Source organism: Pelobates fuscus, chromosome 12 (assembly GCF_036172605.1).
Source record: "Pelobates fuscus isolate aPelFus1 chromosome 12, aPelFus1.pri, whole genome shotgun sequence".
Classification (NCBI taxonomy): Eukaryota; Metazoa; Chordata; class Amphibia; order Anura; family Pelobatidae; genus Pelobates; species Pelobates fuscus.
Genome location: NC_086328.1, coordinates 129,359,173 through 129,431,261, shown reverse-complemented (window position 1 = coordinate 129,431,261; position 72,089 = coordinate 129,359,173). Strand labels below are relative to the sequence as shown.

General features: G+C 40.4%; 1 protein-coding gene and 1 long non-coding RNA gene across 2 annotated transcripts; both read left to right on the top strand.

Moving 5' to 3' along the window:
* Nucleotides 1-30,053: 30,053 nt before the first annotated feature.
* On the top strand, nt 30,054-51,942 carry EIF3M (eukaryotic translation initiation factor 3 subunit M). Its single transcript, XM_063438309.1, has 11 exons — nt 30,054-30,162; nt 36,231-36,363; nt 36,846-36,984; nt 37,957-38,080; nt 38,960-39,054; nt 39,973-40,056; nt 41,031-41,130; nt 42,311-42,392; nt 49,758-49,901; nt 50,395-50,455; nt 51,580-51,942. Exons 1-11 carry the CDS (start codon nt 30,121-30,123, stop codon nt 51,698-51,700), a joined length of 1,125 nt encoding a protein of 374 aa, XP_063294379.1. The 5' UTR covers nt 30,054-30,120; the 3' UTR covers nt 51,701-51,942.
* A 516-nt stretch (nt 51,943-52,458) lies between these two features.
* LOC134578934 (uncharacterized) lies at nt 52,459-53,277 on the top strand. Its single transcript, XR_010086147.1, has 2 exons — nt 52,459-52,557; nt 53,087-53,277. It is a non-coding gene; the product is annotated as an uncharacterized LOC134578934 (long non-coding RNA).
* Nucleotides 53,278-72,089: the final 18,812 nt, after the last annotated feature.

The window sequence follows — 72,089 nt, the reverse complement described above, 5'->3', positions numbered from 1 at the left end:
CTTTCGTTCGAAGCCAAGAATTTTGTTTTAGTATCCACTTTGTATTTGGCAAAAGGCGAGGTTCCTGTTGCAGGCTGCAAACTATTCGTTTCATCTTTTTTATTCATTATTTATGATGGGTGGAGAATCACGAGAGCTGTGGCTAACAATTGGAGAATTGCTATCAAAATATGTAGTCAGTTAATAGCTAACACTGTTAATCACTAAATAATTTTAATGTGAATTAAAAGTGAATGTCATATATTAAGCCAAAATACTTTCCTTTGAAAAAAATGTTCCTTTGTTTCCATTTAGCTTTATTTGGCTTAAAATGTTAAATTCATAAAATTTTCAACAATTCCTTCTTTAATGAGTAACTAAAGGGTGTAAAAGTGTGTGGCCAGTGGCGTATCTACTGCAGTCGCAGCTGTGACCGGGCCCATCACGGGTAAACATCAGGAGGGGAACACACAGCACAGCACTCCCCTCCTGCAGGTCACTATATGAAGCGTGACCGGGCGCACCATGATCTGACAGGAAGTGCTCACTGAGAGAGCCCTTCCTGTCAGACCAGGTACTGACCGGCCAGGCTACATTGAGTCAGAAGCAGTGGCGTACATACCGGGGTCGCAGCGGTGGCGGCTGCGACCGGGCCCGGCTTACCAGGGGGCCCGGCCGCCCTGTGACCCGGTATGTATGCCACTGTGGCCAGCCTCTTCTCCTGGGGGGCCAAGGAGTCGGGCAGCCGGGCAGGCTGGCAGGTGCGCGAGGGAGCCCTCTCCCCTGAGTGCTTCTTCTTCAGCTCCCTTGTGCACCGCACTGATACCGGAACCGGAAGATGACGTAGGTAGGGAGGCTGGGGGGATTAAATTTTTTTTTTTAAACGTGTGTGTGTGAGTGTGTGTTAGTGTGTGTGAGTGTGTGTGTGTTAGTGTGTGTGTTAGTGTGTGTGTTAGTGTGAGTGTGTTAGTGTGAGTATTTGTGTTAGTGTGAGTGTTAGTGTGTGTTAGTGTGAGTGTGTGTGTGTTAGTGTGTGTGTGTGTGTGTTAGTGTGTGTTAATGTGAGTGTGTGTGTGTTAGTGTGTATGAGTGTGTTAGTGTGTGTGTGTGTTAGTGTGTGTGTGTGTGTGTGTGTTAGTGTGTGTTAGTGTGTGTGTGTTAGTGTATGTGTGTTAGTGTGTGTGTGTGTTAGTGCGTCTGTGTGTGTTAGTGTGTGTGTGTGTTAGTGTGTGTGTTAGTGTTAGAGTGTGTGTGTGTTAGAGTATGTGTTAGTGTTAGAGTGTGTGTGTGTGTGTGTGTGTGTTAGAGTGTGTGTGTGTGTTAGAGTGTGTGTTAGTGTTAGAGTATGTGTGTGTTAGTGTGTGTGTGTTAGTGTGTGTGTGTTAGTGTGTATGTGTCTGTCTGTAAGTGAGTGTGTATGTATGTCTGTCACTGAGTGTGTGTCTGTCAGTAAATGTGTGTGTCTGTTAGCTAGTGTGTATGCGTCTGTTCGTGAGAATGTGTGTGTCTTAAGCACTTACCTTTCTCCAGCACCAGACTCCCTTGGTGCTGGGGATCTCTCCGCCCCGATCCGCCTCTCAGCTCTGAATGCGCATGCATGGCAAGAGCCGCGCGCGCGTTCAAACCGCCCATAGGGAAGCATTACTCAATGCTTTCCTATGGACATTCAGCATCTTCTCACTGATTTTCACAGTGAGAATCGCGGAAGCTCCTCTAGCGGCTGTCAATGAGACAGCCACTAGAGGCTGGATTAACCCTCAGTGAAACATAGCAGTTTTAAACCTAGAGGGACCTGGCACCCAGACCACTTAATTGAGCTGATGTGATCTGGGTGTCTGTAGTGATCCTTTAAGTGTATGTGTATCTGCATGCACTGGCGTACATACCGCGGTCGCAGGGGTCGCAGCCCTGCGACCAGGTGCCTGCCGCCATGTGTTGCGGCCCCAGCCTGCGCAGAGTAAGCGTGCGGGGGCCCATGGATCAGTTTTCGCATTGGGGCCCCATGGGTTGTGTGTACGCCACTGGTCAGAAGGTACAGGAGGGTAGGGGGCTCAGAACAGGGAAATAACACATATGGAGGGAAAGAGGCAGAATGAGGGAACAGCACATGGGTGGCGGCAGAATGGTGGAAGTACACACATGCATGGGCTGAGGGGTAGAATGGAGGAATTAGATACATGGAGGAGGGTGTTGGGGTAGAATGGGGGAAGAACACATATAGAGGGTCTGTGTGGGTAAAATGGGAGAATAAGACTGTGACAAATGCCCTTTGGTCTGGCCATTTGCCACGAGCTCCTGGAGGAGCCTGCTTGCCAGCCTCCTGCCCCAGGATTATGGGCCATGCTAAATACACAGAAAAAGGCTCTGTTCTTGTGATCTGGGACTATGTTGTTCAGGAACCGAACAACCACACGAACCAGAGACCACCCGGGAGCTTGTTAAGCCCAATTGACACTTTGTAGCAATTTCCACCGCAGTGTCCTAATTGTTGATCTTGGTTGCCGCTTTTTCGTATGAACGAGCACGAGGTGCTCTTGTTCCCGCGAATGCAGGCAGTGGTGTTTGGGCTTCAGTCTCCTGGAACTAAAATCGGACGCAGAAACTCCAGCCTTACATGTGTATCATTACCCCTGCCACCCCTCCATGCTTCTAATTCTATCCCCCCAGACATCCATGTGTCTCAATCCATCCCCCTAGACCTCCATGTGCCTCATTAGCTCCCTTAGCCTCTCCATATGTCTTATTAGACCCCCAGCCCTCCATGTGTCTCATTAGCCCCCCCCCATGTGTCCCTATAGCCCCCCTCCCATGTGTCTCATTCCATCCCCCAGCCCTCTTTGTAACTCAATCTATTCCCCCCAGCCATCCATGTGTCTCATTATCCCCCCCAAGACCTCCATGTGCCATATTATCTCCCTTAGTCCCTCAAAGAGGTCCATATACCCCCTACCAGCCCTTCATGTGTCTCTATAGCCCCCCACCCCCATGTGTCCCATTAGTTCCCCACCAGCCCCATGTGTCCCATTAGTTCCCCCCGCCCCATGTGTCCCATTTGTTCCACCCAGTCCCCATGTGTCCCATTAGTTCACCCCAGCCCCATATGTCCCATTAGTTACCCCCAGCCTCCATGTGTCCCATTAGTTCCCCACCAGCCCCCATGTGTCTCATTAGTTCCCCCCCCCCATCCTCCAGGTGTCCCATTAGTTCCTCCCAGCCCCCAGGTGTCTCATTAGTCGTCCCCCCCGGCTCTTCCTGTACCTTGCTGTAGCGTGGCCGAGCAGGCAGCCCGCGGTGGAGGAGCTCCTGCTCACTGTACCCGGTCTGACAGGAAGCAGTTCTGTGCTCTCTGTGAGCACTTCCTGTCAGACTGGGTAGGGGAACAGAAGCTCCTCTACCCGTGGTCTGCCTGCTCGGCCACGCTACTTTCTGTGACCGGCAGAAGGGGAGCGCCTCCCCTCCTCCAGGTTACTCTGTAATTGTGCCGGGGAAAGCATTGGATTGGCTGGGATCATCAATGCGTAGGAGATGCGTGGGTGAAGCCTGCCACAGTGGACGCATGCAGCGCTGGAGTTAAGCTGAGTTTTAACCCTTTCTTATGAGGGTAAGGAGGGGCCAGCCACCACCTAATATGTGTTTTTAACACTATAGGGTCAGAAATACACATTTGTATTCCTGACCCTATAGTGCAGGGCTATCCAACCTGCAGCCCCCCCCCAGATGCTGCTGAACTACAACTCCCATGATTCTTTCAATTAAACAGATAGCCAGGGAATCATGGGAGTTGTAGTTCAGCAACATCTGGGGGGCCGCAGGTTGGACAGCCCTGCTATAGTGTTTCTTTTTGGTGGGGTTTATCACCTAAACAATTAGACGTACTTTTTAGTTTGTTTATTTGTGGAGTAGAGGGGGATTGTCCACAGATTGTTCAAGCTGCTCATATCTCACTTATTTTATTTATTTATTTATCACCCGCTATTGATTATTATTTTCCATTCTTTCATTGTACATCTCAATCCTGTCTATACACATTTTAAGGTTTACTCCAATTTACTTACTTTTATGGCCACATGGTGGCACTTGGCAATACAGAGGGACTTTATCAATGAGAGCAGTTATAGAATAGCAGCCTAGGTGATGATTGAAACCTTCAATGCAGTATCCTGGGTGAGCGCATTTCTGCTCTTTGTTATTTAAATTTACTCTAATTTACTTTCATTTACTGATATAAACAATGTTTCACAAAAACTACAGAGGGTTCAAATGTGCCTATGTAGCAAAAAGCATGTTAAAATAAAAAAATACTTTAAACAAAACTGTTCGTTTATTGTTACAGAAACGAAAGATGATAAAGTCTTTGCTCAAATAAGTTAACAGATTAAAGAAGGGGCAGATATAGAACTCCAACTACTGCTGAACTACAACATCCATGAAGCTTTGCCACTCTTAAAAGGAATATTATACCACAGTAGCACACCAGGTGATAGAGAAAAGAATTACACTTTCTTAGTAGTTAGTTACAAGTAAAACGAATGCACTTTCCTTACAGTGAAAAATATCGTTATTTTTCAGAATTGCACATAAAGTATTGCGAAGTTTATGAGCTTTGCTAAATATGGCCTCGATTTAATATTTTGGACGAGATTTCCTAAATATTGTTTCAAAATATTAAAGGAACACCATAGTCACCTAAATTACTTTAGCTAAATAAAGCAGTTTTAGTGTATAGATCATTCCCCTGCAATTTCACTGCTCAATTCACTGTCATTTAGGAGTTAAATCACTTTGTTTCTGTTTATGCAGCCCTAGCCACACCTCCCCTGGCTATGATTGACAGAGCCTGCATGAAAAAAAAACTGGTTTCACTTTCAAACAGATGTAATTTACCTTAAATAATTGTATCTCAATCTCTAAATTGAACTTTAATCACATACAGGAGGCTCTTGCAGGGTCTAGCAAGCTATTAACATAGCAGGGGATAAGAAAATCTTAATTTAACAGAACTTGCAATAAAGAAACCCTAAATAGGGCTCTCTTTACAGGAAGTGTTTATGGAAGGCTGTGCAAGTCACATGCAGGGAGGTGTGACTAGGGTTCATAAACAAAGGGATTTAACTCCTAAATGGCAGAGGATTGAGCAGTGAGGCTGCAGGGGCATGTTCTATACACCAAAACTGCTTCATTAAGCTAAAGTTGTTCAGGTGACTATAGTGTCCCTTTAAACTATAAAACAAATTATATATATATAAAATTTTTTAACAATATATCAAAAATAATAAAATATAATATTTTTGAAATGATTTAAGAAGCGCATCCCCCAAAATGTAATTAAGGCTTAAGTTGTTTTTTAGCTATTGTTTTGCAGGATGGGAAACTAAGGGAAAGTCTGATTAAGGCCACAAAATATGAATTCTTATAGAACAAGGGTATATTCTTATAGAACCATAGAATGTGACGGCAGATAAGAACCATTCGGCCCATCTAGTCTGCCCAATATAACAATAGAAAGACTAAATCCCCAGAAGTTTTAGAACTACAAATGCCACAATGCTTTGTCCTTCTAAAGGCTGGTAAAGAATAGGAATCATAGTTCTTCAAAACATGGGGATCGTTTGGCCACAACTGCTACAGAAGACGTCTGTCAGATATGGAGGTGGAACACACAGAGAACTCCAAAAGGCACGTTTGTCAGAGGAGGGGAGGACAGAGTTGGGATGAATAAGTCATGATGAATAATGTAGCGGAAGCACCTTGACTCTTCATTACTGAATAAAATTATATATTGGGGTTATATTATTCAGTTAAGTGAGAATACCAGAAATTTTAAGTGAATTTCAAATTTATTGTCAAAATAGCCAAACATGAACCATTCTCCAAGACCGTTATACATCCAGTTTGGCTACTTGGACTTAAATAAAAAAATCCCTTTTTTTTTTTTTAATTTTATTTCAGACAATACCAGCCAAGAGATTTTTCAGATACATCATTGTATAAGGCTTTGGTAAAAAGTCATCATCAATATTATATTCCCTCCTCCTATCTCTTTTGACTTCTTCCCATTAAGCCTTATCTTTCCTCTCTTCCCTCTCCTCCTTATCTTCTCTTCCCCTCCTCTCTCCTCTCCCTCTCCTTCCTCCTCTATCTTTCTCTCCACTTCCTTAAGTTATCACCCGCTTTTTAAGGTTCTACGTTTCAATCTTATAGGAGACTGTGTCTATATTGATAAATCAAATAATAATAAGTAATTAACATCTCCATTTATAGAAGAGGGGAGGAGAGAAAAGAAAGAGAGAAAAAAAAAAAGAAGGAAAAGAAGGGGAGAAAAACAAGGGAGAAAAATCTCTATCTACATTCATTCATCGATCACTCAAACATTTTCTTGGTACAGTGGTGGTGTCCCGTTTTTCTAATCTCTAATTTGTGGAAGTACGTATTGGATATTTTATCTTTTTCTATGTCAAATCTTTTCCTCTTGTTCCAACAATTTTAACCAGTTAGTCCAGATATTATTTTCTTTGCAGTTACTTCGAATTTTATTTACTCCCATTTCCATTCGTATCTGAAATTTTACTTGTTGTGTAAACCTCACTTTAGAAAATTCTTGTGTCTTTTTCCAGTTTCTAGCTATGATTATAAAATAAACGTAGAAGGTAGGATGAAGCTGCGAAATAGAGTAGCTGGACAGTGAATGAAGGGGTTAACCCATAGAACTGAATGAAAAAACAAAGAACTGGACTGTCCAGTGACCTTAAATAAAATGTAACTTTTAATGAATTCTCAATATATTAAGAGCTGGAGAGATATCGAGCTCTAGACGGACATAACATAAAAGAAAGAGAGAAAGAAAACGTTAATAAACGTATGTGTCCCTACTGGGATAATACGTTTCTCAGACTGCATGTGCAGACTTATACTGTATGGTTATGCTGAGAAATAATAACTAGTCTCTATGTATCAGTGACACAGAGTCGTCTGAGCAGAGTGGAACCTTCATATTTACCCTTATTTGCCATACAGGGTTCTGAAACGATATATTGTATAGAATACCCTTACAATTGACTAATTATGGCTTGAGCAACTACTTTCATTCCGGAAAAGAACAATCTTCAAGCCAGCCTGTACCATGCAGGATTATCATCCTTATGGTCAGCATTCACTATGAATCTGGACATCGCAGAAAAGTATGTGCTACTCTACCCTGTACACTAAACTTAGCTACTGCCTTGCACTACTCAGCAGGCTTACCGTGCTATCAATTTTACAGCACTGTACCCAAGCACGTACCATTCTGCAACTGATACAACGTTGCAATTAACATTTAGCCATTACTATTTCTGTATCATCACTTTGTCCAGTTTACAGCTTGGCAATCTTTTATACCCTGTTAATGTTGATTGGTCAGTAATCTATCGGACTTGCACCACATCATCATCACCATATATCTTTATCAATATATGGTCACTTTCCAGGTTCCTCTAATGTATGAATTCTTCATACTAGCTGTTTGGGTTCCCACTACATCTCATCCAGCATGGTAGGAGTTAACCGGACCCAACTTTGGTTGCCCCTCCCACCGACCAATCAGGACGCAAGGCGCCCTATTTAAAATCGGACACACGAGATCTCTACTCACCCCTTGAAAAGCCGCTCACAGGCGAAACGCGCGTCGGGGCTTTCGTTTTGTGTAAACTACTTTGGACAAGCCGTAGTAAATCTATTGAGCCAGATTAATTGAGCTGTACTTTAGTAATCTTTAGAAGTCTAGAGTTACCTTTAGTAATCTCCGCAGTATATACTAGCGGGTCTTCAGACTCCTAACTATAGAAGAGAAGTTATTTAACTCGTGCAAAGCATTTTGACTAGCGCTGACAAATCTGTGTAAACATACCGAACTAGACCAGTTCATCAAGATTCTTAGTTATCTGCTGGGGGACTAGCCAGACAAAGTTTATTTAAATCTGAGTACCTGTTGCAATCCTTAGTAATCTTGACAGTATGTACCAGTGAGTCTCCAGACCCTCATTTACTGCGGAGCTCTGTTCCGTGTAGCTGCATTTGACAAGCTGCACCTATTCCACCGAGCCAGACTAATTGACCTGATCTTTAGAAAGCTCTAGGAATCTGTAGTTACTTTGAGCTATCTCTGCAGTATTGACTAGCGGGGTTTTTTGACTCTAATCTATCAAAGAGAAGGTATTTAGCCCGAGCTAAGCATTTCACTAGCGGCCTCTTACAGTTAGATGATGACAAGCTGTGTATTTTGACTGTGTCAGACCAGCTGATCAGAATCTTAGTAACCTGCCGGGGTGCTAGCCGGACTATCTAACTTGAACTTCAGTAATCTGTTTAAAACCTCAATAATCTTTGCAGAATATACCAGTGAGTCTTTAGACCCTCATTTATTGCGGACCTGCGATCTAGCAGGAGTTAGTACTATGGTATTATACTAACTGATTTCCAGAGACAGACATCTCGTTCAGCTCTCCCTATTTGTATTTTTTGGGGACATCTATGCTCTTATACTACGTGTCCACATCACCAGATGTTGTTAGGCAGAGGCAGGGACCTCTAGCCAACCAAGTTACACCATTAAAAGGCAGTACAGGCCAGTCCAGAGTATTAACATGATCTGTCTGTTCTGGACAATTTATGAGGTCCAGACCTGATATTTATCAGAATATCTTACCCCCTTTCGGGACTCAGACAGTAAACTCACCCTATTATATCTCTGGCGTTACCTGTCTGACTTTCTATTTGTATATATATTTTTCATTTTTCTGTGACCCTACTATTATCTTTGTACTGACTGCTGCACGGTATTCTGATATTCTCCAGGGAGTCTCCCTGCACGAATCACTGCCAGCACTCTGTACGTCTCTCATATCAAACTCAGACACTCTGCTCAGACGACTCTGTGTCACTGATACATAGAGACTAGTTATTATTTCTCAGCATAACCATACAGTATAAGTCTGCACATGCAGTCTGAGAAACTTATTATCCCAGTAGGGACACATACGTTTATTAACGTTTTCTTTCTCTCTTTCTTTTATGTTATGTCCGTCTAGAGCTCGATATCTCTCCAGCTCTTAATATATTGAGAATTCATTAAAAACCTATCTTTTTATATTGATAATTCATTAAAAGTTACATTTTATTTAAGGTCACTGGACAGTCCAGTTCTTTGTTTTTTCATGATTATAAAATAATCATAGCTAAAAAAATAACTTTGAATTCCCAGCAATCTCCTTTTAGTAAATAACCCTGCATGTATCCATCGATAAAATGTCTAGCACAATGTAGAGGTACATATTATATTTCAAGAATCAGAATTTTCTGAAAATCAAACGGAATTTAAAATTTAAAGCGAAAATAGCCGAACTGGAGACATAGCGAACTTGGACAATTTTTCAAGTTTAAATTTGAAATTCACTTAGAATTTACAAAAATTGTCTCTTTGGTTATAACTCTGTTTGTATCTTTATATTGATTGTTGAGTTTTATTACATTTTGTTTGTTGGCTTTTCATTTTATTATCAATGTCTTTGTATTTTTATTTTTTGACAAGGGCACAATCTTTTTTAAAGGTTTCTGGAATAAGACCAGGGTTATTCACTGAAGTGCGAACTGTTCGGAATTCAAAGAGAATTTCAAAGTCAATTTCAAATTTAAGTCCAAATTCGCTTAAGTGGAAACATTCTCAGATGCTTCCAAATTGGCTATCTTGGTCTAAAATGTAAAATTCACTTTGAATTGCCTAAGATTCTTACTTTAGTGAATAACTGTGATGGACCAATATCCTTGTTTTATAACAGTGTATCTTTCATAATAATAAATATATCATGTATGTTAAAAAAACATAATTTCAAAACTCTTTTTAAGCGCTAGCATGGCTCATTCTAGCGTAATGAATAATGGGGATTTATTTCATTTGTGTTTAATTTCAATGCAGTATCACAAGCTCTAATTCCTGAGGTGAAGGACACCAGAGTGGGGGAGAGAACTATTTTGCTTCTGGATTCAGTACTGAGAGCCCAATCAAGGCCAAATAATGAGCAAAAAAATGAAAAGAAAAAGAAAGTCAGCCAGATTAATTCACTAGAGATCCTTCATTCTTTATCAACACCTGCTACACTTCGGCATGCTTATATTTAAAAGATGGATGTTAGGTCTACGAACCCAAAACTAAGTTTTAATTGTGTAACTGCAACATTGACTGTTCGTGGATATACATGAGAATTATACAGGAATTCTGGATAAATAATATACGTCTTGTTTTGTTATCATTCAAAAATGTATTTGTGTCCGTTTTCTTTTTCCTCAAAATATCCTTGTTTTCATGTGGGTTTTTTTTTTCTTTCTGCAATGAATTTCCTGCCAAAAAAGAAATACTTCTTGATGTTTCTCTGCTTTGACTTTCATACAGAATTCTACTTTTAATCTTAAGTTCACGGTCCGTGTATATCTAACAATGCTGATAGGAGAGAGTTGAAATGAAAGAACACATATTCCGTTCTTTTCTATCGGGACATCAAAGAGTAAGTACTAAGTAAGTAATCATGAAAAAACGAACTCATCTCATAAACGAAACAAGATGGAAAGCTGTGAACAGTGTTTTATAGCAACTAGAGGAAGCATTAGGTTCAATAAATGAATTTATTACATCTGTCAGACTATCCTCCTTGTTTGGACCTACCACGGTTCCGCCATGTTTAGTTATGTTGTATTGCTTTGTATAACGTTCCAATGTCCATTTGTGTTTTTAGCAGAGAAATATTTCCGTTTCAGACTGTGATATAATTCTACTTCTGGTCTTAAAGGGATATTATAGGCGCTATAACCATTTAATCTCCTTAAATTGGATATAGTGACTCGAGTACCCAGGAACCACCGCTCCATTCACTGTTAAACCATTTTTGAACAGTTAAAAGTTGAATGGAGAATCTCTAGCCCCACACAGCCCAGCCCCTACTAGAGATATGGCTAAGGCAAAGATTACGCAATTGGTTCTAGCAATAGCGACTCGTAACATATTAATAACAGCTATGACAGGCTTAAAGAGGCTAGCCAACAATCTCAGTCAATCACCTCCTCCCCAGAGAGGTGATGGACTGCTGGGGATTCTCACTTTAAAACATTAAAAAAAAACTGTTTAACACTAAATGGAAGGACGGTGCCTGTGGACTCCAGACACTATAACTACTTCAATGAAATGAAGCAGTTATAGTGCCTACAGTGTCCCTTTAATGTACTGCTATGACCTAATACTGTGTTATTGTTCATTTTTAGTCCCCTGGAACTAAATGTTTATCCATAGTATTTGCAGGTACAAATTTACAAAACATTGATCTTTGATCATTATCTGATCATTATTGGAAACTATTTCAGTTGAGAGCACAATGTTAAAAGGAAACTAAAGACATCAACTCTTAGATATGATTATATGGAATTCATACACTTTAAACCAAATCAAATACAATTATTATTTCTATACGAAGACCATTATATACCATGTTATAAAAGCATAAGAAAACCCTTAAACACAAATTACATATAATCTCATAATAAATGCATCGGGCATATAACACAGAAAATTTTAAAAATATGTCAATAAATAAAATTGGGAAAAATTTTATTTGATAACAAGGTGTGTATTTTACTATCGCAATGGTTGAATTCTCTGACCATTTCTCTTACTATTTTGGTAATATATTAGCTATCTGGAAGAATCTTCTGTCTTAGAATTATTTCAAGAATAGCACTGAAATGTCCTGTATTTAATCACTATTTATTGAGCTGATCTACATGGCTCAATGACATGTGAGTGGAATACTATATACATATTTATCATTCATAGAATAACATACTGCACTATTGGAGATATGTTTGTATTTATTTTTTAACATCCGAATGTCAACACCTGCCAATGAAACCCTATGTACTCCTAGTAAGCTTGGTAGGTAGACTCCTTGGTTGGATGATCCCAGTTCCCCGTAGACCTTGGACACCTTGTAGCCACTTTATTCTGAATAATAACTTCAAGGGGATTCAACAAATATGGCTTTATTATTTACCTTTAAAAGAGCAATGGCAATCTCATAGGTATGGCAATCTCATTGGTAACACTGTTACAAGACAATCAGTCTGCATGGTCCAAAGCATTTCATCCTATCACATGACTTATTCAGTGACCTAAAACATGTATCAATCAGATACATTTTACAATAAAAAAAAAAATGTGATAAATCCCCAATCGCAAAAATCCCAGGTTATATAGTCTAATTTTTTTTTCTCATCGGTGTCCGGTGGGTGTGCAGGTCTTTCTTACTTTTCATTTGGCTAACAATCAGGACCGGTGTCTCCTTCATACTCTACCCCCGACCAGCTAGTACTCAGTACAAAGAAAAAAAAAAAAACATGATAAATAAATAAAAAAATGTGTTCAGTGCTTTCAACAAACATTAGAATTTTTGGCCGCTTAAACGGTTAAATGGAAACAAAGCTTTTATGAAGAAGTGTAATCTTCACCCCAAGGGTCTTGCCCTCTGATTTTGTCTTCTGGATTATATCTGCTGATTGGAATTGAGCCTCTCAGCATAATATATTTTGTAATCTCCAGTGCATTGTAAACTAAAAATAAAGTGTGCTACATTAACCGACTCCGACTGAAGGCCTGGCTCAGTCAGTGCTCTGTAGCTGAGACTTCTTCGAGTTACTGATGTTCTCCTTATGGTTACATACTGTACATCTCAGATCCTCTCCCGATTTTTAATACCTGTCACGGCTAATAAGCTGCAGCTGTTTTCACTTAACAGAACAAGAAAAGAAAAATCCAACTGGATGAATTAAGAGCTTTTTATACAAAACTAGGTAAAGAAAACAGAAGCATTGAAATAGTTTTGGAAAAAATGTCATCCAGCCTGCCACGTCTCCCCTGAAATATTGCCAAGAGATGATTTTAATTTGTAGTAGTTGTTCTATGACCTTACAGACATGATGATTTACAGCGAAGGATGATGGTATTCTGCTCAGGACGCTTTTATGATCTAGAGATTTAGCAAGATGGGCCACAATACCATGGACCGCAGTGAGATATCCCAATGGACAATGACTTTCTCCATTATCCTCGAGTCATTGAATTTTACCAAGAGAGATACATTGTTTCAAATATACTGCCAGATTAGGAGCTTTGTCAAAGTCAGAATGGAAGGGGTAGGTCAGTGAACAACAACTCTGACAAAGGAAGTTTAACCCCGTAAGTACCAGATGTTACATTTTGATACCCTCACAATCTGGTCCCAGAAGACATTTTCAAGACATGAGAAGGCCTGCTTATTTTCTTCTTCTTTTTTGGGGCAGCTTCATGCAGCCCTTCAGTTGTTAATTGAATGGCTCATTCTATTTTGGGATAGGATCTTTTACAAGGAAACTGGAACTTTAATATTATGGATATTACAATCACACTATAGCATTAGGAATACAAAGCGCTATGGAATCTGTTGGCGCTATATAAATGGCAATAATAATAATAATGTATTCTTAACGCTAAAGTGCTATATTAACAATTTAGACTATTGTCACACCACCTTAGAATTAATATAAGTGTTTTTACCTACCTTATTTTTCACTGGCTGAAATCCTTAATCCAATACCCATAGGGAAGTATTGGAAGGCTATTGCACATGCGCAGCAAATCACTGTGCTGCGCCAATCAGCATCTCCTCATAGTGAAGCATTGAGTCAATGCAACTCTATAGGGAATATTCAGCATAGAGCGTGGAGACGCTGAATGTCTGCCCTGCAAACCTTGCAAGATTGAACCCAGGAAGTCCCCCTAGTGACTGTTGGAATGACAGCCACTAGAGGCGGTATGAGGCAGCAATATAAACGCTGTCTTTACTCAGAAAGAGCAATTTTTACAATGCTCAGCCTGCAGAGACAGGCTCTTTGACCCAGAACCACTACATTAAGCTGATATTTCATATTTAATTATCCTTTTTATTTAACAGATATGTATTTGTGCAGTCGGCAAATAAAATTAAACAGAGAGATCCGCACTGCTGTATTTATCTCTATCCTGGAACTGGGTACCTCCATCTCAGATCCCATGTCGATCATTGTTATAAGATCTGTCTTTAATACCTGTTAGTTAAGCAAAGATAGCATTGAGATTCGAGGAGAAACAGAAACAATGTTGCAATGTGTACTCTACAAGCGGCCTACTAACCACGGGCGAGAGGGAGGCAGCCGATCCCTCCACCCATTCCCTATCTACAATCCTCAGCCTGTGTCTGGATCCCACTATCTCTCCTCCCCATGCCCCACCAGTGAGGGTTATCTCGGTAATTATAAGGTTACTGTGGCTGGCTACACGGGTCGAAAAACAAGCTGCGTCTGTCCTGTCATATCTAATTTGGTAGAGGCTGCAGCACTACTTAACCACCAAGGCTAGCAATCTTTTACTCTGGACAAACTAGACCAGTTAATATAAGATTCTGATCCAAACTCAGCCAACAATTGCAGCACCCTGCAACAGTGAGATTCTATCGCCTTGGGAGAGGACCCACCCAAGGGAAAGCGCTGGACCATACCTCCTCAACATCCTGGAAGCCCTCGCATCTTCTATCTTGACTACTAGGACAATCTGGACTCAACCAAGTTACCCACTATACCATCACAGTTGGGGTCAAAGATATACCCGTTGCCTGATGTTTAAGCTTTGGATCTTTCTGTATTGGTCTGCGCCTACACCTGGACGTTACTCTTCTTTAACTGGGACACTGTACTGCCACCACATAACCAAGACATGCTTCTGATTATTATTTTCTTTTTTTTTCTTTTTCTCAAACATAAAATGAGGTATTGCTTATCTGTATGTATATATGCTGTCCATAGTTCCTTTTAAAAACTCTCTGTCTGACATCTAATATGATTGTCATGCGTTTACCTCAATAAAAAAGTGAATTACAAAAAAAAAGAAAAGAAAACAGAGTATAATTCTCAGCTGAAAGAAAGTCTTTTTGAATCCTAGTAGTAACAAAGTCAAAGTACGGGCTAACCCATAACCCATAACATCCTTGCACAAATTGGAAACTCATGCTGGGCCCATGGTGGTCTACAATCCATCTCATAAACTGCAATCATCATTCACTGCTTTCATTTCAGATATCATAGTCTTAGCAGACATGCAGAAACAGAGCACTTTTTCATAAAAAAAAAAAAAAAAGAATATTTTATGAAAAGAGAAAAGAGTAGCAATTTTTTAGTCAGTAAATGCACTGCCCTGCAAACTCTGAACCCGTGGTGGCCTTTGTTTCTTGTGACCCTGTTTGAAGTGATTTATTTCTTTTTAACAATTCCAGCATGCGGGAGGTGAAACATAATGTATGCGTCTAATTCTACCATTGAGATTTGACACTTGGTGATGTCAATTACAGCGCTGTAATGGTTTTCTCTGGTGCAAGGTTCTTCACAGGCAGGGACTTCTGGTTCCTAATCCAAAGAGCTAACTATCTAATTTAAATGAGTGGTACCATTTTCCAGGGTTACTGTTTGAGATTTCTTGGTATGGAGAGTTTATATATACCTTTAATGGAACAGTCCAGGCTCCATAACAACTTAACCTAAATGAACTTGTTTTGGTGCCAAGAGGCCTGGTGCTGATTCTTAAACGGTTTCACCTCAAATTCTGTGTTTTCCGGTGCCGAATCTCTCTGTCTCTCTGCCCTTTTGTTTTCTAAACATCTCTAAACCGGACCGCTCTTGTAGAATATAGCCGCAGCAACGCTGATTGGCTGAGAGTGCTCAGCTGACTGCTCTCAGTCAAGCAGCTGCGCCGCGGCCCGATTCTACAAAAGCCTTTTTGTTTAGAGAATTTTAGAAAACGGAGAGCAGAGGGACAGGCAGATTCAGAACTGGAAAACAGACTTTGGGATAAAACCTTTAAGGAAGTATCGAATCATTCAGACTATGTTGACATGCTGTGATCTATTCTATTATGTAAAAAATATAGGTAAGTACTGTATTCCTATTTGTAAGCTGAATCTAAAGAACGAAAATAACCTTTAATTTTAACCACATGAGGTATTTCTATACTATGAAAACTCTTTCAGCATATTTACACGAATACTCCAAACCCCTAAAGCACTTAAGCTTGAAGAGTGTGTCCTAGTTTTGATTTTACAAAATGTACATATGTCAGCAGAAATTGGTACTTTTAGAAATTAACCTTGTTACACCCCCCCTTCCCCTCCCCCTTAGCTGTCAATCAGACAACAGATCATGTTACTTCCTGGTTGTTTAGATTTCTCATTGAGTTGCATTGGGAAGTCTGTGATTGGACAGCCACAAAGTTTGGGCGGGGTTAGAAGGGAAAGGCTTGCAAAGGCTGCAGACAAGTGATCTTCAAGTTTTGCAAAATGTTTTTAGATATATATCCAATGAAAAGATGCATAATTAAATGCATGCGTTTTTCCATTGGGGTATATCTGCTAAACAGTATTTTTTTTATTATTTATAGACAGTAATTGTTTAGAAAATGTGTTTCCCTATTAAATAATTTTATGGAAGTTACCTATGCTTACATTGATCTATTACATATATGGTAGGATAAAATGTCTGCCAGTGTATTTCCCAAAATCACTCTTTTCATTTGTCTTGATAAAATAAACAGTCAGTCACTTTAAAAAAAAAAAAAAACAGAAAAATAGATTGTTATTCAATTAACACGAAATAATTCGGCATAAAATTTCCTTCCTTGTTTTTTCTAACGTTGAAGGTTTGTAACGTAGTAATGTCACTATCGAGTTCCAATCTCCCAGTAATTATTCTGGAAACTGTAAAGGAAGTCTGATTTTAACTACCATCTAGATCCCCATTCATAGTTCCTTTTAATAGATTTTCTAAGCAGCCATCACCAGAATCTCTATTCACTCAAAACATAAGTGAAAGTTTTATCTGACGTCGGGATATCAGGACAATAATTTATTACCGAAGCAACAGAACCTTGCTGTCTGGCTCCATATTTAATAATGACAGCTGTGGCATTTTAGGGAAAGCTAAAAACCTATAACCCACCCTTCTTAATGGGAACTCTTTACAGACTTTTAATAAGATCTCCTCCGATAATTTATGGACACGGGTTTTTTTTTTAAGTAAAGTGGAGTTTTTTTGGCAAAAGTGTCCTTTGTCTAATCTCAGGAAATTTAAATAAAAACCGATCCATTCCCCTAAAGCTTTAGGAAGGATGATTGAAAAGAATATCGGCCTTTTGTATTTCAGTACGGCTTAATTATTTATCTTTTTATTGGCAATAAAGTATATACATAAACTGTGTGCAACCACAAGTAGCTGGAAGGTAGCTCTTCAGATGTTGTGGAACTACATTTCCCATAATACTTTACAAGAGATGCAGATCCAACAGCTTACTTATCGCCGACTTATATATATAATGGTGCAGTGTTCACAAAGAGCATATACACTGTCACATGTAGGAAAACTGTATTCCTAACACAAAAGTGCCACAACTCCAAGGCCTCATCTCACACTCATAGTCGCTCATAGGAACAGCGATTGTTATGCTCTGCATTTAATATCCTGCAGTAACTCCCATAACTCCAAGGCATCATCTCACACTCATACTCACTCATAGGAACAGCGATTGTGATGCTCTGCATTTAACATCATGCAGTAACTCCCACAACTCAAAGTCCTCAATTCACACTCATGCTCACTCATAGGAACAGCGATTGTGATGCTCTGCATTGAACATCCTGCAGTAACTCCCACAACTCAAAGTCCTCAATTCACACTCATGCTCACTCATAGGAACAGAGATTGTGATGCTCTGCATTTAACATCATGCAGTAACTCCAACAACTCCATTGTACTGACTGAAGCTTGGAAGATACTTCACCTCATTTATTCTTACATTGTTACTATATTATCATGTGTTACTATTGAATTGTTTCCAGTTAAACCTGTAGTTTGCAACTGTCATTTTCTGTGCATGCAGTTTGTAGGCATGTGCATGGGGAAACTTTTCGGTTCGGTTCAGCATTCCGAAATTCGGGACTTTCGCAATTCGGGACTTCGTCAATTCGGCACTTCAACACTTCGGAACTTCGGCACTTCAACACTTCGGAAATTCGGCAACTTCGGCATTTCTGGACTTCGGCACTTCTCTTGCAGCCGCTTAGTAGATAACTCCTTAATTCCCACGGTATTAGGGAGTTATCTACCAAAAGGCTGAAAGACCTAAATTGGTCTGTCAGCCAAATTTACTAATACTAAGTAAAAAAATATACTCGCTATACCGCGAGTAGGGGCATGTCTAGTAAACAGTGAGCAGCCTGTGGCCGCCCCGGCCCCCACCCCTGAGCGGTGGGTGGGGGCCCTACATACTAATAAGGGGGCGACCTAATGTCCTCCCCACTGGACCCCACCTGCCGCTCAGGGGTGGGGGCCAGGGTGGAGGACATTAGGTCCCCCCCCTTATTAGTATTTAGGGCCACCTAATGTCCTCCCCCTGGCCCCCACCCCTGAGCAGCGGGTGGGGGCCCTAAATACTAATAAGGGGGGGACCTAATGTCCTCCCCCCTGGTCCCTACCCCTGAGTGGCGGGCGGGAGCCCTAAATACTAATAAGGGGGGACCTAAGGTCCTCCCACCTGGCCCCCACCCCTGAGCGGTGGGTGGGGGCCCTAAATACTAATAAGGGGGGGACCTAATGTCCTCCCACCTGCCCCCCACCCCTGAGCGACGGGTGGGGGCCCTACAGTAAAATAAGGGGGGGGACCTAATGTCCTCCCCCCTGGCCCCCACCCCTGAGCGGTGGGTGGGGGCCCTAAATACTAATAAGGGGGGGACCTAATGTCCTCCCCCCTGGCCCCCACCCCTGAGCAGTGGGTGGGGCCCTAAATACTAATTAGGGGGGGGACCTAACGTCCTCCCCCTGGCCCCCATCCCTGAGCGGTGGTGGGGGCCCTACAGTAAAATAGGGGGGACCTAATGTCCTTCCCCCTGAGCGGCGGGTGGGGACCCTAAATACTAATAGGGGGGGACCTAATGTCCTCCCCCCTGAGCGGTGGGTGGGGGCCCTACAGTAAAATACAATAAAAATAATGTCCTCCCCCCTGGCCTAAAAAATAATAAGGGGGGGAGACCTAATGTCCTCCCCCCTGGCCCCCACCCCTGAGCAGCGGGTGGGGGCTCTAAATACCAATAGGGGGGGGATACCAATATTTTGGGTGTTAGAATTTGATTGCAAAACTTTTAAATTGTATACAACACATTGCTACTCTTCTCCACTAATTGTACAGCGCTGCAGAATCTGTTGGCGCTTTATAAATACCAGTAATAAATAAATAAAGCAACCCTCTGCCTCCGCAGCCCCTCCCGCCAACCATGAAAGGGTTAAATAATCCTTTAAACACTTACCTGATTACCTAGGTCCCTCAGCGCTGGGTTGGGCTCCTCCTCCTGTAAGGTCAGCCGATGGGGTGAACCTAATGCACATCCTTCGCAAGTGCCCTGCGAGTATTAGGCCTTCCTCATAAGTATTACCTCAATGCTTTTCTATGGGGATTTAGAATACGCTGGACATCCTCATGCAAAGTGTGAAAACGTCCAGCGTTGTTTAACGAAGTCTGTGAAACAGCAGGAAGCGCCTCTAGTGGCTTTAAAGAATGCTGTAGTGCTTATTGTGCCAGGAATGACCTGGTGCCAATCCACAAAAAGATGTCAGACAGTATTTGCGCAGCTTGACAATTTACCTGTATCCCGTTAGAATCCTGTGCTGCATCAACTGCGTTTAATCTTCGGACTATGGAAGAAGTTACGGTAAGCTGAAGGTATTTTTAGAATTTAAACTCACAGAGCTATACACCCCAATAAACTCTTCAATACCATTTACTGGTGTGAGGCAATGAGGTACAGTCACTTCCCGGGAACTGAAAGTTCAAAGCTTACAAAATTAATATACGTATTAATAAAATATAAATCTTAGTGGTAATCAGCCAGTGGCTAATGAGAATATGGCAGTTCATACGCACATTCAAACAGGCATAAAAAGCCTATGAATGCCAAAAGTTGAATCACGGATATATATATAAATATATTAATATCGATTCCCAAATGTATGTGCGTGAAGGTTGCAGGTCAGTAAAAATAGAAAATGTAGACAAATTATAATATCGTCCATAGGGACCAGTTGAATCTACCATCTATTAAACGTACAGAGCTACACATGCCACTCTCGTCTGTTTCCCAGTAATCTGTACAACTGATCAATCATTTTAATTTATTGAAAAAAATATTTCCTGAATACAAAGACAAATTGCTCTGTTATCTCAGGTCATCATCGCCTGCAATGCCTCGCTGTTTGAAAATAAACAATCAGAGTTTAAAACAATATAAAAAAGTTTAATTTAAGCAGATTTCTGCCTTATGTGATAAAGTGTTATTACTGTTTTCATTCCTATTTTTTTTTTATCTCATACGTTATAAATAATCACACATTACAAAGAAATATCTATCGATAAATTATTTACAATGGAAGTTCATGTTATACAATGGCAGAGTAACATTGTGTACTATATTAACATTTTCTGGGACCCCAATATCTTCTGATCTTTCCAACTCTTTCTTAAAGTTCAGATTAATACGATTATTGACTAAAATGTAAATTGTTGCGAATAAAATTCTAGCCAAACTGAAAATATAGCGTGTTTTCGTTTAATTTGGCCTAAAATTCTAACTTCACTTTTCTAAAGCTTTAGTCAAAAATATACTGTGGGGCAGACAATGCCGAAGCATCAAAGGACACTCCAAGCTTTATAGCTTGCCCATAGAGTGTTAGTACCATAACCACTTCATTAATCTGTAATTATGCCGTAAAGAAGCCGTAGCAGTTGCAGGTCCTGGAGTTTCTCTTTTAGGAAGAAATTTATAATTAAATGATTTACATGTAGAGTGAGATGAACATACCATCCCAGACTGAAACATTCAGCGTAGACACTTAAAACAGGTCAGTAAAAGGACTAGCAGAGAATCCCGCATTCTTGGAATTTTTTTAGACTCAAACACCAAACTCAGATGAAATAGAGTGTTTGAAAGATAACACGCATTTTGTGAAAGGTACAATCTGGTTCGTCTTTCAAGTGCCCTTTATTTTGTATTTAATATTCAATTTCCAAATGTGACAAAGAATGGCTAATTTTTAATACACAGATTGTTTTTAGACTCTGGTGCACGAAGGGTTAATCTCTTACCAACACCCTAAAAATATATATTTTTTCAAAATCGGCATCAGTGCCATTTCTTTATCTAATCATAGGGCGTAGGAGTATGCAGCCTTGGAGCTTCAGCTGTTGCAGACTACAGTTCCCAGAATCCTTTGCCAGCTGTTGGCAATTCATTAACAATATTAGACGCTCTGATCTTGTGTATATTAAATGTACACATCAACAGGGTTTTTTTTTTTTCCATCTTTCTTTTTTCCTCCTCTATTTAATTTAAATTTAAGAGATTAAAACATTTTTTGAAATACTGTATATTTATAGATATTAAGCATCATTGAGATTCTTTGAAGCCTGATGCTAAGTGTGTCCAGTAAGTTATAACGAGAAGGAGGTTTATAACGATCAAATGGTTTGTTTAATGGGAATTGATAGAATCTTTCATGAAAGGGGATTTCCAGAAACAGGCTGACATCCGTTTCCATTTAAGTGCTAACCTTCCTCTGGCCTCAATGCATCTCTTCATCTATATAGCTTAGTATAAATAACCAGTCTTTTTGTTATGGATATTGCTCTTTTATAAGCGCTGATAAATTTGTCTTTTCTCTGCTGAAACAGACAAGTCCAATTTGCAGCCATAAAGTTTGTAGTATATTTGCCAGTCGTGTTAGGGAAGGACATCAGAAATGAGACAAAAGTTGCAGGCTTAGCCATGTGGTGTTTTTAGATATATAACAACATTTTGCTTACTGTAAACTGCTTTGTAAATTAGTAATTGTAGCAGCCAACTCTAACAGTTTAATCATACCTCCCAGTTGACTGGCTTTTGGTTGGACAGTCCTGATTTTGGGGTGCTGTCCAATCGTACTGCTTTAGTTCCCTGGTGTCCCACATCTGAATGCCCCAAGGAACTGTCCCCGGGCAACACAGAGCGAACACATCATTAGACGCACTTGTGCTGTGCAATGGGCATTAGTACCATATAGGGAGCCTTTTAGCAGCGCTACCTGCATGGTCCTGATAGCTGGGGCCAGCCAGGCAGATTGTTAGCAGGCGAGCCCACCCCTATCCCTGCCCATTGTCGGCATCACTAGTAGTGAGACTCACCATGCATCCGAAGGGACGTAGGAACTCAGAGGTTAATTTTAAAAGAAGCTGTTAGAACTCTGGTTAAGTGGATACTCTGATGTGAGAGGTCCGAGTGGAGGGGGAAACGCTATAGGTAACGGTTTACGACTCCTACATTTATGACAAATGGCGCAAGATCTGGAAGCTGAGCCACAGTTGGACAGGTTCTTCTACAGCTGGCATGTTAATTGCATGGTGGCATAGGACTGAATATTCAGTTCGACCATTGTAAATCCACATGCTTTAAAGTATATGTTGGTTTCCCTCTCCAGTTTTCTAAGTATTTTGGCTGAAGAACCATTGACCTTAGGAGAAATTCCATATGGTGCTAGGGGCCCATAGAGATGAGTATCAACTAAATTTTTAATATAGATACAAAAGAAAAGGAGCATCACATAGTTATATCGTAATCTAGGTTGAAAAAAGACCGAATACTGAAGTCCACTTCAACCTGTAAAGCACGTCTTTGTATGCACCGAGAGTGCAGCACTAAACACTAAGCATTTCAGAGACTGCCTTACTCGAAGAGCTACAAGGTACAACTGTCTCCTAATCCTGGCCCCATTTACCCCTTCGTTATAGATTTTAAGCTCATATTAGCAGAGCCCTCTTCGTCTCTTGTTATATTCCGTATGTAAATTACAGTTTGTCAAATATCCCCATTTTATAATTATAAAGTGCTGCACATACAGAGTCCAGGCATTATGACCACTCCCATTCACTGAAGCGGTCATGGTGTTTGGAATAATCCTTTAATATTAAAAACCTGCCAAACCTGGTCCTACCTCTTACCATTGCACTTTTGGCCAAACCTGGTCCTAGCTCTTACCATTGCACTTTTGGCCAAACCTGGTCCTAGCTCTTACCATTGCACTTTTGGCCAAACCTGGTCCTAGCTCTTACCATTGCACTTTTGGCCAAACCTGGTCCTAGCTCTTACTATTGCACATTTGGCCCAGTTCCCCAGCCGAACTAAAGCTTCTTGCATCAATCGCTAGCTGACAGTACTCTATGTGAACTATATACCTCGGCTTCCTTAAGCCAGGAAGTTAACATTCAGTTCACTGTTGTTGATCTGGTGCAGCCGCACTACACTCCAGCCAAGCATTATGTTACACCACCTAATTTCACTGTCTAGTTCGGGGGTAGGGAGCCTTTGGCACTCCGGATATTGTGGACTACATCTCCCATAATGCACTTACAGTCTTAATGCTGCATGAGGAAAGAGTTAGTCCACAACACCTGGAATCCCACAGGCGGTCTACCCCTGGTCTAGTTTGTCCCTGCCATACTTTGAGAATGCTTTAGTCTTTAGCAAAGTCTCTGCAGACAAAGGTGGCTGCTTAACCAGCATACCCAGACCTACTTCTACGCCATTTGTCCTACAATTTGCAGGAGTCCATCGCTAAGTCTGAAAACAGATCCATTTTAAGGCTGGTAAACAAATCAGCAAGGAGTTTTAGAATTATTCTGAATTATGTTTTACCTATCAATTTGCATTACCTGACAGGTCCTCTGTGAAACATTTCAAACCAAAAAAAACTCTGTTATTTGGCACGATGTGTAAATTGGAAGAAAGCTATTTCCAAAGAAGTAAATGTAAAAAGATGATTCACACCTTGTATAAACAACATTTCTTGCAGGGTAGCAGTACCAGCCTCAGGATTCTTGCTTCAGTATGTAATCACCACAGCTGCATTCCCCTTACTCATAGGCAAGCGAACACTGCGAGGAAGAAAGTTGTGGATTGTGAGTTACTGAATTACTTCATCTAGTATGTATTACATAAGAAGCAGCAGCATTCTTTCAACAGTTATAATTTATTTTACAGAAAACAACTTTTATATCAGGTGTGTCTTCTCTCTTCTGAACGAGTCGAAAGATCTTAGAGAGATCAAAAGATCTCTATAACAGGTCCTGCTCGCCTCTACAGGGGAGGGAGCTTGTGGTCTGCCCCTCCGGCTGGTGCAGATCACAGTCAGCTTTTCCACTCTGCTGGGAGCTTGTGAATGAATCAGAGCAGAGCCATCAGATTACCAAGCCTGCACTCTGAGTCTTTCAGGTGCACCAGACCAGGAGGGCTTCTAGTTATCTCCACACGTTTTAATATACAACTACAGACCATCAGATATCATGGGAGCTGCTCAACAGCACCTCCCACTGGACCACCATGGAATTTACCCACTCCTTGCCTAAACATAAGCGAGATAAATGTATATTTATATATTTTTTCTTTTTATTACTTATCATTTTTGGGGAGGCTGCTGAAACTACAGCACACTGCCTCCCGATACTGATAATGTACACATACCTCTCTTCCCCCCCGTCCCCGTCCCCATACACAAAACACACACCCACATACTGCCTCTCAACACATGCAGCCCTTCCCTCCCACCCCAAAACAAATTTCCCAACACAATCAACGTATTCTCCGCATACACATAGAGAAGGCTTAATAGCCCACAGGATGGTCAGCAGGTTACTTATCCAGGCCTCCCTACAGTCTCACTTTGGTCAGGACAGACCAATGTTGGGGTCCTGGCCTTCTTCAGTTCCCTGGTGTCTATGTGGGGATACCAGGGAACCGTCCCCGAGCAGCACAGCACATTATTAGATACGCTCACGCTGTGCAGTGGGTTTTAGTCCCACGCAGGGAGTACTTCCGTAGCGCTCTCTGCAACGTCCTGAAGGGATGGGGTCGGCCAGGCAGGCTGCAGGTGACTGGGCCTGCCTCTTTTCCAGGCAGGACCTCCATTATGGGGGTTGCTAGTGCCATGGACAACTCCGCCTCAGTGGCCGCCAACCACGTCCTGATTCTACAGGCCCATATGTTGGAAGGTATGCTACTGCCCATCACTATTATTATAGAGATGATGAATGTGGTCAAGCATAACCACAACACAACAACAGCCACCACAAACAAAGACTTCATCACACACAGAGTAGTGGAGAGACAGAGAGAAATGCTAATTAGGATGCAAATGACAGACATAAAGAGACTGGAAATAGAGGAAAAGAGACAAAACACTGAAACACACATGCTAGATTTGTGTTCATTTATTTAATGGTTCTTAAAGCAGATATGAATTATATGTCCCACAGCAATGATTGCATTTATTTAGCTAGAAGCATGATGGTTTTGTAAGCCTTAGCAGTATTATTTACTAAAATTTTCAGTATCACGAATTTAAAGTGTGTTCTAAATTTGAGGTAAGAATGGCCAAACAGGAAAAATTCTCTAAGTCCATTATATTTCCAGATTAATTAAAGTAAAATTTGAAACTCACTTTTAGGTCATTCACCGAAGTGCAAATTGTTGGAAATTCAAAGAGATTTTAAAATTTAAAGCCAAAATAGTACAGCTGAAAAAAAATATAGCTGACAATTTGGCTGGTTTGCACACATACACAGAAATTACAGTTTTAAAACTTACCGGGCTACTTAAATCACCCATTTTATCAAACAAATATGGGGGTTTAGTTACATCATATGGCCGTACTGTTTTAGGCCCACCACTTTGTCAAAACATCCAAATACTGGTGGGTGAAACGTTAATTTTAGCATAGGGGATAAACATTCTAACTGCAATACTTTCTACTTACACTGCTTTCAAAGATTCTCCTCAAATCTATGCCCCTGGAAAGGAGGGGCGCTTTACCCAAAAGGAATCTGGTCTGGATTCCAAATATCCATATTTTTTAACTAAAGTGCACACCAAGAACATGCATCTTTTTTTTAGTAATGGTGCGGCTATAAATATTAAAATATATATTAAGGTTAGTTAAGATGAGTTAGTATAGATGAAGGTAAGTTATTTCAAGTAGCCCTGTTAGAATGACAACTATTTTTTCAGTGTGTTCGCATTGTTCCCTTAATCTATATTTTGCATATATTCTGTTTTTTTTTGCAGTTGCAACACTACTAAAAAATGAACGTTTCGGGTGTGCCCCCCCCAGATCCCTTTTTGGGTGCATTTTTAACCGATTTGGTCTTAAATAAGAAATTCTCCTTAAACTATGTATATTAGGGGTTTATTCAATAAGCACCATAATTCACTACAGGGATTTATTCAATAAACTCTAAATTTTTGCAAAGAGTGAAAAGAAATGCAAATGTCTAAATGTAGGCAACAAAGCGGTTATGCAAACATTCTCCTACACACCTACAGTCACACCTTGGCTATTCCTGCCTCAGTTTCTCTATTAGGATTTAAATGTAATACAGTTCAGTGAATAATCCTACAAGCATGAATTAATGGAAATGCTAAATTAATTTCAAATTAGGCCAAATCAGCAGAATTAAAACCATAAATAACATGGGAGACCTGTTATTATTTAGACCTAAAAGGCAAATTCACTTAAAACTCCTGACAGTTTTACTTTAATTGGTAAAAGTGTATTTTAGCGTATTAAATTATTGACCGTTTCGTCCTGGTGTATTTTAGCGTATTTTATTTTTTTGCCGGAAGTAGCAATAGATCTAAAAATAGATCATCTACTACGCGGGAAAAGACTAAAAATAGTCTGCTTTGAGGGAAAACACTACAAATAGATTGTCAGCTACGCGGGAAAAGGTGGGAAAATGTTGTGAAAAGACTAAAAACGGTTACAAAAATTAAATATTATCAACTATTAAAAAAAGACCAAAAACAATACGTCAATAAATCAAATATGATCAGCTATTACATTTGTCATTCAACTAAGTATGGTGGCAGGAAGACCGATGGTTTTAAGAATGCCAATTGTACACCCAGGTGAAGTTATGCAACCAGCCGACATTACAAGCGAGATTTGGAGGCTATTTTTGTTAGCGCCCCATCTCGCAAATACGGACACTGCCATGACGTGGTTAGCTAGGAGGCATCTACTCGCTAACATCATGGACTGCGGCAATTATAATCTGCCATGCCGGCTGATGACGTACAACCAAGGTTTGGATGGAGTGAGATGGAAGTGCCAAACCTGTGGATTTGTTAAAAGCATCAGAGCAGGATCGTTCTTTACACAGAGTCATCTGTTTCTGAAACAAATCCAAATCATGTATTGCTTTGCACAGGATGTGCCACACAATCTGACGTAACACGAAGCTGAGATTAAACAGAAGAAAACTGTTGTTAATTGGTTAAATTTTGTGACAGAAGAGATTAGTAATTATTTAAACCGTCAGGCTCCTGAGCTGGGAGGCTTGGATGACAACGGTGAACCCATAGTGGTGGAAATAGACAAATCCAAATATATCCACCGCAAATACCACAGGGGTGCCTGGAGGAACGGCCATTGGTGGAATCGATGGTCGATGATTTTTGTTGGAAGTTCCAGATCAGACAGCTGCAATCTTGAAACAACTCATCTTGGATCATATCTTAGCTGGAACCCATGTAATTTCTGACCGGTGGGTGGCATACCGGAATTTCGCGCAGCTCAAGAATGGAATTTACCGTATATACTCGAGTATAAGCCGAGTTTTTCAGCAAATTTTTTGTGCTGAAAAACCCCAACTCGGCTTATACTCGAGTCAATTGTCTGTATTATGGCAATTTGCATTGCCATAATACAGACTGGGGCTGTGGGGGCTGCAGAGAGCGTTACTTACCTTTCCTGCAGCTCCTGTCAGCTCTCTCCTCCTCCGCCGGTCCGTTCAGCTCTTCTGTCAGCTCACAGTGTAAATCTCGCGAGAGCCGCGGCTCTCGCGAGATTTACACTGGGAGCTGACCGAGGTGCTGAACGGACCGGCGGAGGAGGAGAGAGCTGACAGGAGCTGCAGGAAAGGTAAGTAACATCTCTCTGCAGCCCCCACAGCCCCCTCCTACACAGTGCCCATCCACTGGACCACCAGGGAAGGAGAGCCCCCCTCCCTGGCCAGCTAGCAAGCAGGGAGGGGGGACGAAATTTTTTTATATATATTAATAATAATAAAAAAAATAAAAATAAAAAAATAATAAAATAAAAAAATAATAATAATAAAAAAATGTAATGAAGCAAAAAAAATATTAAAATAATTAAAAAATAAAAATGCCCACCCCCCACCAAGGCTCTGCATCACACTCTGCATTACACACACACACACACACACACTGCATTCATGCACACACACTGCATTCATACACACACACTGCATTCATACACACACACTGCATTCATACACACACAGCACTCATACACACAGCATTCTCATACACACACACTGCACTCATACACACAGCATTCATACACACACACTGCATTCATACACACACTGCACTCATACACACACACACTGCATTCACATACACAGCATTCTCACACACACACACTGCACTCATACACACAGCATTCATACACACACACTGCATTCATACACACACTGCACTCATACACACCATTCTCATACACACACTGCACTCATACACACAGCATTCATACACACACACTGCACTCATACACACCATTCTCATACACACACTGCACTCATACACACAGCATTCTCATACACACACACTGCATTCATATACACACACTGCATTCATATACACACTGCATTCTCATACACACACTGCATTCATTATATACACACACTGCATTCATTATATACACACACTAAATAAATATTCAATTAATATAATTTTTTAAGGATCTAATTTTATTTAGAAATTTACCAGCAGCTGCTGCATTTCCCACCCTAGTCTTATACTCGAGTCAATAAGTTTTCCCAGTTTTTTGGGGTAAAATTAGGGGCCTCGGCTTATATTCGGGTCGGCTTATACTCGAGTATATACGGTACATGCATTCCGTAGTGGTCCATGAACGCAACTTAGTCGATCCACAGGACGCACAAGTGCATACACAGAATATCAAGAACTTATGGATGCGTGCAAAGCGCAAACTAAAGTGTCAGTTTGGAACGAGTCGTGCGTTGTTTCCGTTGTATTTACGCAAATGAGTTTTGCTTGTCTATTGGGAAACAACGTTTTCCGTGCTTTTGACAAAACAATCTCCCTCAGGGCTGAAGGGGTTAGAACCCCTTCAGCCACTTACCTTTATCCAGCGCCGGTGACCTCTCCTCCCCCTCCGACGTCAGCTCCCGAGTGGAGCCCAATATGCACGCGCAGCCAGAGCCGCGCGCGCATTAAAAACACCCATAGGAAAGCATTTCTCAATGCTTTCCTATGGACATTCTGCGTGCTCAATGCGATTTTCGCATTGAGCGTTGGGGAAGCGTCTCTGACAGCAGTCAGGGAGACAGCCGCTAGAGGCTGGATTAACCCTAATGTAAACATAGCAGTTTCTCTGAAGCGTTAAAAGCGGGGGGTGGGGGGGGGCTGGCAGCCAGAGCGTTTCATTGAGCTGGCGCGGGCTGGGTGACGATAGCCGTGGCCCTTTATTAATTAACCTTGACAGCTGGAGGGAGCATAATGTGAAAGGCAGAATTTGGGCTAAAACAAGTCCTATGTGAGTACAGCTGATATAGCCCCCCTCCCCCCTGCCCCCAGCTCTGCTGGTTTGTGCCCAGATTGTACCCTCTGCTGCTGAGATAATAACCTGCAGGTGTGAATAATAATATCCAGCCCCCATTACCAGACAGTCTTAGTATGACTCCTCCCCCTCCTTCCAGCAGCCACTCCCCCTCCTCCCAGCAGCCCCTCCCCTCAGCGCTGTACAACCTGCAGCTCCCACTGCGCATGCTCACACCTCAGGGCGGCGATTAAATATGACGTCACTGGCGCGGGCCCTGACCCGGAAGTACTAGTCCTCCTCCTCTTCCGCTGGAGATTCAGCGTGTGTGTGGGAGCCATCAGTGCGGCCATGAGCGTCCCGGCTTTTATCGATGTGACCGAGGAGGATCAGGTAAAACCCGCACCGGGGAGAGAGACTGCGGGTCCCCATCTCGGGACACTGTACAGCCTGGTCCTGGGGGTGGGGGGAAGCCAGCCTGGTCCTGGGGGTCCCCGGCACAGAGCGGACATGGTACAGCCAGCCAGCCTGGGCCGGGGGGGGCCAGCTCCCCTCACACAGGTTCCAGTAACTTGCCTGGTATTATATGGGGTCAGTGTGATTCCCATCTGGAGGAGAACTACATCTCCCATGATGCTTTCTGGCCTTGCCATGTGTTCTGTGCATCTCTGACTAAATCAGCCCAAAACTAACTAAACCTGCTGCTGGTTATTGTGAATGTAGATTGTGGGCAGCAATGAACCATACTAAGGGTAGGCAAACGTCTGTGAACCATACTAAGGGCAGGCAACCTTCTGTGCTCCAGATGTTGTGAGCTACATATCCCTTAAAGGACCACTATAGTGCCAGGAAAACATACTAGTTTTCCTGGCACTATAGTGCCCTGAGGGTGCCCCCACCCTCAGGGACCCCCTTTCGCCGGGCTCTGGGGGGAGGAAGGGGTTAAACTTCTTTCTCCAGCGCCGGGTGGGGAGCTCTCCTCCTCCTACCTCTTCTTCCGTCACTGTCTGAATGCGCAGCAAGAGTCGTGTGCGCATTTAGCCAGCCCATAGGAAAGCATTCACAATGCTTTCCTATGGACACTGGCGTCTTCTCACTGAAAATCACAGTTAGAAGCGCGGAAGCCTTATAGCAGCTGTCAATGAGACAGCCACTAGAGGCTGGATTAACCCTAATGTTAACATAGCAGTTTCTCTGAAACTGCTATGTATTTAGAAAAAAGGGTTAATCCTAGCTGGACCTGGCACCCAGACCACTTCATTAAGCTGAAGTGGTCTGGGTGCCTATAGTGGTCCTTTAAAGAATCACTATAGTGTCAGGAAAACAATGTAATCCTTGCAGTGTTTTGGCCATGAGAGCATTATGGGAGATGTAGTCCATGACATGTGGAGTGATGTGCATCAAGGAGAGAGTGGAGCAAATTTGCGCAGGATTTTGTATGAGCATCCCGCCTATTCTTTTGGTATATGGAGTATTCACTAGCTGTGGCCAATTGCTAATAAATAAGATTAGTTGTAATTTTTAATTTGGGTGAAAATGTACATTTTAAACCAAGGGTACTCAAAAGGTAGATCCCCAGATGTTGTAAGAAAAACTACCAGGATGCTTTGCATGCTTTTAGAATCACGAAGCATTATGGAAGTTGGGGACTCTACCTTTTGGGCACCATGTTTTAAAATTTCATTGTCCTACTCTTTACAAAATGTATCAATCGTATAAAAGGCACAATTGGCCTACCGTGATTTCACATTTTTGATAATTTATAAACATAATGTGGTAAATGTAAGCAATATTAATAAATGCGTATTTCTTTCAGTACCTATTTTGAGAAGTGTTAAAATAGGCATGTAATAATTTTAGAAAAATAACTACTTTTTAACAGTAAAAACATTTTTTTTTCTTTCTTAGCTGCATAGCTGGTCTCTGCATCTAATAAAGTTCTACCGTATTTTTGCCAACACTTGATTCTCAGAGAGGACAAATTGCGCATGCGTGGCTATCACATGATTTACACAGCTAACGCTTTTCAGAGAATTAGAGTAATTGCAAGATGAGAAAACAGTGCATAGTTATTTGTGCACACACCTGAGCTTGGTGTAGTCCTATCAATTTCTGGCAAAATATTTGGTGTTTGCACGTAAAATATAATTATTAGTAAGTTTTTCATGTAAAAAGAATTGCTAACCCTGAACTGTAATATTGCATTGTGGGGCCTGTGAGTTACAGAAAAAAAACAGCATATGTTGCAATGTACAGCATTAGCATAGACAGCGGTGGGTGGTTGTGCTTGGCTGTGAGTGTCAGCTGACTGCTTTTAGCCTATCACAGCGTCCATTGCTAATATGAATTGCTTTGGCTAGAAGGAAGTATATCATCTCTGTGTCAGCCTTACCCCTATTAGGGGCCGGCGCTGTAAGTGTTTAGCTGCTTTTAAATGCTTTAACACTCCACGCACTATAACCCCAATCAATGAGACAACATGTTTAGTGTCAAAAAAAACATTTTGGTCAATGGATTGGTCTTTCCCAAGGTCTAGGTTAATCTTGTTTTGTCTATTATTATTATTATTATTATTGCCATTTATATAGCGCCAACAGATTCCGTAGCGCTTTACAATATTATGAGAGGCGATTTAACTATAAATAGGACAATTACAAAAAAACTTACAGGAACGCTAGGTTGGAGAGGACCCTGCTCAAACGAGCTTACATTCTATAGGAGGTGGGTTGTAAAACACAATAGGACAGAAAATATCAATCAAATAGGGTGGGAGTAAAGCAGAGCTGGAGGAGAGAGTAGAGTGATGCCCTTTAGGAGAGCGCAAGAGACAGGTATGTGAGGTAGAGTTTAGTCTAGGAGGCCATAAGCTTTCTTAAAGAGATGGGTTTTAAGGCACTTCTTAAAAGATGCAAGACTAGTGGAGAGTTTGATGGCGGTAGGCAGGCTATTCCTTAGGAAGGGAGCCGTCCGCGAGAAGTCCTGCAATCGTGAGTTGGCTGTACAGGTGCGAACAACAGACAGGAGGTGATCACAGGCAGAACGGAGAGACCGAGAAGGGGCATACCTATGGATCTGTGAAGAGATATAAAAGGGGCTAGAGTTGTTCAGTGCTTTATAGGTGTGAATTAGTATCTTGAATTGACTCCTATAGCATACAGGAAACCAATGAGGAAAATCAGTCTGGCGGCAGCGTTCATTATGGACTGGAGCGGTACAGTATGGCTTTTGGGAAGACCAATCAGGAGAGGGTTACAATAATCCATGCGGGAAATTACTAGAGCATGGACAAGCTCCTTGGTAGCATCTTGCGTAAGAAAGGGGCGGATGCGGGCTATGTTTTTAAGATGGAATATACAGGATTTGGCAACATACTGGATGTGAGGCTCAAAGGTGAGGCCAGAATCAAGTATGACACAAAGACAGCGCTCTTGCAAGGATGGACTTATGTGGGAACCACTAACTTGAAGGGAGAGCGAAAGAGAAGGATCAGTATTAGGAGGAAAGACAATGAGCTCAGTTTTAGAGATATTGGGTTTCAGAAAGCGGGAGGACAGCCAGTCAGAGATGGAAGAAAGGCAAGCAGTGACACGTTACAGGACAGCAGGGTGAGGTCTGGGGAGGAGAGATATAACTGGGTGTCATCAGCGTACAGGTGGTAGTGGAAACCAAAAGAGGTAATAAGTTTGCCAAGAGAGGCAGTATAAAGCAAAAATAGAAGGGGACCAAGGACAGAGCCTTGGGGGACTCCAACCGAGACAGGATGATGGGTGGAGGTGTCATTAGAAAAGGAGACGCTGAATGAGCGTTGGGAGAGATAAGAGGGGAAACTGCGAGAAGACAGAGTCACAGAGACCGAGTGATTTGAAGAGTCTGAAGGAGAGCATGATCAACAGTGTCAAAGGCAGCAGAGAGGTCAAGAAGAATTATTATGGAGTAGTGGCATTTGGATTTAGCTGTGATTAGGTCGTTAGTAACTTTGATGAGAGCAGTCTCAGAGTGGAGAGGGCGGAAGCCAGATTGAAGAGGGTCAAGAAGAGAGTTGGAAATGAGACACATGGGTAAAGACAAGTCTTTCCAGGAACTTTGATGAAAAAGGGAGCAGGGATATAGGACGATAGTTAGAGGGGGAGGACAGGTCAAGGGATGTTTTTTTCAGGATAGGTACTACAGTGGCATGTTGTTTAAGGTCAGCAAGGACAACGCCAGAAGAGAGAGCAGTTGAAGATGCGCCTTAAGGAAGGCATGAGACAAGTGGAGAGCGATCTAATAAGGTGAGAGAGGACAGGATCAAGCAGGCAAGAGGAAAGGAGAAGAGCAGCCACTTCTTGGTTAGTAGCCGGGGAGAACGTCTGAAAGGTAGGAAAGGCATGATCTATGTGTGGTTGAGAAAGAGAATGGCAAGGAGGGGAAAATGCTTTACTTAGCTGTTCGATTTTGTCGGTAAAGTTACATGAAAAGCTATCGGCAGTAAGGTAAGTTTGGGGGGTGGCCACGGCAGGGCGAAGAAGAGAATTAAAGGTGTCAAAGAGACGCCTGGGATTGCGGGAGCATGAACTAATGAGAGGAAAAGTAGGACTGTTTGGCGAGGGCATGGGCTGTGCTGTATGAAAGCAACATGAATCTATAATGGAGAAAATCTGACTGGGTGCGAGACTTCCTCCAGGAGCGTTCAGCACAACCTGAGCATCTTTGCAGGTAACGTGTTGATTTAGTATGCCATGGTTGGGGGCGTGTCCTCCTTGAGGTGCTTGTTTGGAGCGGTGCTGCAGTGTTCAAGGCAGAGGTGAGAGTAGTGTTATATGTGGAGATGGCCAGTGAAGGAAAGGAGAGTGAAGGGATGGATAGCAGTTGTGAATCAGCTGACAGCTGCTGGAGATCAAGAGAATTAGGGTTCCTCCTGAGTTGAGGGGGGTTAGGATGAGGTTGTTGGGTGAGGGGGTACACTAAAGTAAACAATAAGAGGTGGTGATCAGAGAGAGGAAATGGAGTGTTGCAGATATTAGATACTGTACATGCATAAGAGAAGATTAGGTCGAGGGTGTTGCCAGGTACGTGGGTGGGAGAATTAGCCCACTGTTATAGCCCGAGGGAGGAAGTAATTGAGAGTAGTTTATAGGCTGCAGAGGTCAAAGGTGGGTTAATGGGAATATTGAAGTCCCCGAGAATTAGGGATGGAATATCAGAATAGAGGAAATGGGGTAGTCAATGTTTTATTAACCTAGACCGATACAGGAATAAACTTGTTAAAGGGTTACTCCAGACTGGAGTTAATCCCATTTTAATGCATGGAGAATTTAAAGGAATTGAAGATATTCTGATCTGTCAAGCTGCCATATTTGCTTCAGATCAACATGAAATATTAAATCACTCCATTAATTCCAGTGTGTTACCAACCATCACTGCCATTTTTGTGGTGTGAAGTTCCCTTCATTAAAACCTTCAATGAAACCACTGAACTTATTAACCACTTAAGAGCAATGAGGCGGCGTCATGTAGCTAAATGGCTCACTTTTTATGTGCTCTCGCCCCGCCACCATTTTACAGGCCTGACCAATGCGTGCTGCATCCATCCTTTGAGTAAATGCAAGTCCTTTTCAGTATTCACTCACTTTGCTATATTTGATTTCCTTCCAATTTCACAAGCTATCCACAGGAATGTCCCATGTATCACCTCACACAGCATCTCCAGTACAGCACTGGAGGTAATTTGCTTTCACAGATTAGAGAATGTATAAACACCTATGTGTTTACATTGGGCGCTTTCACATGCTCCAGTCCAAGTCTCTGGTTTTGTGGACAGGGCATTAATTTAACATGAACCTTGCTGGACGATAGTAGGGCAAATGCATGTGTAATTAAGTATAGATGATTAGTGCACTATTTGGAATTGTTTCACCCTCTGGGCTACAGGTAAAGTAATAATTAAGATCTGTACAATGAGCACCATTCAGTTGGCGGATGTGTAGTATACCTCTAGATAGCATTGGCAAATTTGGAAAATCATAATGTTTTGTTTCTGGTAAAATACTTTACTTGGAAAAATATCTTTTCATTGTTGGGTTGATGCAATTTTCTGTTGGCACATTGAATGCTGCGCAGATTTAATTCCCCTTTCTATCAAGGGTTACGTAAGACTCTTGATTATTCTTGTTCACCAAGTTGCAGGAGTTAATTTTCTCAATGCCTTCATTTCCAGCTTTTACTGACAGATAAGAAGCTGTGTTGTTCTGTGTAGGAACTGATACATAAGTTCTGTTTTTCCACTAATAACGATTCCACCTCCCATTGTACATTAGTTGTGATGACTCATTCACTCTTTACTTATTTTGAAAGATGTTCACCCAGCTGCGATGGAGACTGAGTGTAGAGTGTAGTGCACTGTAATTGGGGTAAAAAGTGTTTTTTTTTTTTATTATTATTATTATATATACATTATATAAATAGTTTTTTTTTTCCCATAGGCTGCCGAGCTCCGTGCCTACCTGAAATCGAAAGGCGCTGAAATCTCAGAGGAAAACTCAGAAGGCGGGCTGCACATCGACCTGGCTCAGATCATCGAGGCATGTGACATTTGTTTGAAGGAAGACGATAAAGGTAAATTTTGTTTCCTTCAACGTGAGAATCTTTCCTCCTTCTAAACTTGCAAGTGACAAATAATCATTTAATCCCTTGATGACACAGGTCTGCTGGTAGGAAACTCCCCGGTCATATAGGTTAAATTAGTGACTTGGGCATTTGTATGTCTGTGAGAACACTTCCATATAGCCTCTAAATTATATTGGCTGATGAATCAGAGTTTAATTCACTTGGCAGGCTGTGTGTTGGTCTAAACAGCAGGTTTGGCTGCAGGTATAATACTAAAATATAATGTAACAGTTATTCCTTTTAATGTTTTTTAATTAATTTAAATAAAAGCTTGACTTAACTGTTACTTCAGATTTGATATTAGACCATGTCCCATCCTAAACCATGTTGTCTTTTGGTCAATGAAGTGTTGAAGATGATTACTAGTGTATATCAAGTAAGTCAAATGTTGAAATGTCTGCTATTAATATGCTGAACCTTAAATCCCACAGATGTTGAGAGTATTATGAATAGTGTGGTTTCACTCCTCCTGATATTGGAGCCTGACAAGCAAGAACCTTTAATTGAAAGCCTCTGTGAGAAGCTAGTCAAATTTCGAGAAGGAGAAAGCCCATCCTTAAGGCTGCAGCTGTGAGTCCTTTCTGTTTCTCTTTCTGAAAGTTTTTATTTAAAGCCGTGGTAAATGTTAGTCCTATGTGACAGGCAGCATACATGGTCTTCAGTATCCAATAACCTATTTTTGCATTGTGGTCTGGGTACCATGTCCCTGTAGTTTTAACCCTGCAACTGCAAACGTGTTTAACCCCTTAAGGACCAAACTTCTGGAATAAAAGGGAATCATGACATGTCACACACGTCATGTGTCCTTAAGGGGTTAAAGGACTGAGTTCAAATGCTTCTGGTGGTTGTTATACTGATATAGCAAAATATTAAAGACTGAGCTTAAAATTTCAAACCTTGTATTATTAGCCAGGCTTTAAACGTTACTATCCACTGCAGGCCTTTAGGGTCCATGTCACATTTACCAGGGTGAATTTATACTACCTAGTGGTGAGTGGACATTTTTAAGCACTCTTAAAGTAATGTAAAAGCAATGTATTAAATTTGGTAAAAAGCCACCAGTATTACCGAAGCACAACCTAAAGTTTGCATCCAATATATGTGGGTGCCTCGAGTTGTCCCTTTAACCCCTTAAGGACCAAACTTCTGGAATACAATGGAATCATGACATGTCACACACGTCATGTGTCCTTAAGGGGTTAAGGATAAAATCTGAAAGCTCGTGTTCCATATTAAGCCGTGCTATAAATCCTGTGCTGTTAACAATGGTTGCTTTGCTAGAATCTTATATAATGTATAACCATTAGTTTAATTACACTTTGCTTTGTCTTCATTAAAGGAGAACACATGTATTTTATCTACAATCTTTATAAAACGTAACGTTCGTTCGATTAGTTTCCTTTGCTCTCCAGTCTTACCTCTTGAACCTGTTGTTAAATGTGGTTCCCTTGGGTACACTGTGGAGAAAGTCCGACTCCATAATATTGGATTCAGTCTTGTGTTAGTATACGATTACTGATTGATGTTTCATTTTTCTTCTAGGTTGAGCAATCTTTTTCATGGCATGGATAAGAGTACCCCTGTTAGGTACACGGTGTACTGTGCCCTCGTGAAGGTAGCAGCTACATGTGGGGGAATCATTTACATTCCAACAGATCTTGATCAGGTTAGTAGATCCTCCAGAATTCTAAGCGTTTATTGTTTGTTTCTTATTGTAATGAAAACACCTGGATATGTAGCTGTAATTGGCAAATAATTGAATATTCCAGTGGTTTGTGAATTTTATATAATTACAAAGCACAAATGGAAGACCCCATGCACACACAGTGGGTTTTTATGTATTACTTTCTTACACATCTTTGCTATCATGCACTAAGTCTTACTGAAAAAAACAAAGCATTGCGCTTCAGCTCTGTGTTCAATAGCAAGTACTGCAGCTACCTAAAGTTACACTATAGTCACCCAAACCACTTCAGCTCATTAAAGTGATCTGAGTGCAGCCTCCCAGTCCCACTTAGTCCTGCAATGTAAATCATTGCTGGTTTTAAGAAACTACGGTGATTACATTGCAGGACTAAGACTGCCTTTAGTGGCTCTCATTGGACATCAGTGCTAGAATCAGGTAAGTGGCTGAAGGTTTTTTTTATGAACCAGGGAAGAGGGACTAGAGGAGTCTGAGTGTTAGGAACACTTTTAATAATCTACAATCCCTTTAAAGAGTAATCAGCCTTTTTAAAAACATATTAAACTGCCCATTGAAATGTTGTGGGTTATTGTCACTAATATGCCTGTAAAATGAATCCACTGGATACACTTAGAGGAACTGGCACTTTGATACACTTTGTTAGTGTGCTAACTGATACTGAAGTTTGATGTTGGATATTAAATTATCTCTAGCAGTATTTATGTAGGTTTGTTTTTTATACATTATATAAAATATTTGTCTTTTGAAGGATACATTAAAGTGTTTCTTTTTCCAGTATGTACTGGGAAGCAAATGTATGAAATTCCAACACAGTTTTCTCTATTTACCTTTTACTTTTAGGTTCGGAAGTGGATTTCTGACTGGAACCTTAACACAGAAAAGAAACACGTCCTTCTCAGGCTGCTTTATGAAGCTCTCGTTGACTGCAAAAAGAGGTGATTCTCCATTGAAATGTTTTCCTGCTACTGCAACCAAGGCAGATATTCTGCCATATAGTAAAAACCAAAGAAAAAGTTACCTGCGCTCTCTCCTTAATCCCTACGTATATCTAAATAAATGGAGGTCATTTAGTTACTTCAATGGCCACTGGAGGGAATGCCCGCCTGCCAACATCAAGGCAGACCCCCCTAGATGGAATCCTACTCTGACCCTTCACCTTGCTTCTTTGAGCTTCTGGCAAAGATATCTCTCAGACAGAAATGGGTATTTTTTATTTACACCCCTATATACTTATTAACCTTTAATAGGAATTAGATATCTTTGCCAGAAGCTCAAGGAAGCAAGGTGAAGGGTCAGAGTAGGACCTGTCTAGGGGGGGTCTGCCTTGACGTTGGCAGGCGGGCATTCCCTCCAGTGGACATTGGAGTAACTAAATGACCTCCATTTGTTTAGATATTCTGCCATATTTTACTTTAACCGGTAATCCCTTTCTAAATAGAAATGTCCTTTTTCAAAGCTCTAATGAAATGAACAGCACTCTTTGTATGTTACATTTTGCTATCTGTGTATAATAGGTTGTTTTTACATATTAAATTAATGGTGTCTGCCTTACAGTGTGCATATGGAGATTTGTGATATACAGTTTGTTTATACAAGTATTCAGTGTATTTGTTTGAGTCAATGGGGAAGCGTGTATCTAGTTGAAAAATGCGACCTTAGGCTGTGGTTTCCACTGAGATTTATTTATTTATTTTTTTCTTCCCACTCTCTACCTGGAAATATTATTTGCTTAATAAAAATCTGTATGTCTGCAATAATGTATATATATTTTTTTTTTTTTTAATTTTAGTTTTTCACATTCATGTTGACTGTTGTTATTTTTACCTGATCTAATGCAAAGTGTTTCTTTACAGTGACGATGCCGCAAAAGTAATGGTGGAACTGTTGGGAAGTTACACTGACGATAATGCCTCTCATGCCCGTCTGGATGCTCACAAGTAATTTCTATCATATATCATTTTTTAAGGCATATTATCAATGCATTGTGCAGTTTGTACTTCAGTGAAAGTTTCGTTCACGTGAATCCGTAATGCTCCTTAATCCACATCCCATTGGAGGTAGCATCCTCACTGGATTTTGCTTATTCCTACTACTTAAATCCTCCAGTTTGGGATGAATCGTTATAAGGTTTGTCACACATGTCTGTTATGTCCATGCTTGGGCCCTTCGCTGACATTTCTCAGTTGGCGATTGTCGTTTGACATCAGCAGTAGGGCCACCAAAACTCTCATGTATAAACATAAACGTTTTTTCCTGGCACTATAGTGCCCTCAGGGTCCCCCTCCTGCTGGGCTGGATGGAGATGAAGGGGTTAAACTTGCCTTTCTCCAGTGCCGGGCGGGGAGCTCTACTCTCCGCCTCCTCGGCTGCATGTGCGGCAAGAGCCGCGCGTGCATTCAACCAGTCCCATAGGAAAGCCTTTACAATGCTTTCCTATGGACGCTGGCATCTTCTTACTGTGATTTTCACAGTGAGAAGCACGCAAGCGCCTCTAGCGGCTGTCAATGAGACAGCCGAGGCTGGATTAACCCCAATATAAATATAGCAGTTTCTCTGAAACTGCTATGTTTATAGAAAAAAAGTTAATACTAGCTGGACCTGGCACCCAGACCACTTCATTGAGCTAAAGTGATCTGGGTGCCTATAGTGGTCCTTTAAGATTTAAATTTTTTTCATTTTTAAATCAAGTTTTCATTCCTAGTGTTTTTCCTCCACATAAACTACAGCGCATGTGTAGCTATGTGTTTTAGTTCTGTGACATTCCCTGCAAGACTGCTTTGTCAATTTAATATTGAAGGTTATTTATGTATGCTAATAATGATTATTGCATTAGGATTTAATGACACATGTAATGATAAATAAAACCTTCTGCCTCTTTCACCTGCAAAACCTAATTTTTTTTTTTTCTTAGGTGCATTGTAAGGGCACTGAAAGACCCCAAAACCTTCCTTCTGGATCACCTCCTTGCCTTGAAACCAGTGAAATTTTTGGAAGGAGAACTTATTCATGATGTAGGTTGCAAATATCAAATTATTAAATGATTACTCCAGCCATCATGACCACTGATTTTTAGGGGTCACGGTGGTAGGAGCTTGGATGTGCTGTTTTTTAGTTTGAACCACAGCACTTCCTGAGAGATTGGCGATTGTGTGCTGGGGCCTAGTTGCACATTCTGTTCTGAGTTGCCCAACATCAATTATGTGCATAATTATGTCTGTTTTCAGCACACACCTTAGTGGCTGGGTAGGGTCTATGAGAGGGTAGTAGCTGTAGTGGGTTTATAGGGGCTATATTGTGGGGAGATAGTGATGGCTATAAGGGCATTAGTGGTAATATAGGGACTATAATGGTTGGGGTAGGTACTATAGCGGGAGGATAGAGGCTTTAGTATGGGGATAAGGGCTGAAGCACGGTATTAAAGAAATTAAAAACAAAAAGAATAACTAAACTCAAGTTTATTCCCCCTCCCTGATCCATGGTGGTCCGGAGGGATAGGCTGCTTGTTTGGACCACTGTGTGCACTCCTGTCTGGTTCCGGGGGAATAGTTATCAGGCAACTTTGCCTGCGATTAAGATCAAGCAGAGCTTCTGTTCGATTGCTGTGGCATTAGTGGAAATCCGATCCTTAGTAGAGACTGTCCCTAAAGTCTTGGCAAAGTACATACTGACTTTTCTGATAAAATGGCAGTGTTTACATTGCTGGGGTAACGCTTCTCTGTGAGGAGATGCTGATTGCTCCATGTGGCAATTGCCGTGCATGTGCAGAAGCCCTATAGGCTCCCACATGGAGAAGAATTGATTAGTTTAGACCATCACAGTAAGGGCTAAAAGGGAAGTTTAACATCCTGTTTTAAGGGGTGCGAATAGCCTGGAGATTACTTTTAAGTTGGAAATACCAATTTGTCTAACATTAGAGTGCTCTGTTAATCTTTTTCACAAATGCCCGGAAACAGCATTTTTGTTTCTGGCTCAGATTTTAAACCATAAAGTCCATGTTGGCCCCTCACTAACCTGGTGGCCACAGCGTGCAGCCACAAGTAAGCTTGAACTTCCCTGCAGTTAATGAATGAAAAATTCTGAGCATAATTCGTATACCTGATGATGTTCAGCATACACCCATGAGTAGCGAGAAATTAAAATACATTTTTGAATGCCAAATGGTTTACTGAATGAATCTTTTTGTTTTTCAAGCTTTTGACAATATTTGTCAGTGCAAAATTGTCGTCGTATGTCAAGTTTTACGAAAACAACAAAGACTTCATTGATTCGCTAGGTAAGCAAAAACCATTTGCATTTTATTGTGATTGTTATAGAGAATATCTGACTTGTATCATTGATTGTCTTGAAATGCACATTCGCTATGCAGTAAGCATTGTGCTTAATTTTTATTTTTTATATATCTTGTTGGTTCTGTAAAAGAGTACTTCTGATAGAGATTGCTGTTGTATTTTAATTTTCCAATTATTCTCATAGATGGTTAGATTAAATATATATCTCAGCATTTCTGCCATTTTGTGGGCTAGTTAAAGGAACTCCTATGATTTTTTTTTTTTCTTTTCTATAAAACGAATCTAACTGAAAGTTACGTTTTGTATACATGTATTAATTTTATTGATTTATTTTATCTAATCTGTCTGTACTCAGCCAGTGTGGTGATCAGTATTCCCCCATCCTCCTCCAAATTGAGTAAATCCCTAATTGGTTAATCTGAGACATTATGGTAGGCTGATTTCTCGCCTGGCTTATCCAGAAAAGAGACTGGTGGTGCATCATGTGTGAAGGCCCTTCAATTATTGTCATAGCTTTAAAACTGATTTGCATAAACGGAAGCAGCGTTAACCTTGACTTACTAGCACCATGGCCATGAAAGTATCCTTCAGTGATTATGGTGCTTGGGAGACCCTTCCACCAATACTGGTTTTGGTCAGAATCGATAGTGATCTTTGCAAGGTTGTGTGTGTTGTTTTTTTTTTTTTTTTTGTTTTTTTTGTTTTTTTTTTTCTCCATTAGATAAAAGGGCTTGATTTTAGCACAGTATTCTCTCACTCCTAATAATGTTTGCCTTGATAGCATTGCGATATGTGGTGCATGTGTCCCTTTTAAATAGTCAGTAGAAAGAAGTGAAGAGTGTGACAGAATGTTCTCTTGTTCACTTGACAGTCTGGTCAGATCCTGTTAATTTGTTCCCTAGCATGAATCTGTGTGATGGAATGTTAATGTCAGCAGCTCTTTTATTTACACACTAAGGGAAGAGGGAGTAGTCATTAACACTCAGTTGCTCCCCCGTTCATGTGTAATTGAGTGTTTCAAAGGAGCACCGGCCTATAAGCTATTGCATGCATTAAAATTACATCTTCCATATTGGACTTAATATTTTTTTTTTTTTTGTGTGGCCGGGGGTCAGCGCCAATGCCAGACATGTTAAATGATGTATTTCTGCAATGCCGCTAAGGTTCTTAGTGCAAATACACTACAGTGGAAATAATTAACTATTGCAGAGACAGGTTTAGCGTAACCCGAGTGGTGTCTGCCCGTCTCTTATTACCGCAAGTTATTTCTCCCACTTCATACACTAGTGGGAAATCTACTTAATTCCAGTATTGAATAAAGGTCAGCATCATTCCAGTAGCAATACTGGTCAAGCACAGTTTTAAGGGAATTCCCTAAAATACAATGTTTTTAATTTTAGTTTTTCTTTTAACCATAGTTCACCTAGAATTTATCTTCATGTGTATGATTGTATTTATACTATAAAGAAAAATTCCCAAACGTTAGGATTCCTGGAAGGGAGAGCGAAGGTCCAGCTTCCAACAAACACTAACAGAGGGTGTGCCCATACATAGGGATAAATAACTCAAGTCCCATGGTTGAAATGATATAAAATAAATAAAAAATCTTTATTAGAAAAATTTTAAAACGAACCAATAGAATATAACCCAAAAAAGTGCTACACACTGGGTCTAAATCTTAGATGAGGTATATATTATAAACCTCAGGTATAGTGAATACTTGATACAAAAAGACCATACATTTGCCTGGGAGCGTGAATATGGCAACATAAAAGTACTGGTAAGGGAAATAGACTTGCATAAATTGTACTTGTAAAAAGAAAAATATATATAAATAAAGCAAAGTCCCCTCCTTATAAACTAAGACTAGAAACAGTCACAGGTTACCCAGATATAAAGAGAGGCAAAAAATTGGTGTAAATTGCCTTCCTCTTTAAGATTATTCTGTAGGTAAATGTCAATGGGGTAGATGAAGATATAAGAGATACAGGTATCTTAAATAAGTAGCTATAAGAATCCCCCACTGTGAGTCCAGGCTGCCAAATGTCTTCACGTATACAGAGTATAAAACAGCAACTCCTGTATATAGATACAGAGGAAAGTAAGAAAATGACTCACTGCCCTCCTAAATTAATAACAGTATCCGAGTGCTAAATAGATCGAAATAAAGATACTTGATTGCAAGGAGAAAACAAAATAATATGAGGCAGTCACTGGTTGCTATGGAAATTAATTCCAAACGAAGTGCAAAACCGAGGACTATCACCTGCCTGATTCTAGTCAATGTTTACCCAGGCAAAACGTTCCCTAAATCTCTTACTAGCTATTAAGATTAAAGTTAAATGCAAAATAAAGTCCAACACCAAGGGGTATCTCCTGCCTAATTCTGATCGGTATAGTACCCAGGCAGAGTAATCCCTGAATCTCTTACTAGCTAGTAGTCATCTCGGAGAAATAGTATTACAAGACTCCAATGAAAAGGAAAAGACCCATGGTGATTTAAAAAAAAGCCTAAGCCTAGCGTCTTTGCTCGACGCGCGTTTCGGCGCTATGTGGCGCCTTTGTCCAGAGCGGTGAAATCTACTCAAGATTAGTAGTATTTATACTACTTATTTTTTTTATTTTTTTTAAAGATACTGCAATTTGTAGTATATACTACGTGGTATCAAATGTTAAACTTGCATTGTTTGCTTTATAGTCGATGTATAGTGTTGCAAATAGTTACTATCCATTATATCTAGTGATAGAGAATAAGCACCAGGGACAATTACAGGTTTTTAAAAGTAATATCTTGATTTGAATTGGCTTATTGGTTGGTGCATGTTTAAAAATGCATAGAGCGGGGGCGGAGCCTGACCACCAAACTGAGCAGAAGCAGGGGACACGAGCTCCTGCTTAACGGGCAGGAAAAAGGGCATAATCGAGGGCTAAATTGCCCAAAGACCCACCCGGGTGCATCACCCACGCCAGGGGTGCACCCCTGAACAAATCGAGATCTCTTTGAAGCCCGTAGGAGCTAGAAAAGTGGGACACCAAGCGCGGACTACAGAAGTGGGAGCCGGGGAGAGGCGGCCGCTCTCTGACACCAGATCCCCTAAGCAACTAAGCAGGTCTCCAACCACCCCCCTCCCCCTTTGGACCGGTGGGGGATATCCCAGTCCCCATTGGACAGACAGACCAGGCAAGCTGACCAGTCCTCTGGCTCAGGCACACAAAATTGGAAGAAGCACGATTTAGAGGGAGCACGTCCAAGATGGCCGCCCGTCACAGTCCACAGAGAGGGGCCACGAGCAACCACACACAGATTTCCTCCCTAGAGGCCCTTGACAGGCTCTGCTCGGCCTTCTACGAGCTGCAGTGCAGCAGGGGTATGCCCAACCTTCAAGTGGCACGGACGGTGGCCATATGGATCCGGCCGACGCCATTATGGTGCCCCACTGCAGGCTTTCCAAGCAGGCGTCCGTCCACACAAGCATCGACAAGTGAACAAGCCGGACAAGAAACAAATGGTGAGACGGCGGGGCGGAAAGCCCGACAAGACGACTGCAACAGAGAGACCATCCCAGAGCCGCAAAGGGGCGCGATCAAGACACTGGGCGAGCCATGCGGAAGGAAAAGCGACATGGAATCTATGCACAGGCTCGATGCCCCAGGGCACGGGGCCCACGCACACATCACCTCTGAACCACCCAGCAAGACACAATCATCGCGGCTGTCGGGACTCACCCAAACGGGCGTAGGCTGATCCTATGGCACATAGCGACCGGACAGCCAAAAGAATTCAGGTCGCCAGGGCACCCCAAACTGGCCTCAACCAGTGGTATTTCGTGACTTTCCCTGTGTCCCCTCTCTCACGTTTTTGCCAATGTTTTTACTGATTACACTGTCTCTGGTGTATAGGAGTGCTACTCCCATATAGACCCAGGGTACGGTCACAACACAACAAAACCTAACAGCATGTCTATAATCATTCATAGCTTTGTCTCTATTGCCTACATCAGTGACTAGGTACAGTTCAATGCCAAGACGCTTGTTAATTAGTACCTTGCAGCTTAGGTATGTACAGAACAATATGTCCAGGCATCACACAGACAAATTTCTGCCACACTGTAAAACTAGCTTCCACTCCTCAATCACACTACCTTGCCTAATCTAGAGATGCTGAACATCGCCTATCCTCCCTTGTCCTACTCTACCACAAACACTGTTTAGTTACGCTTGATATATTCATAAATTTATAAAAAGTGCGTATTTTAATCTCACTGTTTTGTTTCACACATATGCCTAGCACAAATGCCGATTTAGACGAGTTAAGCATCAATTATTTTGCTGTATTTTATTTAACTTCATGCTAACGATACAACTGTTTAGCCAAGCTTGTTAAAAATATAAAAATGTGCAGACTCTCATGCCACTGTGTAACCATTGTACATCTTGCAATACGCTGTTGTGGCGTCTGTTGATTCCTTGTACCCACCTGCATAGCAGAAATAAAGAATTATTAAAAAAAAAAATGCATAGAGCACCATGTCAGCTTGAGGAGTGGATAAGGACTACAATGATTAGTAAAAATTTCTGTAGGCTTAATCCAGTCCTTCAAAACTGTTAATCAGACCACATTGTGATATGCTATAAGAAGACTGGTTCACTAAACATTTTACTGGGCTTTGGGTAAACCGATAGACGCACCTGTATCTTTTCCAGGTTTGAGGGATTTGTAGGATCAAATAACAGACATCCCTATTTTGATTATTTCCCAGAGATGTCATTTGATGAAGTGCCACTATCTGTCACCTGCTGCTCTGTCACATGTTGTTTTTAACCATAACTAGCACTGACTTTTACCTGAAAGGGACACTGTAGTAACCAGAGCTACCACTTAATGTAATGATTATGGTGTCTATAGCCTGTTCCTGCAGCCTTTTCAGAGAGAATGCAATGTTTACATTACTGCCTAGTAACAACTTCAGTGGCATCAACTCAGGCGGCCACTAGAGGTGCTTCCTGTGTCAGTGCCACACTGTGCAGCACTTACGTTCAGTGTCTCCACGCTATACATGCAGACAATTAAACATTCCTCATAGAGATGGAATATGTGGAGGGGCTAATTGGCGTAGCGTGGCATTTTGCTGTTGAATGCATAATATCCTCCCACTCTTATCTATGGGAAAGCATTGGAATGGCTGAGATCGTAAAGTTTGACCTCCGCCACTGAGGTGGAGAGGCGGGGCCACCGATGGTGTGAGGGGAAAAAGGGTGAGTACAAGAGTGGGATGGTGTCAGGAATATGTTTGTATTTCTGACACTATATATTGTTCCTTTAAGCACCCCAGACATTAACCATAACCCTACACTAGCCCTAACCCAACATCAACTCTAATGCAGAATAATTCCTTTAGTTGATTTTACCGCAACAGGGTTTTCTCTGTACTGTGCAGTCTTCTCATGCTACAGGTTTGTCATCCCTGCTAATCACCCAATGATTAATGCTTGGAGACTTGCAGGGAAATCCTGGTTGGGTTCTCCTCAGACTCTGGGAGTCTCCCTTCTTTAGAGAATCATCATGTCTGAATAGCTGACTCGGCAACAATGAGTTAAAGGGAAACTCACTACTTGCCTGGCCGTCTGCTTCTCTTTACAGATGTGGTGTTACATTTCTGTAACTCCCTTTCCCTCTGGTCTTTGTTGATTTGCTCTACTCGGGGACACTGCACCAAGCAGGGCAAACCTCCTCCATGACGCTGGCGTCTGCACAGTGACGTCACATCACTCTGTTCCTATACTCCCAGCCGGCGCCAGCAGCATTTGCTAAGGAGGTATCATAGCAGCCACAGCTCCCTGTCAATCCTTGGCATTAAGAGACAGATGGGAGAGGTTTTTCACAATCTATGCATTTGCTAGTGAAACTACTAACACAATGTATAGAGGGATTTTCGAAACTCTAAAGTTGATGATTATTTTTTTTTGGACTGGTTTCCTTTAAATGGTTCTGCAGCACTCTCTCACTAAATGTGTCCGCAACTGACAAAGAGCATCAGGTGTCAATCGAAACCTGGATCTCCCCAAGCGGGGATTTAACACTGCTCACACCAAAACTGCATAACAATCCATTCCATCATAAGGCGATTTTTTTTTATTTATTTTTTTACCCACAATTTTTATCACCACGTGAAACGTTTGAAGTACAATAGGTGCTAATTAGCCATATTCTCACACATTTCATATATTCTCAATTGACAAGTCTAGCCTTCCTGTAAAGATTGATATTCTCAGTGTATGGAAATAATGTCCACAGATGGCGTTTATTTGGCCATGTCAGCCCAGATAAGGTTGTAACGTGCAGATAAACATAACCTGATACAGATCACTGTTTCTCTGCAATTGTGCTTTCTCTGATTACTAATTAGAAATACAACATTTATTGTCATTTTAATTGCTTTTACATGTACATAACCATAATCAGCAGGTTTTCTGTTAATTAGGCCAATCTGTGCTAATTGATTTCCCTTACCCCCTATATTTAATGACTTTATTACCTAGTTGGTTTGAGTTATAACTCGTAGCTGTGGCTAGTGACTTAAGCATGTGCATTTTAGAACACAAATACAATTGATGCTACAGTTCTGCGTAAATGTTAAATTTGACTTTTTCTTTGTAGGTTGTTAGTGGGTAACATTTAGTTATTAAACTTGTAACAAGTTGTAGATGGTAATCCGCTTCTTTCAAACCAATAAATTGTTATATTGTAAATTTTAACAGTAAGAATAGTAAATAGATAGATATGTGGGTTGGAAACCGTGAAAACTGCTTATTTGTACATTTAGCAGTCAGCATGGCATTCTGTAAAGTCTGTTTAAACCTACCTGGTCTTTCAGAGCTTCTTTGCCTCATGCATGTTTTGTTTTTTTTGAGGTTTGCTTTGGGATACACGAATAATATATTCGGTAGTTGTTCCACTTTTAAAGCTCCATTATTTAATAAGTGGATCACCTAGCAGACTTCACTTCATTAAAGTAAAATGTAATTAAAGACAAAGTAACCCATATCCCCCTGACAATGACTCCCTTCTTTCTTGGCTTGTTAATTTTTTTTTTTTTTATTCTTTTTACAAGTTGACATTCCCAGCTCTAATTATGTATGCCGAAGCATTGAGTCTTTTGTCATGGTGCAGTGTGCTACAGTTTATTGGTTATTTGTCAGCTGTTTAAAACAACTAAAAATTAAGAGGAGAAATATAGAATTTTTCACAATTAAATAGATACATTTTAAAATGCAAAAAAAGTAATTGTTGGGTTTATTGGAAACTATACAAGAAATGAACTAAAATGAGCCATGATCTGTATTTTCAGGTTTGTCACATGAGCAGAACTTGGAGAAAATGAGACTTCTTACCTTCATGGGTATGGCTGTGGAGAACAAGGAGATTTCCTTTGATACAATGCAGCAGGAGCTGCAGATTGGGGCTGATGATGTGGAAGCATTTGTAATTGATGGTAAGTGATTCTCTTTGTATCTTAACATTAATTTATATGCAGCTCATTGTGCATTCAGAAACAATTGATGGACCATGTAATACAATAATTTGTATTTCTTGACGTTGGCTTTAAATTGAAATAGTGCAAGTTTGGATTTATTCCCTTGCTTTGAATACATCACATTATGGGCGGTGATTTTTAATTAAGACTAATGCGTTTAGGGATACTGACTTGCAAATCTAGTGTTAGTATATATAATGCTTAGTCTATTAAAGGTCAGAAAAATGAGTCCTTTTAATACCAGATTGTTGAACAGCATCTGTTTTTGTGTGTGTTCGTGTGTGTATGGTCATTCATGGGGTTAATAGCGATTAATAAATTTAAAGTTCCCATCTGGCACATCAATATGAAGTTTATATATTTAGAAATCTATAGTAAATTACAGAATGAGCTAGTATTTGGCAGATTTTTTTTCTGTGGCAGTTTATAATAATGCATATTTTGTTTGCAGCTGTGAAAACAAAAATGGTGTACTGCAAAATCGATCAGACGCAGAAGAAAATGATTGTGAGGTAAGACACTTAATTTTTCTGTAGCACTTTGCAGAATATTCGATCTTTTTTATGTTTTCACGTAGAATGTCTGTTGTAATATTTTAGTAAGAAGCCAGCACTGTTCCCATAATCTGCCTGTAGTTGAATGTTGGCTGTTTATCATAATTTTATTAAAGCCCAAGCCTGGATGTGATTAGCTTATTTAATGAAAGTGTCCTATTTTCCAGCACATTTCACTTAATGACTGTAGTAGTGGCTGGACTGTTAATTAGCTGCATGGCTGCAGCTCCTACAAGTTTTGTAAAATGAGGGATTCTGCTTTGTATTGTGCGATGGAACAGGGTCTCACAGTCACATAATTGACTGAGCTAACACATAATTGTTTTCGGGGTACAAGAATTGACAAATACCCAATAGCAGTAGTTCATTCTAAACAGATTTCTTTTTTGAAGAATGTAGAATTTATTATCTGGCTTCATCAATTCACAATAGACTACTTCATAAAAACAATCTTTCACATTTACTGTTCACAAATCTATCTTTTTTTTTTTTTATAGATCTAAAATGGCATGTTACTCCGAGAGTATTTATCTGTCAGGTGTGGCACGCCTATAAATTGGTATTGAGGAAATATCTGTGCCCCACCAGATTGTGTATAGCATTTTTCTTTTTTTTTTTGGCCATTTTATTAAGTACACCTGCTCTTTAATGCAAATTGTCAAATTTGAATCATGTTGCTCTAAAAACTTGGAACATCCAGACACCGCCAATAGTTTTAATCGTTGAAACATTAGAGTTAAGATTTGAATGGGTCTTGTGGGTGACTTGTTTTTTGGATGAGGTGGAACAGGCTGTTCGCAGCATATATCTGACTAAACATCTGCAAAGACTGGGCAATTCGGTATGGACCAAAATCCAGACCTTTTGTTGACATGTTGGAACAACTAAGGATTAAGGTTTTTTTGAAGACGGACTATGGTCAGTGACTAATAAATGTATATTAGTAATATAAAAATTACAATTCTTGCGTTAAATGTAATTATGTGAAAATCTGAATGCATGTACTACAGTATGTCTGTGTTTTAATGTTGTAATATATGAATAAATCTGTATCTAAAACATGACTTTGTTTCTCTTTCCAGTCACAGCACACACAGGACCTTTGGGAAACAACAATGGCAGCAGCTATATGATATTCTCAACACTTGGAAATCGAACTTAAGCAAAGTTAAAAACAGCCTTCAAAGTATATCTGATGCTTGAACCTTTTTTTATCCCATTGTCTTAGCCAAATTGGAAACTACATCCACCTCCTTGGATTTTTTTCTCTCCTTATAATGCCTCAATTTTACACACTTCTTTTCTTTTATTTGGTCATTTTCCAGAACTCCATTTTAACTTGTCAATTAGAATTCTTAGCAAATGACAAGGTCAACTTTAATATTGGACTTTGCTTACAATGAAAAATTGTTTCTATACCATCGAATATAAAAGTGTGACACAAATATGTGTGTGGTGTGTAATTTTGTTCATTATTTTATTTATTCGAAGCAAATGTATCTGAAAATATTCTATCCCTTTAAAAAAAAAAAAAGACAATTTTGTGGGGGTGCTGTAGTGGTCTTATTTTTCTTTAACCAGTATTTATTGGCAAATGATCAATCTGTATCGGTCTTATAGAATCAAATATATCAAAATGTAATGCTGCAACATGCAGTGCCCCAAGGGCCACATCCACTTTTAACAAAACTAAATCACTGTAACAAACTTGCTGATATCTGTATGTTCAAACAGTCTGCTGCGCAGTTCTGTGTATATGGCAGCTGTCCAAGAACTGATGGAACCATGTCTAAATGTATTCATTAAATTAAAATTTGTATTTCTCCATCAAAAAGGGTAAAATAGCATTATGCTTGTCCCAAGCGGTCTTTTGCCTTCTAGTGCTCTTGAGTGTGAATTCATTTAAAAATGAACAAAATCAAACAAAGCGTTAGAATACTTTAAAAAAAAAAAAAAGTGCAAAAACGACTTATTCTATACAACCCATAGCAAAATACATGACATTTTTCTATCATTTCCTGCTACATATTCTATGGTACATACATCAAATGAACACTATAGTCACCTAAATTAATTTAGCTAAATAAAGCAGTTTTAGTGTATAGATCATTCCCCTGCAATTTCACTGTCATTTAGGAGTTAAATCACTTTGTTTCTTTTTATGCAGCCCTAGCCACACCTCCCCTGGCTATGATTGACAGCCTGCATGAAAAAAAAAACTGGTTTCACTTTCAAACCGATGTAATTTACCTTAAATAATTGTATCTCAATCTCTAAATTGAACTTTAATCACATACAGGAGGCTCTTGCAGGGTCTAGCAAGCTATTAACATAGCAGGGGATAAGAAAATCTTAATTAAACAGAACTTGCAATAAAAGCCTAAATAGGGCTCTCTTTACAGGAAGTGTTTATGGAAGGATGTGCAAGTCAGCAGGGAGGTGTGACTAGGGTTCATAAACAAAGGGATTTAACTCCTAAATGGCAGAGGATTGAGCAGTGAGGCTGCAGGGGCATGTTCTATACACCAAAACTGCTTCATTAAGCTAAAGTTGTTCAGGTGACTAGTGTCCTTTCATGCTAGAACTGAGCAGTAATACTGAGTAACCATTCTAAACACCCTTTGTTGCAACTGTGAGGATTCTAAACAAGAACAGGTTTTAAAATGCTGAACACTATCTATAAGATACTTGTTTTCTATTTGTTTTTTAAAACAATGAACTAAATGTTTGTTTTTTCCCAAAAGACAACCATATCAATAACATTTAATGTTTAATAGCCATATGTTACATTGCTTTCTTTTGACTCATCTGCTCTGGGTGCCATCTTCCTCTTCTTTGGGCCTTTCAGTGGTTGGCGCATTAAAAAGTTCTCGATTTCAGTGATGTGTTCCTGCACTCTGGCACCTGCAGAATCCCTGTCTTTAGCAATCGGTAATTGTGCAATGCTTTCAGCCTGGTAAAGGGTGTTTTCATAGATGCTGGTAGTTATATTGCTTGGACATTTCTCTTGGTTTAAAATCAAATCAATTTTTGATTTGTCCACTGCTTTGCCCTGTCAAAAAAAAGGGCTGGTGTTAACTACACTTGGTAATATTTGACTACACCCCCCTACCCCTGTAATTCCGGATCTTTACCCAGGGATACTGTTAAGTAAAGTGTTTTAGAAATGTTTGTGGTGTACTCAACACTTTTCTTTATCACGTTCAAGATGTAAGCCATGCAACTGCCTACCTCTCTGTAACTAGGAAATTTGGATAACAGCAGGAGCAAGTCACTTATTTCTGAAAAATGCCACATATTAGTGACTGTAATGCACCCATGGGTGCACTAATTAATGGTTAAGGGGGTTTTAGTGCTCCATTTTGGAACCTATCATAAACAAGATATACAGTTATACTATCCTACACCAAGTGACTGTTCTAAAACAAAAATGCTTACCCATACAGACACTGAAGTGGTCATGGTTGTTTGAGTAACCCTTTAACCATCATGTGAAATTAGTAGACTTGGGCATTCATTTTCGAACTAACACGTTTTCTTACGAAATTCTATTTGTCCAAAAGACAAATGAAAGAATATAATTTAAATCATATGAAAAGACAAAATTTCACCCTGCAATTCGTTTGTTCATTTAATATAACAAGGAGGGAGCTAGTGGCTCCTTCCTTGCAATATTTAAAAATTGATCCCCACTGCTTCCTAAATCCCCCCCAACCACCACCTTCCGGGGGTTGATATTACCCCCATATTAGTATTAGGCAGGTAAATCTCCCTCCCTTACCATTGTGTGTCAAATATAGGTTTGTCTACTAAAAAACGAGCAGCCGTTGGCTGCTCACAGTTATAAAATAATAAAAAGTGACTGAACAGCGATTGCGGTTTAGTTGCTAATCCAAGAACAGGGCCCCTTGGTGGGGTACCTACTAATAGAATTAACGAGGGAGAGGCATAGTGTTCTCCCTGCTCCACCACCTGTGCCCTGTGAGTGGGGGCCATAAACAGGGGCCTCCAGTGGGTTGGAAGCTATTAAATAACATTAACAGGGAGGAGAAGGGACATAGTGTCCATGTCATGTCCCACAAGTGGGTGGGCTATTAAGTTTTTGAAGTTCCACTGTTGGGGGTTATTATAAATTGAATGGGGAGCATAGTATTCCTTCAACCCTAACCTATTGGCAGCTGGTAGTGGCTCTAAAAATAACGGGGGTGCATAGTGTCATCCCGTCCCCCCAAACAACCCCCCATTGACAGCAGATGGAAGAACTAAAAATAACAGGGGTGTATGGTGTCCACAGCCACACCCATTGGTAGTTGATGTTTCTAAAAATAATAGGGATGAGGCATAATGTCCCCTCTTGCCTGACCCATTGGTGGCAGGAGGGGGTCATAAATAACAAGTTTGGTGGACCTCTTGTCCCTGCCCACCAGTGTTGTTTGTGGGCCCTAAGGAAAAAAGTATTGTACCCTTAGTCCCACCCACTTTTGGTGGATGGAAGCCCTAAAGGATAAATGCAATAGATCGGTTTGATTGCTGCATATGTGCCATAGGTCGCCAACGCACTCTTTTCTGGCTAACAATTTCAGATGTTTGATTAGGAAAAGCTATTTAAATATTTTATTAGCTATTTTACATTTCAAGACAGATGACCAGGCAATAATTTTACAAATTGTCTTCACCAGTGCTTTGTCATGTTAAATGCTTGTGCTGCACAGATATATTACTTGGACATGATTCTCTTTAACCCCTTAAGGACACATGACATGTGTGACATGTCATGATTCCCTTTTATTCCAGAAGTTTGGTCCTTAAGGGGTTAAAGGGACACTCCAGGCACGCAGACCACTTCTGCTCATTGGAGTGGTCTGGGTGCCAACTCCCACTACTCCTAACCCTGTAAGTGTAAAACTGCAATAATTACCTTGCAGGGTTAACTCCACCTCTAGTGGCTGTCTACAAGACAGCCACTAGAGGTCACTTCCTGGATTATAGCAAGGATTTTCCTTGCTAGAGCGTCGCTGGACGTCTTCACGCTGTGTGAGGACCTCCAGCGTCGCTCAAATCCCCATAGGAAAGCATTGAAAATAGTTTTCAATGCTTTCCTATGGGGAGACCTAATGCGCATGCGCGGAATTGCCGCGCATGCGCATTAGGTCTCCTCGGCCGGTGGGCGGGATCAGTCCCGGCCGACAGAAGCACAGGGAGGAGCATCTCGGAGGAGGAGACAGCGGCGAGGGACATCGCCGCTGCCTCAGGTTTTCACCCCTTCAGTAACTGGGGATTGGTGGGTGGGAGGGAGAGGGACCCTCCAGTGCCAGGAGAACGGATCGTTTTCCTGGCACTGGAGTTTTCCTTTAATATTGACATTAAAGAGAAGACGTGTAAAAAAACATGGATACAAATTAGATGCGTGATATATACCATAGGGTAGCTACAGTAAATCTTACAAGGATTCCCAGCCTTGTGAAGGTACACGCTAAAGCAGATAAACAATGATAGCGCCTAGATTGAATAGTAAAAAAATTCAAACCCTTAAGTGGAATCACACAGAATAAATATATATATCTCAATTGGGTATTTTTTTGTGTGCAAAATCAAGTATCCCAAAGAGATGAGAAAAAAGTACAATAATAGTGCAGTATATTTTTAAATAAATTGAGTATGATAATGTAACAAGGGGTTTGCTACTATAATGACCAACTTACATATTCATTAGGGAAGCTTGGGTGCTGAGATGTCTGCTCCGATGCAATCAGTTGATTAACCTCTGTGAGAGAAATATTTGCCACTTGCCCTGTAATGCTGCAGCCTGATTGGATAAAAAAAAATCAAAAAAAATATCAAATCAATGGTAACAAAGGCTAAATGAAATAAAATGATATACATAGAACAGAAACAGAATGTGATGGCAGATAAGAACCATTCGGCCCATCTAGTCTGCCCAATTTTCTAAATATCTTCTCTTATAGCTAGGATAGCCTTATGCCTATCCCACGCATGCTTAAACTCCTTTATTATGTTAACCTCTACCACTTCAGCTGGAAGGCTATTCCATGCATCCACTACCCTCTCAGTAAAGTAATACTTCCTGATATTATTTTTAAACCTTTGCCCCTCTAATTTAAGACTATGTCCTCTTGTTGTGGTAGTTTATCTTCTTTTAAATATACTCTCCTCCTTTACATATTAATATCCTTAAACCTTTCCTGGTAAGTTTTATCCTGCAATCCATGAACCAGTTTAGTAGCCCTTCTCTGAACTCTCTCTAAGGTATCAATATCCTTCTGAAGATATGGTCTCCAGTACTGTGTACAATACTTCAAGTGAGGTCTCACCAGTGTTCTGTACAATGGCAAGAGCACTTCCCTCTTTCTACTGCTAATACCTCTCCCTATACAACCAAGCATTCTGCTTGCATTTCCTGCTGCTCTATTACATTGTCTGCCTACCTTTAAGTCATCAGAAATAATATCCACTAAATCCCTTTCCTCAGATGTTGAGGGTAGGACTTTATCAAATATTCCATACTCTGCCCTTGGGGTTTTACGTCCAAGATGCATTATCTTGCACTTATCCACATTAAATGTCAGTTGCAACAACTCTGACCATTTTTCTAGTTTACCTAAATAATTTGCCATTTGGCTTATCCCTCCTGGAACATCAACCCTGTTACATATCTTAGTATCATCAGCAAAAAGACATACCTTACCATCAAGACCTTCTGCAATATCACTAATAAAAATATTAAAGAGTATGGGCCCAAGTACAGATCCCTGACGTACCCCACTGGTGACAAGCCCAAGCTTCGAATATACTCTATTGACTACAACCCTCTGTTGCCTGTCACTCAGCCAATGCCTTACCCATTCAACAACATTGGAATCCAAACTTAAAGGTTGCAATTGATTGATAAGCCTTCTATGTGCAACCAGGGGCGTATTAGCCGCGAGGCAAACAAGGCATTTGCCTTGGGCGGCATTTTCCAGGGGGCGGCAAAAAAAGCCGCCCCCCAAATGCCCAAGGCAAATGTCTTGTTAGCCTTGCGGCTAACAGACATGCTGGGCTGCTTCTGGGCGGTCGGGCGGCGCTGCTGGGCGGGCGGCCGGCGAGGGAGCACTCCCCCTGAGCTGTCTGCTCAGCTCCCTCGCGCGCCGCAGAGTGAGGCTGGGAGCCGGAATATGACGTCATATTCCGGCTCCGCCTCCCAGCCTCACTGTGCGTCGCGCGAGGGAGCTGAGCAGACAGCTCAGGGGGAGTGCTCCCTCGCCGCCCGCCCAGCAGCGCCGCCCGACCGCCCAGCAGCCACTGGACCACCAGGGTGAAAGATGACCCCCCCAGCATTCCCAAAGGTAAGGAGGCTGGGGGGGTTAAAGTAAAAAAAAAAAAAGAAAAGTGTTAATGTGAGTGTGTGTGTGTGTGTGTGTCTGTTAGTGAGTGTGTGTGTGTCTGTTAGTGTGTGTGTCTGTTAGTGTGTGTGTGTGTGTGTCTGTTAGTGAGTGTGTGTCTGTTAGTGAGTGTGTGTCTTAGTGAGTGTGTCTTAGTGAGTGAGTGTGTCTTAGTGAGTGTGTGTGTCTTAGTGAGTGTGTGTCTTAGTGAGTGTGTGTGTGTGTGTGTCTGTTAGTGTGTGTGTGTGTGTGTCTGTTAGTGTGTGTGTGTGTGTCTGTGAGTGTGTTTGCCTGTGAGTGTGTGTGTGTCTGCTAGTTTGTGTCTGTTAGTGTGTCTGTTAGTGTGTCTGTTAGCGAGTGTGTGTGTGTGTGTTAGCGAGTGTGTGTGTCTGTTAGCGAGTGTGTGTTTCTGTTAGCGAGTGTGTGTTTCTGTTAGTGTATGCGTATGTGTCAGTGAATGTGTGTGTGTGTGTATTTAGAATGCGGGGCGGGGTAAAGGTTGGGTGGGGGTGGCGCGCAGGGGGGGGGGGGGGGGCGCCTGAGTTTTGTGCTGCCTAGGGCAGCACAAAACCAGGATACACCACTGTGTGCAACAGTGTCAAAAGCCTTACTGAAATCTAGGTAAGCAATGTCTACTGCACCACCCTGGTTTATTATTTTAGTTACCCAATCAAAAAAATCAATAAGATCAGTTTGGCATAATCTCCCTGAAGTAATCCCACGTTGTCTCTGATCTTGAAATCCATGTGTTTTTAGGTATTCAGCAATCCTATCCTTTAACATGGTTTCCATTACTTTCCCCACTACTGAAGTAAGGCTTACTGGCCTATAGTTGCCAGACTCCTCCCTACTACCTTTTTTGTGAATGGACACAACATTCGCTAACTTCCAATCATCTCGGACTACTCCTGTTAACAATGATTGGTTAAATAAATCTGTTAATGGTTTTGCTAGTACACCACTAAGCTCTTTTAATAACTTTGGGTGTATTCCATCAGGTCCCATTGACTTATTTGTCTTTACTTTTGACAGTTGAAATAGAACCTCTTCCTCTGTAAACTCACATGTAATAAATGACTCATTTGTCCTTTTTTCTAACTAAGGTCCCTTTCCTTTGTTTTCACCTGTAAATACTGAACAAAAATATTCACTGAGGCAGTCAGCTAGACCTTTATCCTCTTCTACATACCTTCCTTCTTTTGTTTTTAATCTAACTAATGCTTGTTTTACTTTCCTTTTCTCATTTATGTATCTAAAAAAGTTTTTTTCCCCTTTTTTGTTTACTGACTGTGCTATTTTCTCTTCTGTGTGTGATTTGGAAGCTCTTATTATTATTATTATTATTATTATTGCCATTTATATAGCGCCAACAGATTCCGTAGCGCTTTACAATATTTTGAGAGGGGGGGGATGTAACAATAAATAAGACAATTACAAGAAAACTTACAGGAATAATAGGTTGAAGAGGACCCTGCTCAAATGAGCTTACAGTCTATAGGAAGTGGGGTATTAGAAACATTAGGATAGGAAATATCAAGTAGGAGTGAAGCAGAGCTGGAGGAGAGAGCAAAGCACTATCCCATAGGGACAGGTATGTAAGGGAGAGATTACTCTGGGAGGCCATACGCTTTCCTGAAGAGATGGGATTTAAGGCCCTTCTTAAATGATTGAAGACTAGGGGAGAGTCTGATGGCAGTAGGCAAGTTATTCCATAGGAGAGGAGCCGCCCGTGAAAAGTCCTGCAAGCGTGAGTTGGCCATACGGGTGCGAGCAGCGGTCAGGAGGTGGTCGCGGGCAGAGCGGAGGGTACGAGGAGGGGCATACCTCTGGATCAGTGAAGAGATATAAGAGGGGCTGGAATTGTTCAGTGCTTTAAATGTATGGGTTAGCACTTTGAATTGACTCCTATAGGATACAGGGAGCCAATGTAAGGACTGGCAGAGGGGCGAGGTGTGAGAGGACCGACTGGATAGGAAAATCAGTCTAGCTGCAGCATTCATTACAGACTGTAGCGGGGCAGTACGGCTTTTGGGGAGACCAATCAGGAGAGGGTTACAGTAATCCATGCGGGAAATTACTAGAGCATGGACAAGCTCCTTGGTAGCATCTTGCGTAAGAAAGGGGCGGATGCGGGCTATGTTTTTGAGTTGGAACCTACAGGACTTGGCAACAAACTGGATGTGAGACTCAAAGGTGAGACCAGAGTCAAGTATGACGCCAAGACAGCGCGCTTGTAGGGATGGACTCATGTGGATATAACTGACTTGAAGGGAGAGTGAGAGAGGAGGATCAGTATTAGGAGGAGGAAAGACAAGGAGTTCAGTTTTAGAGAGGTTAAGTTTGAGAAAGCGTGATGACATCCAGTCAGAGATGGAAGAGAGGCAAGCAGTGACACGTTGCAGGACGGCCGGGGAGAGGTATATCTGAGTGTCATCAGATCAACTTGCTTAGCCTCTTTCTGCCTAATCTTATAGATCATTTTGTCTTTCTCACTCTGTTTTTTTTTATAATTACTAAATGCTAACTTTTAGTTTTTTTTTTTACTATTTTGGCCACATCTGCGGAGTACCACAGTGGTTTCTTGAATTTTTCGCTTTTACTGACAAGCCTAATGTAATTTTCTGTTGCCTTCAGCAGTGCAAATTTTAAATTATCCCATTTCTCTTGGACTCCATTTAAATTGCTCCAGTCTGATAATGACTCCTTTACTCATATTCTAATTTTAGAAAAGTCTGTTTTTTTAAAGTCTAAAACTTTTGTTTTTGTTTGGTGTGACTCAGTTCTTATATTAAACCACACTGACTGGTGATCGCTGGATCCTAAACTTTCACCTAAAGTAATATCTGATACCAAATCTCCATTTGTTAACACTAAATTTAGTATGGCCTCTCTACGAGTTGGCTCCTCAACAACTTTTTTTAGAGACAATCCCAGTATGGAGTTTAGAATATGTGTGCTCCTGGCACAAGTAGCTATTTTTGTTTTCCAATTCACATCAGGAAGATTAAAGTCACCCATGATGATAACTCCCCCCTTCATTGTCATTTTAGCTATTTCCTCAACTGGTAGATTATCTAAATCTTCTATTTGTCCTGGGGGCCTATAAATCACACCTACACGAGTTACTGTGTGATTACCAAATTCTAATGTAACCCAAACGGACTCTATGTTCGCCTCACTAACTTTTAATAGGCTAGATTTTATGCTATCCTTCACATACAGGGCCACCCCTCCCCCTTTCTTGCCTTCCCTGTCTTTTCTATATAAAGAGTACCCTGGTATTGCTATGTCCCAGTCATTTTTCTCATTATACCATGTCTCAGTAACAGCGACTAAATCTACATTATCAGTTGCCATTATTGCCACAAGTTAATGGATCTTATTCCCTAAACTGCGAGCATTGCTAGACATTACTCTAAGCATATCATTTTTTGAACACACTTGCTACAGGCACCTTCTGTCCTTGTTTTGGGGGACAATTGGATTGATGTTGTATCACCCTTTTGTCCCCCCTCCTAGTTTAAATACATCCTAGCAAAACCTCTGAACTGCTCACTGAGAACATTTGTTCCCTTTTGAGAAAGATGCAAACCATCTTTTTTGTACAGTTAATTTCCATTCCAAACAGAGCTACCATGAGAAATAAAGCCGAATCCTTGCTCCCGACACCATTCACCAAGCCACAAGTTAAAGTCCCTAATACGCATCCGCCTGTCGTTCTGAGTGTTATGCACAGGCAGAACTTCAGAGAATGACAGCGTGGGAGCCACCTGCCATATATCATTGTCAAAAACACTAAAAACGTCCTTCCTTAACCTCTGATATATTTTCCCTATAAACACTATTTAACCCTCCACTCATGATTCCCTCGTGTTACGGTAGATAATGTATAATGTTTATGGAACTGTATGCCTAAATAGCGTGAGACAAATGTAGGCAAAACTAACTAATCCTGTGGAGAGATGGAGAACAATCCTGTATACGTGCCATGGCTTGATTAACTTTGTCTGTTGCTGAAATAAACACTAAAAGATCAGTCATTACACTGCTTGCCTTGTCCTACAATCTTCCTCGAAGGGCCTGGAAATGTATTATTTATATCCTTATGTGTGAAGTTTGAATATACTTCATCCCATAAAGAAGTCTATGCTTGAAACTTCATCTGCATCACATAACCAGGTTTTTACTGTATACTTATATTTTTCTGTTAAACTAATACAATGTATAATGTACCTGCTTCTTCTGAGCAGAAACATAGAGTGTAGAGTCCAATCGTTATTTATGTATATAGAGAGAGAGGATATGTGATTGTGAACTGTGTATTGAGGGAGACAGAATTTCGAGTGGTTTATAAATATCTCCACAGCTCCTAGATGGCATTATTTTACCTAATATATTCTTTTACATAACATACGTTTGTGTTAGGGTAGTATTAGTGTTAAAATTTATTGTTAAGGCAGCATTGGGACATTAAACCAAAATGGATCTTACCTAGTTCTGCTTTAGGCACGTTTTGGCACAACATTTTAGGAAGAATTGGTGTTAGTGCTGACATGTGTGATGGTGTCTCTCTTCGGGGGAAAAGTTTTAAATTATTTACGGTTTGAGTATCTGTTTTATTGAGTGATGACAATTCCTTTAATTTAGCAAGGTCACTGTATGCACTTATCTTCACTGGAGCGTGCTCTGTGTTACAATTTGATGTAAAAGTGGATTTATCCCAGTCCAACTGTTCTAGTTTTCCTCCATATTTCCACTCCCTTTCCTTGCAGCTAAGGGGCTTCTGATTTTCTTTCTCGAAACAACAACCATCTTTATTCCTATTTTCAAGTTCATTTGCTGGTTTTACTGGACTAGAACCATGGACACGATATTCAACACATAATTCTGTTGTTTTTGTATTTGTTGCACTAACCATGTTTACATCTTGTGACATTTTAGAATCCGTGCGTAATATGTTTCTTGCCAGTAAATCTGTATTTCCAACATTTCCATTTTTCGGAGACGATTGACTTTCAGTTTGAGAATCAGTAGTGACATGTAGATGTGTGTTCTCCTGCCATTCTTCACAGGTTTTACTGTTATTAATAAACAATGGCAAAACAGAGGATTTTTTCTGTTGATTATTACTTTCCTCTTCCAGTCCTATCAGGCTTCCACTTGTATCACTATGCATGGAGGGGTTACTATCACTGTTAGAAGTATGCTTACGTTCAAGGCAATTATTGCTTTTGTCTTCGTGGCCAAAGTCCGTCTCATTTTGCATCTCTGAGGACATTTGCTTATACTGGAGCAAATCAGTGCATACATTAACAGTGTTTTTTTCTCTCAGCTGCATTTGTTTAGCTTTAAATTGTTCGCTGTAATCATAACTTGGAAATGTGTTTAAGTCTGCTATACATTGCCTCTGATGAGGACTGTGACGTTCGTTTTCACTACTGACCACAGAGACAGAGAAACTTTCAATTGTAGAACTAATTTTACTTGAAACTATCTCCGGTTCTAGACTATCACTGAATTCAGGAAACCCTAATGATTCTTGGTTACAGTATTCCTTTACCAAGGCACCTTTGTCAGTCTGTGTAGCACATGTCTTGTCAGTTACAGTATAAATGTGTTTACTTGTTGCATCTACAGATTTAAGATGGCTGGTGTCTCCTTGCAGATTTGTACCCTCACTGGAAATAGACTGTGGTGTATTAAGGTCTAGTGCCATGTTCATGGAGATGTCTTCTATGCTTTTCACATTTTCTTGAACGCATAGAATATTTACTGTGTTAAAAATGGATCCATAATTTTGATCTTTACAGCCGTATACATTTTGAAGACCAGGAAAATCTGATGGAAAAAAACAACAACAAACAAATATTATAAATGAAAATCAAAACAATGATCTATTGTCCCTAAACCGAATCAATAAAAACATGAAATCTGCAAGACCTGACTAATTACAATCCTCTTACCAGCAAAAGGTTATATATATTATAAACAAATCTGCAATAAGACAAAGCATTCAGAAGACACAATCAATATCAAATCAGAAGTGGCGGTACTTGGTGTCAATCCACATGGTATCCTGAGGGCCAAACAAACATTTAATATATGAAATCTATATGCTGTTGAAGAAAATGGTGCACTGGCAGCAACCAATAAACCAGAAATGCAGCCAATTCTTCAGAGGTCAGTTGTGTCTGATTGAAACACATCAGGGCTGTCTTTCCCCAGGGGCACTCTGGGCAGTTGCCCAGGGGCCCCACAGGCATGGGGTTCCCACCGCGCTACCCAGGCTGACAGGGGAGATCCCCTCTCACACACAGCGCCACAGAAAAAAGGACAAGGCCACTGCACCCAGACCACTTCATTGAGACTAAGTGGTCTGTGTGACTTTACTGTCCCTTCAATGTAGAGTTTCTCATATTTTCCATTAGACATTCACTCAATTTGGAATACATTTATGTTGTGTAGCCATAACTGCTAGGGAAAAAAAGAATACACCCCTTAAGAGATCTGAGAAAATGTATATTATGTATACCCAGCAATAGTTATTTCTGTATAGCCTGTAATTCATTCATCACTCCTGTACTAATAAAGGTCATCAAAGTTACTTAACTTCTCATGTGGTAATATAGTAACTAAAATTATAGATCAGGGTGGTGCAGTAGACATTGCTTACCTAGATTTCAGTAAGGCTTTTGACACTGTTGCACATAGAAGGCTTATCAAAAAACTACAATCTTTGAGTTTGGATTCTAATATTGTTGAATGGGTAAGGCAGTGGCTGAGTGACAGGCAACAGAGGGTTGTAGTCAATGGAGTATATTCGAAGCTTGGGCTTGTCACCAGTGGGGTACCTCAGGGATCTGTACTTGGACCCATTCTCTTTAATACTTTTATTAGTGATATTGCAGAAGGTCTTGATGGTAAGGTGTGTCTTTTTGCGGATGATACTAAGATATGTAACAGGGTTGATGTTCCAGGAGGGATAAGCCAAATGGAAAATGATTTAGGTAAACTAGAAAAATGGTCAGAGTTGTGGCAGCTGACATTTAATGTGGATAAGTGCAAGATAATGCATCTTGGACGTAAAAACCCAAGGGCAGAGTACAGAATATTTGATAGCGTCCTAACCTCAACATCTGAGGAAAGGGATTTAGGGGTGATTATTTCTGATGACTTAAAGGTAGGCAGACAATGTAATAGAGCAGCAGGAAATGCTAGCAGAATGCTTGGTTGTATAGGGAGAGGTATTAGCAGTAGAAAGAGGGAAGTGCTCATGCCATTGTACAGAACACTGGTGAGACCTCACTTGGAATATTGTACGCAGTACTGGAGACCGTATCTTCAGAAGGATATTGATACCTTAGAGAGAGTTCAGAGAAGGGCTACTAAACTGGTTCATGGATTGCAGCATAAAACTTACCAGGAAAGGTTAAAGGATCTTAACATGTATAGCTTGGAGGAAAGACGAGACAGGGGGGATATGATAGAAATATTTAAATACATAAAGGGAATCAACACAGTAAAGGAGGAGACTATATTTAAAAGAAGAAAAACTACCACAACAAGAGGACATAGTCTTAAATTAGAGGGACAAAGGTTTAAAAATAATATCAGGAAGTATTACTTTACTGAGAGGGTAGTGGATGCATGGAATAGCCTTCCAGCTGAAGTGGTAGAGGTTAACACAGTAAAGGAGTTTAAGCATGCGTGGGATAGGCATAAGGCTATCCTAACTATAAGATAAGGCCAGGGACTAATGACAGTATTTAGAAAATTGGGCAGACTAGATGGGCCGAATGGTTCTTATCTGCCGTCACATTCTATGTTTCTATGTTTCTATGTTTCTAATATTGCCAATTGAATTGCCAATGGCAAAATCAAAAAGAGGTTTTATACAAGATCCTGGCTAGCTAAGCTAATCCTGAAACTGCTGAACGATATCAAGCTAAAGTCTGTAAGCTAGATTTTATTCTAGCAATAATGATTAGGGAACAGATGCAAAAATTATAACCCTTTTCCTAAATGACCAAAAGGGATTGGTCTCTCAGTACACATATGAATATATATGTGTAAATACATTAGGACAGGTCATAGTGTCTCAATATAAGATAGCTGAGTAGCAGCTATAAACCATGAATTAATATTTACTCATTTTTTGGTTTCCTGCCCTGGCTAATTTTTTATACCTTCTTACGAGCCACAATGTAAAACTTAAAGCCATGAAGCTGTATAAAAGTTATAAATGGAGACATCGCAAAACTTTCCCACACGGAAATGAAGGTAATATTCCATCAACATGAAAACTGTGTAGTTTTGATGTAATTGACAATATATTTAATTACCATCAGAAACTTTTTTCTTGTTAATATCGTTTTTTAGAATCTCTTCGCTGTTCTTCTGCATGATAATAGTACTTGTGGAGCAATCGTTTACTGACAAATTTTGTAAACGACTTTCATCCAAGAGGGAAACTTCCATATGAGCCTGTTTATCATCCACATATTCAACATGCTCATTCACTTTGACCTTCAAATAGAAAGAAAAAGCAGAACATACATCTTAATAACATGCCAAAGCTGAGCATGGGGCAAGCTACACTGGGTAGGGTTATGTACATAATGCTTGGAACACCGGTAAACGTTTTTTTATATTGGTGGGTTTGAATAATATTTTTTTTTATTCATTAACAAGATTATTCAATAAACCAGAAATTGAAATTAATTATATTTGAGAAAGTTTAAAGTGGCACTGTCATGGCCGAATCCCGTTTTTTTTTTTAACCCCCGTCCCGACTCCATTACATCTAGTTGTCGCCCCTAGTCGCCCCCAAATGCCCCTAAGCCCCCCATATTACCTATTTTTGCATCTTTACTTTGTGTCCGGACCTAGGTCCTGGGCGCCGCCATCTTTGTGTGGGTAGATGAAGTCCCTGTGGGACACGTCATCTGCCCACACTAGATAGCACTGTGAAATTCCCACGCATGCCCATGCGAACGTGAATTTCATCTATTCATTCGTCAGAAAGACAAATAAATGTAAAAATAGAAGCGGCAGGGAGCAGTGTTTCATCCACTTCCTAAGCCCCCCAATATGACCCCCATAATAGCCCAAGGGAGATTAAAATCTTTCGAATGCCCTTACTCGCTATGCCGCAAGTAGGGGCATGTCTACTCTACTCGCTATGCCGCAAATAGGGGCATCTCTACGAAACAGTGAGCAGCCACTGGCTGCTCACTGTTTACTAGACATGCTCCTACTTGCGAGTAGGGGCAGAATTTACTAATACTAAATGCTTCTGGGTAGACTAGATGGGCTGAATGGTTCTTATCTGTCGTCACATTCTATGTTTCTATGTTTCTAAGTAATTGTTACTTAATATTAGTGAAGTTGGCTGAAAGACCAATTTAGGTATTTCAGCCTTTTGGTAGATAGCTCCCTAATACTGTGAGAATTGAGGCGCTATCTACTAAGCGGCTGCAAGATGCAGCCACGGCACGAATAGGATCGGAGTTTCATTTATTAGAATAAAATTCCGATCCGAACAAATTCCCGAATTGCGTCCTAACATGAATGAACAAACTGTTCTCATTCTGTTTGGATGAAATTCGATAGTTTCACCGGTGTTCTGTCTAAGTGACAGAACGTTGGGGAATAATGACAGGAAGCATTGCGAGATCATGGGGGAAAGGTAAGAATTGTGGGAAAATTGCTTTGACCACAGGAAACGGAGCACACTTTTTTCCACCGCTTGTCAAGCGTAAGAAACCTCCATAAGACAAAGTAGTCCCTAAGACATTATCCTTTAGTCCCTACTTTGTCTTATGGTTTAAAGAAAACTAGGAAGAAATGAAGAACAGATCCTGAGAGAGGGAGAGAAGAGGAATCGATTGGGGAAAGGAAAGTTCGGCATGACAGTGCAGCTTTAAGCCAAAATGGTATTATAGGAAACATTCTCAAAATCAGCCATTTTCCAAGACTAAAATGTTAGTGCTAAGAAGTTTGCCTTGATAATGGCAGGTGAGCTTACACTTTAATGGTCACTGTAGTGAAATAATGCTTTGTTAATGGTGATGATTTTAATGTTGATAATGTTAATGTTGATAATGTTATTTAATTGTGCATTGGTAACTATTGTAGTTTTGTGTTATATACATAGAATGTAAGCTCATTGAGCAGGGCCCTCCACCTCTCTGTTCCTGTACGTCCAATTGTCTGGTTACAATTACATGTCTGTTAGTCCACCCATTGTACAGCGCTACGGAATCTGATGGCGCTATATAAATAATTAAATAATAATAAAGATAATAATATAAATTTTGGAAGAATACTACGGTCATTTCTGCCACCAAGAGTAATGGGCATTCGAGAGCTGGGCTATCGTGTGTTGTTTTTAAACCAGTCTCAACATTGTTTTTGTTTTCATAAAGGGAAGACTATAAAATTAAAATATAGAAACATGATTCTAATTCCTAGATTAAAACTAAGTTGTGCAGGATCCCCTTCCCTTTTTTCCATTCACATTAGTTGTCAGGAATTTCCTATTTTACATCCGTCGTATAATGTAAAGCTTTGTAGAATATACTACCGTTGTAGAATTGTTCAGAATAATTATACATACAAATACCTGATTCTTCCACATTCTCAAAGTGTTCTTGTGCTCATTCTGAAGAGCGAGGAACTTTTCCTCATTTTCTGTTGCCTTTGCCCTCTGAAGCTCATTATCTCTTTCAAGGGTCTGCAATAAAATTAATTATCCAAAAAATAATCAATACCACATTAATGAATTCCGATGTGTTTTATGTAGCTTGGACCTTTGTTTCTAACATGCAGAAAGAGCCACACAGATCAGTGATAATGCGCTATCAACAATAATTTTCATAAATTAGCAGAAAGGTACTTATAGTTTAGCTAACAGAAAACAAGGGGGAGTTTATAGAAAGGAAATGGCAATAAAAGGATATAAAAACACTTGCCATTACTCAGATTCACTGCATGAGTTTTAATGTTCTGAAAAACTAATATAAAGTGAAGAGATAGGAGACCTGCAATGTAGCACGCCGATACCTCAGAATAATGGAAATAATGAAGAATAAAAGGCAATATATGAAATTATTTTGGTGTACCATTAAAGAATGCAATACATAACGACCACATGGACTATCTACTTAGTTAAATATTCATGCATGTATGAACAAGTCACATTTATCCTTTAGGAAAAAAATGAAAAAAATAGCTACAACGGCACACTTTAAAAGAGCTTCGCTTATGATGTACAACATAACTAACACTGCCAAAGCAACACATACTATTTCTGCGTTTACTCAACACTAGCTTTCCTGTCATGTTGATAAATTAAGGTAATTCAGAATGAATCAACAGTAACAGTTCACACACATTTCAGGTTCCCTAGGAATTTTTACTTAATCATATTTTTCAGCAGGAAGGATAAAAGACTTGCATCCATGACAATGAACTAACTCCAACCTTTCTAAGATGTAAACATTGCTCCAGCGGACAATCGATGTCAATGTATGAGACGCTGGATCAATTATATTTATGGGTCTTTGCTTTGTTTTTTTGGATTTACTTCAGAGCAACTAGTCAAGTATGAAATTATAATATGTAGCAAACTTCTTCGCTTTTGTCTGCCTATAAATTATGGCAGATGATTCACTGATTCAAATAAAACAATTCTTAGGAGAAAACAATATACGGGCCCTGTGTGTAGTGTATTCTGTTACCTGAAGAAAAAAAAAACCTCACTGTTTTCCCCACTTGGTGAGGGGCACATAAAGAGAACAGTGTGCTGATGTTGCATCCATATCAGTGCATATTTATGAGCTGTTTTATTTTTGGTAATTTACTGAAATTAAATAACTGTGCGCTTTTTTTTAGTAAGATACTGCCCGTATTCACAGAAATTATTCCAAGGGGTAGAAATGTATCATACATTATCAACCTTGTCCATCATCTCTGGTGATATAAGGTATGTGCTTCTTTTTTTTTTTTTTTTTTTTTACCATTTTAGAACGTAAGAGGAACACATTATACAGTTTTGCCTGATGCAAGCACCTATGCTTCCTTGCAGTGATGCAGAGGTAATGCTCAAACCAAAAATTGTGAATACAGCTAAAATCTAAAAAGAAAAATCACAATAGTATAACACCATTTAGTAGATAAACCACCAATCGCGGAAAGTTAGGTCGCAAGAATTAGAAAGAAATGTTCCGAAATACACCATTTTACAAACCAGGCAGACCATTTTAAAAATAAGCTATTTAAAAGGGGTCATAATAAAAAATACTTTGGAAAATGAAAAGTTTTACGAAAATTAGATTTGCAACATATTTTAAAACTATGGAACATAAAAACAAAACTAATAATGATTTCCAATATGCTTTCATCACAAATGATACATCTAAACATTATTAAGTAAATAAACATTTTGAATAAACCTTGGTTCATATTGTTGAATGATCCCATTTCAGGGACATTCTAACCCCAAAGATCTCCTAGGATACAGGAAAGGAAAGAATAACAAAAAAAAATGTATTGGCCCAAAGCTTTGTCCGTAAAAGAGAAGACATAAGGAAAAAGGAGGTTTCTTCACAAGTAGGGTATAGACATAGTTAAAAAATGAAGGGTTATCTACTAAATGGTGTTACACTATATTGATTTTTCTTTTTAGATTTTAGATGTATTCCCAATTTGATTTTGGTTGAGTATGGTTCTATGTTACAAGAATTAAGAGGGGAGCCGCACTCAATTCCAGTCGACACCAGGGTCACTGGAGCAGGACCAGCAATCCCACAATGCTTAGGCAAACAGAAAAATGGTCTCCAGGCACTCAGGGTGTTCGAACCATAGGCAGATTTATTCGGTCAAAAGAGTGACAGAGCAGCAATGTTTTAACCTGCTATGAGGTCTTTGTCAAGCATATATCAATATTTCTGTTGTTTTCACGTATACTCCTGGAAGGAATGCTTTTATTACAATATAACTAATTTTAGGAATAATGTCTGATGAGGTTTGAACAGATATTAAAGTTTGTACAACTGAACATTACTCAGGTGAGATATATTGTCAGAATATACTGAAATGTAAATGACACAAACAGTTCACAATAATATGAGATATTAATATAACCTGATAATTGTCTTTGAGAGTAGTCAGCTGATTTTCCAAATTTAAAATGGTTTGGGTGTGCCGCTGAATTAACTGTAACATATTTTGCAAAGATCGCATATCTTCCTAATAAATGAAAAAAGATATCTAACATTCAAGGTAAATTTTTTTGCATATACATATATTTTAATTATACTTTTCCAATATATACAAGCTCAATATTGTTGTACAGGATCATTTGAGGTCCTACCAGACTAAAACAACAATTTAGGCAAATACCCCCACAACCCTTGGACATTAATCAGTGGTGGAAATTCCACCGGTGCAGTCGATGTGGCTGCCCTGGGGCCTGCACACTTTGGGGGTCCATTGGGAAGCCTATGCACTTAGGGCCACCCGATGGGTATTATTTGTGAATAGTGCCAGGTCAGGCACCGCAGTTCTTTAAGAGCGCAACCGGGCACTTATAGAAGAGGCCAACTGGGAGGAAGTTACAGCCGATCACTTCCTACCAGCTTCATAAGACAGCACTGCGCGGGATCATAGGGAAGGGAGGCAGCGCAGGCATCATAGGGAAGAGAGGCAGGAGTAAGTTGCTGCAGACCCTCATGCTCACTCCCATCAGCCTCAGTCAGCATCACCAAGACTCCAAGCAAGCTACCCACCTGGATACAAAAGGTATGCTAACAGGAGGGTGGCTGCAAATGTAAAAAATTATAATACGTATGTGTCTATGTATGTCAGATTGTGTGTGTATGTATGTGTCAAGGTGTGTGTATGTATCAGTGTGTGTATTTGTGTCAAGGTGTGTGTGTGTGTGCTTCTATGTGTCAAGGTGTGTATATGTCAGCATGTGTATCTGTGTGTCAGTGTGTCCATGTGTCAGTGTGTGTGTTTGTGTGTGCATCTTTGTGTCAGGGTGTACATTTGTGCATGTGTGTGCATCTGTATGTGTGTGTATTTGTCACTGTGTGTATCTGTGTGTCAGGGTGTGTGCATGTATCAGTATGTGCATGTGTCGGTGTGTAAATCTCTGTGTCAGTGTTTGTGTGTATTTGTTGGTGTGTTTATATGTAAATATTTGT

Bases quoted from the DNA above. Each gene is read 5' to 3' on its own strand.
- EIF3M (XM_063438309.1), top strand. From the start codon at position 30,121: ATGAGCGTCCCGGCTTTTATCGATGTGACCGAGGAGGATCAG. The intron at 38,081-38,959 runs GTTAGTAGATCC...TTTTACTTTTAG, and splicing joins TTCCAACAGATCTTGATCAG to GTTCGGAAGTGGATTTCTGA. The intron at 49,902-50,394 runs GTAAGTGATTCT...TTTTGTTTGCAG, and splicing joins GGAAGCATTTGTAATTGATG to CTGTGAAAACAAAAATGGTG.